Source organism: Muscardinus avellanarius (genome assembly GCF_963383645.1).
Source record: "Muscardinus avellanarius genome assembly, chromosome: 15".
NCBI classification, from domain to species: domain Eukaryota; kingdom Metazoa; phylum Chordata; class Mammalia; order Rodentia; family Gliridae; genus Muscardinus; species Muscardinus avellanarius.
This window is the reverse complement of record NC_137801.1, coordinates 80381288-80453376: the sequence shown is the minus strand read 5'-3', so window position 1 is coordinate 80453376 and position 72089 is coordinate 80381288. Positions and strand designations below refer to the sequence as shown.

The following is a 72089-nucleotide window of genomic DNA, read 5'->3' as shown; positions in this document are numbered from 1 at the left end:
GTTGACAGCCAGCACCACCCATCAGACGTGTGAATGAGACCATCTTTCTCTATCCAGCCAAGTGACTTTCCAGCTGAATGTAGCCCAGTAGTGTGCCCAAGAGATGGACTGCCCAACCAACCCTCAGAAGAGTGAGGAATAATCCACTGCTCCTGATTTTAGCCACAACAGTTTGCAATGCAGCAATACATAAGTGATACAAGAACGGTATCAAATAGAGTAGGAAAGCTCAGAGTGAAAAGCTTTGAAGAAGAGAAAACAAATGGCAATTGTACTGTTTACGACGTGTTTCTATTTTCTTGCTTTGTTTTGCGTAGGAGGTTTGTGCAGATTCTGGAAAAAAATCATTGAGACATATTTAACTCCTTCCTTGGTGTGAAAAACTGTATACCTCCTGAATGCAGGGGCAAAACTTATATTCAGAAATAAGGGAGAGGAGTAAAAAAAAATTATCCCCAAACATAATGACCTGTGTTTCCTCATGTTGTAAAAGAGAATTCTTGAAGAGTTTTGTTTAGTGAGTATTGAAAACAAATCATCACCATGAAAATCTGGCTCTATTTTACTTTTAAAAGTTAAGTAGATGGAACTTTCCAGAAGAAGCAACCTGAAATGTTTAGCATCCATCCATGCTCTCTTCTATTAATTATTTAGATATATTAGAATACTGAGGGGATCAAGATATAATAATAATAATACCACCAACAATTCATATTCACTAGGTGTCAGGCTGTGTTAAATAATTTACATGCACTGTCTAAATTAATAATGGCAATATTTCAATGAGTGGGTACCAGTATTATCTCTATTATACACATGAGGAACAACCTCAGAGAGAATCAGTAATGTGTATGAAGTCACATTTCTAGTTGACAGACAGAAACTGAAGCTTGGCTTTTGGTTCAATAATGCGATTCCAGATTCTGAGGAAGGGCTTACCTATTATTGCAGAGGGACGGCTGGTCCCTGGTGCTATACCAACCTATACAGTCATAGACATTTGGGACTCTGGCCCTGTCTGCGTTAGTCAGCTCTCTGTCATTATTACCTGAGATAAGTCAACTTGTAAGGAGGAAAGGTTTGTTTTCACTCATGTTTTCATTTATCCTAGTCCATGGTCCCTTGGTACTGCTGTTCTGGGCTTGTGATGGTGTAATACATGATAGTGGGAGAGCCTCTTTGAGAGGGCTGTTTACCTCATGGTAGATGAGAATCAAAAATAGAGACAGGAAGAGGCTGAGACCCAGTATCTCCTTTAAGGACATGCTCTCAACAATCGTACTTTCTCCACATAGGCTCCTCCTTCCAAAGGTCCCACAGTTTTCCCATAGTTCCCCAGGCTGGTGAACAAGCCTTTAATACAGGGACCTTTGGGGTGACAGTGAAAGATTCAAACTCAGGCATGTCTCTATAATATTTGGATTTTAAAAAATGAATAGACACCCTTCATCAAGGAAAGGGTGTGAGGCAGGGCAGAGTATTTAGGAACAGGAAGGTTTAAAAATAATCTGTATTACCTTTGATAAGGCAGAGAGGTGAAAGACCAGAAGGTGCTAGAAGATCATGGCCCCACCAGGCCACAAGATAACAACTCAAATTAAGGATTGAAACTTATCAAAGTCATCGGTCCCCTGAGACCCAATTCTGACCAATCATAAAAGAGCATATGGGGAACCTCAATAGGGTTTAAGAGCCTTCCTCTCAAGAGCTTCCTTCTGCTTCCCATGTGTAGGAGGCTATTTTTGTCTCCTGTCTTTACTTGACTTCAAATAAATTTTCATATTTCTATAAAATATGAATAAATAAAAAGCAGGTATGGGTTTCCTTCTCTTAGCACCAAAATCATTCATCAAAGTCTATAGTCCTTGCACTAGACCACAAGGGCTACCAAATAATTTCTGAATTCATTTTTTGTAATCATATTTATTGATCCTATCAGAATGTGTGATATGAAGAATTAAGACTAGATAAAACACCTGTTTTCCCACTATCCAAAGATAATCAGTATTGCTATAATTATCTTGCCATTTTAAGGATTTTAAGTCATATAAATATATTTATACATTTTTCTGATAATAGTGATATTGACCACTTTTTAAAATATTTGTTGACTCTTTGTGTATCTTCTTTTAAGAAATGTCTATTACCATTTTTAACAGTAATTCCAGTACTTGGGAAGCTGAGACTAGAGGATCTCTAGATGAAAGCCAATGTGTAATAACTTAACAAGACCCTGTTTTACACTGCAACACATAGGCACAGATAAAATCTTTCTCAACAAGACCCCAATGACACAACAAACCAAAAGGCAAATCAATGCATGGGATTGCATGAAATTGAAGAGCTTCTGTTCAGCAAAGGAAACTGTCAAGAACTTCAATCGAGAGCCATCAGAATGGGAGAAGATTTTTGCCACCTACCACTCTGATAGAGGACTAATATCTAGAATATATAGAGAACTCAAGAAACTCAACACTAAAAAAACAAATCATCCAATCAAAAAATGGGCAAGTGAACTAAATAGACACTTCAAGAAAGAAGAAATTCAAATGGCCAATAAATGCATGAAAAAATGCTCAACATCATTGGAAATCAGAGAGATGCAAATCAAAACTACCCTGAGATTCCACCTAACTCCAACTAGAATAACAATCATTCAAAACAGAAACAATAACAAATGATGGTGAGGATGTGAAGAAGTGGGAACACTAAAACATTTTTGGTGGGATTGTAAATTAGTGTAACCACTTTGGAAAACAGTATGGAGAATCCTCAGAAAAATGGGAACAAATCTACCATTTTGATCCAGCTATACCACTTCTAGGTATCTACCCAAAAGAAAGGAAACCAAACTACTAAACTAATGCATGTGTATCTATGTTCATAGCTGCACAATTCACCATAGCCAAACTGTGAGACCAGCCAAGATGTCCATCAGCAGATGAATGGATTACAAAACTGTGGGATATGTACACAATGGAATTTTTCTCAGCCATAAAAAAAATACAATTGTGGTATTTTCAGGGAAATAGATGGATCTTGAGGACATTATGCTAAGTGAGATTAGTCAGTCACAGAAAGTAAGGAATCAGATGCTTTCCCTAATATGTGAAAGCTAGGGTGAATAGGGTCATAGGAGGAACTCAGGTGAAAAAAAGAGATCCTATAGAGGAGTAAATAAGGCAACCTAACTGTGGGGATGGGAGGTGGTGGGGAGAGGGAAACGCTTTAAAGCGCATGATGTACTTATTCATATCAAAGTCAACCACTAAACCAAGCATGGGAGGGAAGGATGGGGAGGGAGTAAGGTGGAGACTGGGTGGGGGCTGGCTGGGTAATATGTGCATTTATGCCTACACAAGTTTTTTACCCCATTATGTTGTATAAATACAATGCACCAACAAAAATTTAAATCTAAAAAAATTTAAAAAAATAAAAATGGGCTGGGGTGTAGCTCAGTGGTAGAATGTCCCTGAGTCCAATTCCTAATACCATACACAAAAACATTATTATTATTGTATTGTTTTACATTGAATTATTTCAGTGATTTATATGTATTGAATATTTACTCCTTGATGTACATAAGGTTTGCAAATATTCTTTCCCACTCAACAAGTTGTTTCTTGACTCTACTGATTATTTCTTTAGCTGGAAAAAAGCTTTTAAGTTTGTTGCAACCTTATCTAGATTTTTTGTTGTTGTTGTTTCTGTAGCTTGGGGATCTTATCCAAAACATCCTTGTCCATTTTAATGTCTTGACATATTTCCCCTATGTTTTCTTCTAGTAGTTTCATACTTTCAGGTCTTACATTTAAGTCTTTAATCCACTTTTAGTTGATTTTTACGTATGATGAGGAAAGTACTCTAGTTTCTTTCTTTTTTTTTTTTTTTTTTTTTGATGGTACTGGGGTTCCTGGAAGTCCTTCTACCTCTGGGCTACACTCACAGACCTATTTTTTTTTTATTTGGAAACAGGGTCTCCTAAGCCAGAGCGCACAGCTGGCTTCAAACCTGCATGATCCTCCTGTCTCTGCCTCCCAAGGGCGGGGATTGCAAGCGTGCGCCACCATGCCCGGCTCTAGTTTCATTCTTTGATGTGGATAATCAATTTTCCCACTACTACTTATTGAAGAGATTGACTTTCCCCCAATGGAAATTCTTAGCATCTTTGTTGAAGACCAGCTGGCTTTCAGTGCAAGGGTTAACTTCCAGATTCTCTGTTCTGCTACACTGGTAAGATTTAATTTTTTTTTTTTTTTTTTTTTTTTTAGTAAGCATGTCAGGACATGCAAAGAGAAATGATGGAATTAATCTTAATAATATATTTTCATCTAAACAAGTATTTGTGAAAGATCAGTGCAAAATATAATTAATGTCACAAAATTATTGAGGTAGTTTATATTAACCTTTCCAATGTTTTAGAAATACCTTGGGCATATTACAGACATCACACCTCATTGCTTGGCTCAGCATATTTCAACTGTTCAGTATTCACAAGCGGCTCAAGGCTACCGACTGTGTTTCATTGTGCACACCTGGGACATAAGGCTCATGTTACTCTTTAATTATGGCACTTTTATCTATGGTGGGATACAAAAGAGTGGTGCATCTTATACCTAATGATATCGTACACTAGACAGAATTTGGCCAATATTGTAGATTGTTTGCTTATTTATTTACCAATGTGCTATGGACCAAACCCAGAGCCTTGTACACTCTAGGCAAGGATCTACCATTGAGTTATACCTCCAGCTTCAGTAGTTTTTTTTTTTAAGGATTTCTATATTTTGAAAATCAACTCTTAATAATTGTATATATTTGGGGAACAGTGTGATAATATGTGTATACAATGTGTAATGATCAAATTGAAGCCAAACAGTAAGAATATATTTCTGTCCCTTAGCATGCTCAACTCCATATTTAACTCCTGTCTGTCTCCTCTGGGCTGCTAGCTATCATCTCTGGACTATTCATTGTGGAACAGGTCAGGAATCGCACAGAGGAAAAGTATCAGTAACAAGAATAGCCAGAGGAAATAATATGTCTTTGTAGAATTAAAATCCATTTTATTATTTTGATGATTATGTTTTGCTTCATTTTTTATTGGTACCTTGTAGTCGTACATCTTGATGGGGCACAAGATGGTAGAGGCATATATGCACACATCACCCATGTAGCTCTCCTTATTTCTGAGCCCATTCCCTTTCTCTTCCCTTCATTTCCTGTTTGGCTCAGTGATTGACTTTGATGTTTGTGACTGTATATCATGTACATTAGAGAATTTTATCTTTGAAAAAAGCTATCATTTTTTTCTTGAGATTTGCAGAACTGAAAAATCTTGTGACTAGGAGATTGAGATCAAATATGTGTTATCTGCCCTAAACCCCCATGGGTGATAAGATGTCACCCATCTGTGGTCACCCTTCACTTGTTCTCATACAAACTTTTCCTGTGCCAGCTTCTGGTGAAGATGGTCCTTTAGGACAGTACTCCGAACAGCCAGCTCACTACTGAGAAATGGGCTTTTTCTACCACCCCCTTTTGTCTCAACTGATTCGCTTCCATTCACCAGCGGACAGGCCCAGCTTTGCACTGTAACAAAATCAGGGAGAATAGTGTTTCCAGCCCCTTAGACATTTATGATCGTTGGATATTGGGATCCTTCGAATTCCTCTCTTCCAGTTATTTTGTGATAATAACTTGATATGAAACACATTCACCTTACTGTGCTGTATTACACTCGATCTTATTCCTCTTATCAAACTGTTCTTTAGTAACCGTCCTCTACCTTTCTTAGCCTCTGGTGATCACTATTCTGCTTGCTACCTCTTGGAGATAAACTATTTTAGCTTCCACATAGGAGAAAGAACATGCAGCATTTGTCTTTCTGTGCCTGGCTCATTTCACTCAACATAATGTCTTCCAAGAATACGGATCGCTTCACAAATTTGCGCATCAGCCTTGTGCAAGGGTAAGGCTAATATTCTCCATGTCCTTCCCCATTTTAGTATATGTGCTTCTGAAACAAGCATGAAATGTGAGAGTTTTTATTTTGTGTTTGGGAAAGGGGTTTAAGAGAGGAATTTGATAGGGGAAAATAAAATTAACATCCCCCCCACATATTTTGCCAGTGCTTGAGAAATATTCCTGGAGAAGCTTATAAGTTGCTATGGCTACTGTCTGTGCACCTGCCAGACCCCGAGGTTGGATGCCAAGGCCTCTGGGCATCTTCCTCTAAGTTTTCCAAGGCCTCTCTGGACTCTCTCAAACAGGTTTTGCATATGGGAATCATCCTCTCTCCTTTCTTCATATCAGCATTTACAAAAATAAAAAAGAAAAGAGAAAAAAAAAACAATAAAAAACCCTAAAGAGTATTATATTGCTGTTCTAATCATTTTTTTCTCTACCCTGGTGATGATAAGAAACCCAGCCATGATAGGAGAAGATGTAGTGTTTTCCAAAGGCATCGATTTTCCCTTACCTTGACTCCTTTGATCAGTTTTTAGCTGGTACCTCATTCTTCAAGTTAAATCCTGCTTGTTTCTCCAGCCCGATACAATTTAGTTAAGGCAGTGCTGGGAACAGAGCTTAGCAATGCCCCCTTTTACAGCTGCTTTCTGCTGGCTCCATTAGAGCCCTTCCACAGGGCTCTGACAGAGAGGCGAGCTTCTTACAAAATAGAACTTGTTCTTGATGGTATGCGTAGTGCCAGATACATTTCACTCCTCTGGGAAGTTAGGGGAGCAGGAAAGCTTCTGGAAAAGACTGTTGTCTTCATGAATTTCAAAGCACAGCCAAACATTCTAGTTTATGCCTTTAACCCCAGTACTTGGATGGTTGAGTCAGGGAGATCTCAATTTCAAGGTCAGCCTCAGCAACTTAGTGAAGCCCTAAGACATTTAGCGAGACCTTGTTCAGAACAAAATGAAATAGGGCTGGGTGTGTAGCTCAGAGGTAGAATGCCCTTGGGTTCAATATAAAAACAACAACATATTTTTTTCAAAGCACAATTTTTCAGTGTTGAAAGTACAGTCCCATGTTGCTTACTGACAAAGTTATGCTCCAACAAATGCATTGTTAAATGATTTTTTGTGTGAAGATTTCAGAGTATACTCATACAAGTATAGGTGGTATAGCCTACGGTGCCCATCTATTATGAACGGTCCTAAATGCAGTCTGTCACTTGACCAGACTGTCATTGTGCAGTGATCACTTTATAATTACCACCTCAAAACTTGGTCTTTGGAGTTCATAGGGTGTGGAATTTTTGATATGGGATTTTAGCTGGGGAGTGGCTGCTTTCAGTGAGTAACAGCATGGCTCTAAGCGTGGGATTTGAGCCCAGACAAGGACCGCAAGACTGGCTTTGTTGTTTTCTGGCTGTGCAGAGGCAGGCAGATGACTGAAGCTCTCTGACCTTTTCTAATGGAACATCTACCTTAGAACGTGATTTGGGATAAGTACAGTCACACTCTCTGCCATGGGTGTGAATCACATAGTTCTTGGCAGAATGGATTCATGTTCAGGGTCAGCAAACTTGTGCTGTTAAGGGCCGGATGATAAATACTGTATGCTGGCCATTTGCTGTCCCAGCTGTCCCAGCTGTTCAACTCTGACTCTGCGGCAGGAAATCAGCCTTAGAAATGGAACTGAAGAGCCGGGCGTGGTGGCGCACGCTTGTAATCCCTGCGCTTGGGAGGCTGAGACAGGAGGATCGCACAGATTCGAAGCCAGCCTCAGCTACTTAGTGAGGCTCTCAGCTACTTAGTGAGACCCTGTTTCCAAATAAAATATAAAATAGGTCTGGGAGTATAGCCTGGAGGTAGAAAGCCTCTGGGTTCCACCCCCAGTACCACCAAAAAAATAAAAAAAATAAAAAATAAAAATAATAAAAAAAAGAAATGGAACTGAATAAACAAAGATCTGTTCCAATAAAACTTTATTTACAAAAGGAGAGACAGGAAGGAAGACCTTTCCCTGTCCGGCCCTGGGCACCAAGCTTCTTGTCCAGCCCTTCCCAGAGGTCAGGCAGTGGATCAACGAGGAGTGCCTTTAGTCACAGGTAGTTTTGTTTCTGAATTAGTGACTTTGATTTGCAAATGACAACAAAGACCACTGGCATTTATCTTTCACTCCCTCTTTCATTAGCTTTCCCTCTCTCTACCCTGTTCCTGACTCCAACCTCTTTCTCATCCTATGTAGAAAAAACACTGGGTTCACCTAGCCTCCGCATATCTCATTCTGTGTCCAAGGTAGAATGCTGTTGGTTGGTTTCCCTCTCTGATTTCAGGGCAGTCTGAAAGCTGCCCAGCCCTGAGGGGAAGCATTAGACCACCTAGAGCTGGCCAAGGAAAAGACCCAAACTCAAAATGTAAAATATGGTTCCTGTGGAATATGAATCTCTTTGTCCGCAAAGTTGAATTACTGCTAATATAAACCACTAAGTCAGGGATGTCTCTGCTTCCTCCTTCACCGCTGGGACTGCGACCTTTCTAATCTGATTCCTTTTCTTTCCTCAAAATCCTCCCAGTAGTGTGCAGATCTACAGGGAAACAGTCCGCTGTGTGTGCCCCGCGATGTCCCCAATCTCTCGTCCTCTGAGCACTGAGCAGCATCCTTCCAGTGTCTCGCCCCTGGTCCTTCCCAGCTTGGCTGGTAGAGCCAGGCCCACATTTTAACTACCTGGAAGAAAGCCATCATCTTGTGGGGAAAGAAAAATGACCTTAGTGTGAGGGTGGTCGAGCCTTCCAGATTCATCACATCTGTCCTACATGATTGATGTCTCCTGAATTCCCCATCTGCTCACCTCTGTACACACACACACACACACACACACACACACACACACACACCCGAAGCCTTCTCTGATCTGAAGATTCCTCCACACGCTTACCAGAAAAGCACAAATGACTGAAGAGATTGCTTTCCAGAAGCCTAATTAACTGATTCTCCCGTTCTGTGGCAAGTATGAAAATACCAAGGCTCATTTGACATCCTGGTGGACTGGAGGTGACTCAACTGACTTCAGGCTCTTCTCTAATAACTTGTTTATGTTTCTCATGACTCAGAAGCCCTGACAAGCTGGGGAAGAGTAATAAATTAATAAGGGCAATTAATTCATCAAAACACTAGGTTACTTAAGTCAACATCAGGATATGTTAGCCCCAAACACACCTTTCCCATCTAATTTTGGCACTGCCATGGTCTTGCCGGTGGCGATTAATAAATCCCCAGAGGAAACAACCCCCACTTTTAGGCCAGGCTGGGTCCATATTTATAGTCTGGAGACATGCTATTACTTCTTTACCACTTAGTCTTCTAATTAGATTTTGGCTTTGTGCCATTGTTCTTTTTTTTCTCTTTTCTAGGAATGGCTATTTTGCCATCACTGATTTGCATGCATAACCTGTGCTAATTAAAACAGAGACACTTCTAGACAAATGAAAACGCGTTTTACTTACAAGGAAAAAGTCTGTACACTGTGTATACATAAAAATATACAAAACCAAAATTAGAAAATATCAAAGTGTTAAAATGTGTACAAACACTTCTAAAATGCAACTCCTGGAAAACCGCAGGCCTTAATTCTTTGAAGAGTACACATTTCAGTTTAAAAGTTATCATACAAAAAAAATTCCCAAAGCTGTTACAAAAGTTCACTGGTTTTTACCGGAAGGATTTCATAAGCATTTTATCTAAAGCAAAATGGGGTGTGGGTTACAAATGTTAGATTTTCGTATTACCAATTTAGTTTATTTGTTTGAAACCCAGGTAGTGAGAAGACTGTTTTCCAAAGAACCGACACGTTTCTTCTCCTAATTTTATAAAAGCCATGAGCTATTATAGATAAAGTTCTTTTTAATGTTCAGATTTAAATAAGGTTTTAGACTAGGATACAATATTAAGGTAGTGGTCTACCTTCATTATTCTTTTAAAACATTTCTGTTAATTCTTTTTTAATATAGTCGAAATGTGTAGAATGTGAGTGTTTGTATAGAGGTGGACAGAGGACTGGTTTTTTTTAATAGAAGGACATACAAGATTCGCCTCCTCTTAAAAAATTAGTGTTTGTATAATTAAAATAAAATTTACTGTAAAGGTTTTGTCATAAAGATTAATGAAAAAGACAATATAAAACCCATCATGTGTGTAGATATGTATATATACAATTATATAACTATATCTACATGCACACTTTTATACTAAGAATAAGAACTATATCAATGTCTTTAATTATTCAAATTCATTTAACCTAAACTTGTAGAGAATATGCTGGATTATTTTTCCTCACGAAAAGCCTTCATTCATTTAATAAAACAAGAATCATAACTTACATATTAATTTTTGTACTGTTAGAGAAAGACCTTTCATTTACCAAGTGCTTAAATAATGCCCGACGAAAACATGCAGAATAATTTCACAATGGAAATATTCAAAGTATAAAAAACAGGTTTACACTCAGGCACATTTTAACTAAGCAATTCGGTTTTAAAATGGAGCTGCCTCAACCAGTTTTGTTGCCACGGGAAAGAGTTCTAAACCATCAGAAAGTCAGAAATCAAAAGAGACAATATGAAGGAACATATTAAGAGGTTATATGTCTTATATAGTCAATCACATACATGCTGATAATTCTTCCAGTCCGATTCCACTTCCTCTTTGTCTTTCCCATTACTAAGCAGAAATGAGACCAGGTAACCTTGACCACATGCAGTGTGTGTTGAGTTATAAGATCTTGGAGAACTTTAATGTCATTGGTGCATACAAAAGTCTTCCATCACCTGTCATGATTCATCTAAGACTGATCCTACTTAGTGTACCCCCAAAGTACCTAATTAATTAAGTTGGTGTACATGTTACTTACACTCAAAAGAGTTAATGAATAGCATAAAGGATAATCTGTTGCGGCAGAATGAACTGGCTCATAAACACATCCAGTTCCTTTGATTTGCCAATTGTGAAACCACCAGGGATCATTGTAGCACTGGCTTTTGTCCAGATGTTATGATATAATGACCATGGACTATTAGAGAGTCCGGGTCTGATGAAGTGTCTGGCTGAGGGCCCCAGGGGGTGAGGAAGGTTAGATACCTGGAAAGTGCTGTTTCTGAGGCAGGGCACTGTAAACTTTGCATTTAGGCAGACAAGGAAAGACAGTAATTCAAAGACATGTCAAAGCCCCCCTCTTGTCCATGAAAGCATTTCCTTCATGCTTACACGCAACTTTTAGTTGACCACCTTCTGGCCCTGAGCACACAGTTCTCCACAGAGGCAGCCCCATGAGGATGCAGTGGGGAAGGTCAGTGAGTTGGTACTCCATGGGTACAGTCCAGGACTGGGAATGAGACATCTGTTCACTGCGCCCTCCTGTCTCTTGTGACCAGTTGCAAAAAGGACCTATGGGGAATCTTGATGTGGTTGAATTGCTGTTTTGGCTTAATATTTGTTTCTCTGTGATAGCAACAAGAATAACAAAAGATAGTGTGAAATTACCTTGAAATGTAAAGGGATGTGAGACCTGCTAATTCTGGGAGAAGAAAAGGAAATACTTGATGGCTCCAGCTTTCACCATGAAGATCTAACCTGCTTCCCTTCATCAAAGAGGACAGAGAGTTCTGGAAGAAACAGTGACGTGGGGAAATGAGGTGGAATGCCATTTATTGTGAACTACTCCACGGAAAGGCTGTGTGCTTTTTGGAGTTCAATAAATGTGGGATGTAAGGATTTAATCAATATCTGGCAAAAATACGGCCACTTAGGTCCCATTTGGCTAATACTAGAAGCAGCCTTCATGTTAACTATCCCTGCATAATGTTTTCTGAGAGGCTAAACAGTGTAAACTTCAAAATAGAGGAATGCCCAGCCAATTCTATATTAATATGTGAATCACATTTTCTGAGTATGTAAGAGACTCTGATTCCCAAGAGTCTTTAGGGTCATAATGAATTCAAAAACTTTCATTAAATTTTCTTTATGTTTTTCATTCTTACTTATAATCTTCATGAAACTGAAGCTTATAAGTAATATAAGGTACCCTTTTAAAAGTACACATGCTATCACAGAACGCTATTTAAAACTCTTTGAAGTATTTACCGGGGCTTTTGGACTTGAATATTTACATTGACCCCAATAAGTTACTCTTTAATTATATTCATATGTCACCCAAGGGAAAATGTCATGGATAGGAAGGACTCCTAGTAGTTGCATACAATTGGAACACTATAAAGGGAACTTTAATAGGCATGGGCATTTAAAATGGCAGTGCCTGTAAGATCTAGAAAGATCTAAGGGTTCCAGGAAGAAATATTTATCCCAAACTAGAGCTTTCTCGTTGCATTCCAGAGTTATGGAGGCTATTACATATGCAAACATGTGGAAGAGACGAAGCTCTTTCAAGAAATTAGAAAGAAACATGGCTGCACTATTTCTACTCAGCTCTAAGTTAACACACATGACCAGACATCTACCCCTTCTCATTGACATAGTAGGGGAAATCTCAAAATGGACCCATATTTAAATATTGTCATGACTGGAACTTTTCAATGAATCCTATTTTGATAGTGTAATTAGCACAGGGGGTGTCTGGTATCCAATGTGACTTCTGCAGAGTAGAATAACCAAATAAAAGCTCTCAGGCTCTGCAAACGACTTTTGCTCCAGGCAGTCCTGAGAGCATTCTGGAACAAAACAATTGTGGGGAAAACAAAAATAAAAACCCTTTTCTATTAAACTCTCCTGATAGTCACACACTTTGCAAGGGAGATGGAATTTAATTAAGCTGCCATTGTCATTGCCAAGAAGTTTAAACCATGCCACTGAGATGTGTTTTGGTTTGATACTGAAATAATAGCATGTTTAATTAAGCTATCCCAAAATGTTTCTGTTGCACTATCTTCATGATAATGATAATAATAATAAGGATGATGATGATATATCAGTGACAGAAGTTGAGAGTAAACAGCCTGAAATATCTACCACCACATTGGGATGAAAGATGTCCCCCATCTGCCTTTCCATTTGAACATACGTGTATTTTGCTTGTTGTTAAAAAGCAATGCTTTCACACAATTTTATTTAATTATATGGCTTTTTCATGATGCTGACATTACACATACCTGTGAAAACAAAGACTGGATCCCTAAACGCTTGTCAGTAGAAAGAATTGGGGGAAATTTAGAGCACGTCACTGTCACGTTTCTAAGAGCTGATATAAACTTGAAAGGAAGCTCTAGACAAGAGATAGGTGTGCATTCCCTGAAGCCCAGGGCAGTGACTCCAAAGCAAGGCTGTCCCCTGGCTTCCCCTGCAGGGCTACACCAATTGTCATGGGTGTCACCTGTGATGCTAGAGCCATAGGGTGTCCAAGAGACACTAGATGGACAAGATGGAGCTGGGGGATGTCTCGGGTCGCCTTGCAGTCTCATGACTCTGTATGTACCTGCCAGTGATACCATCATGAAGTATTACAGGAAACAAGGAATCTCCACTGTGATGCTAACAGGCATTCACCTCTTTCTTGGACCACTCAGGAAAGATGATTTATGGTTTTAGAAATATGTCCTGATATACAGAGAGCAAAGCATTTTGTGGGAAGCAACATGGAGGAATGCAATGATTAAAAACTGGTGCACCTGATCAAACATGTAGGGGGTTCTTGCTGTCAAAAATATCAGAGTGATAATTCAGATATTCACCCTAAAATCTAGGATATTTAATGATGAATGCATGTAGAAGTGACACTCTAGATACTGGACCTCAATTTGGATGTTTTCAGATAGAAACCATTTCATATTACCAGGAGAATCACTGAAACCTGTAGCTGAACCCACTCTGATGAAGTATACCGCTGGCATAAGAAAAGGCTAATGCTTTTGGAAGTATCGTACCCGTGGTCAGTGGTCACACTTTTGTTTTCTCTCCATATAATATATCCTTTTTTTTGCATCTTTCTGGAATGTTTTTAAAAACTCCATTCCTATATTCAAAGCAGTAATAAATACTCAATGGCTTAGAAAGAGACGAATTCTCATGGCCACCACTAAGTTACAGTTTAAAGACTCCATCCTACGTTGTCTAAATTCTAGCTTCAAGTATTCTTTTGTGACTTTGAGGGCAACAGTAGTACCTTATTGCACATTGATTCCCGAGAGTTCCTTTTTTTAAGAGCGCGAACGGACGGGATTGGGTGCAGGGCAGTGCACCGCCCTAAAGCCGGGCAGGACCACCTTGCCTTTGCGATGCAGATCCGCTTGGGTGCCTGTGTTCAGGCGCTGCACCAGGAGCTTCTCGTAGAGCAGTGGGTGGTAGGCCCCCAGGGTGCAGGCCGCATCGTAGTACAGCTCATGATAGTGGCAAAGCTCTGTCTGCCGGACGGACGGGATGTATTCATACACGTGCACCTCTCTGCACATGGACATCATGATGAGGATTCCTGGTAGGGAAAGAAAATTAGAACCCAATGAACAACAAGCAAGAAAGATCATTGTCTTGAGTGGTGGCCACTAGTAGGGATGACTGTGACAAGAAACTCGTGCTCTACACAAACTGTCTTGTCATCACTGCATCTGCAATGACATGACTTTCATCAGCTGGAGTGCAGGGGGCGCACGGGGCAGGGGTGGGGGGCATATGGAGATGTACTATTTCAGCCAGGTACAGTGGCACAGCCTTGTAATCCCAGCTACTCAGAAGGCTGGGGCAGGAGGATCTCAAGTGTGAGGTCAGCCTCAGCAATTTAAGAGACTCTGTCTCAAAATAAAAAATAATAAAAGGGTTTGAGGGGGTAGCTTGGTGGTGGAGCATCCCTGGGTTCAATCCTCAGTACCGCACAGAAGTAAAGAAACTTTTTTTTTTTTGGGTGGTACTGGGGTTCCTGGAAGCCCTTCTACCTTCGGGTTACACTCCCAGACCTATTTTATACTTTTTATTTGGAAACAGAGTCTCTTAAGCCAGCAAGGCTGGCTCCGAACCAGAGCGATCCACCAGCACGATCCTCCTGTCTCCGCCTCCCAAGAGTGGGGATTACAAGCGTGCGCCACCATGCTCGGAGTAAACAAACATTTTAAAGTTACTGGTTGGTGCCTCTCTTTTTCTTCCAGGGACTTCCAGCTTCTTTTCTTCTTCCACAGTAGACTGATGGATCAGTTGTGACCCTTCCTTCTGGCCTGCCACAAGTGACTGTGTTCACTTTGTGCTCAGTTAGGGCCAACTGAGTGCAAGAAGCCGGCACCTGCTGGATGCCTGATGTGCGCACCACAGCCATGCAGAAGTCACCCTCCTGCTTAGAGGTGACAATTCTATGAACATTTTTTCCTCCCTTGCATAAATCATCTATAAAAAATTAACATGGTATATGAACAAGCCATCTGCACAGGGACAATTAAATTCTCTTTTTATTTCTAGTTAAGCGAGATATGCTCTGGTGTGTATGTTCACAGGGAGTGAAGTTTTCCTGAAGCCCATATTTACAGAGAGAAGTTGGCTTTGGTGTTTTCTAATTGGGGTTGTGGATACTGCACTCTGCCCAGTCATGGCTGCCCTTTCTCACCCTAGCGTGTGTATATTGTCCTGGCTGTGACCAAGGAAGCACCTCTAAGGTGGTACCCGTCAATGGATATCACTGATTAATATACTCACTGGGTACATATGAAAGGTAGGCAAAGGAGAAGAATATTCTTTAAAATTTTAAACTTTTTTTCAATCAGCACATTTAGTTTATTTGGCACTTTGCCTTTTAGCTTCTTTGAAGACTGTTGTTAATACATACATTTGCATTTAGATTCAAACTCTATCATATAATAAATGCCAAAAAGCCTTATTAAATGTGGTTAAACCTATACATTGGTTTTCCTAAGGGTTATTAATAGCACTTAAAAATCCACAAAAAAAAAACCCTAGGGAATAAATTTCTCATGCTTTGTTGAAGAAACTCGCTAGAGGTCAATGTCTGAGGATGTGTAACTTTCACCGCATGTGTATTAAGGCACAGGGCACATGTGGAAGAGATACTGCAGGGAAAGAGAGTGGGTTGAGGGAGGACAGAGCCTCGGAGTATTGTTGGAGACCTCTTCACTTTCACATTATCAGGTTGGGCACAATTGTGGGTAAATTATTGAAAATTTAGGGAAACTTTCTTTTAAAAAATTTAAAGAACTCACCATTAAATTTAAAGACAGGGGCAAACCAATAATCAATCTTCGGATGACCTGGAGACAATGTCTCAACCTCATGCTGAGAAAAATATATGATTGTACCTCCAGCATCTCTTGGGAAGTGTGTTGATGCCAAGCCTCTTCACCCACAAATGACATAAACACGGAGCTCACGCAGCTCTCAAGTTTTCTATAGGTGACCACTGTTATAAGTGCTTGTGTTAGGAGTTCTCAGCATACTCCTAGGCTTGATGATTTGCCAGGAAGATCCGCAGGAGGCAGCACCCAGCTGTACGTACGTCTACACTTTATTATGGCAAAGGATGCAAAATAAATCGGCAAAGGTTTCCCCTCTGTTATCTGGAGTCCCTCTGGTATTCCTAATATTCCCTAGTTCTGAGCTTGGCTAATCTCACTTAAGGGTAGGAGGTGAAGAAGGCTGAGGTTGGTCCATGGAGGAGCTACATCCGTATACGTGGTAAAAGTATGACTGTAGCATAGTTAACCTGGACACTCATTGTTGGGAGGGGGAAAAGTGGAAGTGGTGGGTGGGAGAGGGCACCAAGCACAGTCTGAATGTATGCCATTTTCAATATAATCCACATAAAAATAAAAAATAAAAGAAGCAAAGAAAAAGTGCATGGCAGGAGGCCCAGGGGAAACCAGGCACAAGCTTCCAGAGCCCTCTCCCAGAGAAGTCACACACAATGCATTTATTTCCTCCAATGAGCAGAAGCGACTACTATGCATAAACTCAAATCCCAACATTCAGTGTGACAGTAATAGGATATACAGCTTTTAGGATGTGGTTGGGCCATGGAGATGGATCTCTCACAGACAGAGTTAGTGCCCTTATATGAGAGACACTAGAGAGTATCTCTCCCTCTGATGCCAGGTGTAGACATGAAAGGAGGGCAGAAGAGAGCCCTCCCCAGGAGCCACATTGAGCTGCACCTTGATCTTGGATTTTCCAACCTCCAGAACTATAAGAAAAGTCACTGTTTAAACCACACAGTCCGTGTTATTTCTATTATAGCAGCTCCCAAAGGAAAAACAAACAATAGGGCATGTAAAATATCAACAACCAGAGAAACTTGATAGAAACTCAGCATTCAGAGTTTTTGTTGGGAGCTGGACAAGCAGGCAGATTCTGGCTGGCACACAGCAAAATTCCAGTTTCTTGGAAGGAGAACAAGTGTGTCTAGCCTAACCCATTTTGCTTGCAAAAACAGCACAGGACAGTGAACCACTCTTATCAGTATAAAGGGTGTGGGAACCTTTCTGAAACCCAAGTTCCTGGATGCCTGCTGAAGGTCAAATTCATAAGCAGGCTGTCCTACAGAAAATCAGTCAAGCCTGCCACGTTAAATCTCTTCTGCACCGATACCATATATACAGACATTCAAAGTCTCACATGACTTCATAATTCCCCCATGCCAGGCTGACAGGGGGTTCACATCTGGTTATGTTAAAAATGCTATTGGTTTCTTTTTTCATTTCCTCTCTTACATCTGCTCAGGATTACCTATAATACGAGAAGAATATAAATCATCAAATACAGTGCTATTCATTAAAAAATAGCTTTAAAAATCACTCAAGGAATTTATTTTAAGTAATTATGTTTACTGACTACAAAAAATTAATTGCTTTCAAAACTAATAAAAGTTTTACTGCTTTCCACATAGAGTCGGACTTTTTGAAAGGCAGATGAATATGTAAACACTTTTTAAATGTATTTTTCCAAGCCAATCGAATGGGCATGTGGCCAGCTATTTAAGATCTTCAAACAGAATTCAACTAATGATAAGTTTCTTATGTGGCCAAGTTTTACAAATGAGTCCATATGAGAGATTCATTTGAAGAAAAAAAAATAGTATTTTCCAGGCAGTTGTGACTCAAGAGGCACTCATTTGCCAAATTGTATGTTTTTAAATATTATATAATGTAACATAATTATGAAATCGATTAAAAAGCACTTCAACTGGTCTTAATCAAATGTCATGTTATATGATTCAGCATAATAAACAGATGGACATTTATTTATTTGCTCCAAAGCCTGGTCAAAAGTGCATTTGAACTTATGTTCAGGATATCACAAGTTATGAGTGAACCCGGCTCTTTATAAATCCCTATTTGCATGTAGAGATAAATTTATGTCTTATCAGAGTGTAGTATAGTTTAGTTATTTTACACTGAGCTTAGTGATTCCACCAAAAGTATGTGGCTTTTTACCTGGAAGAATATTTAAAAATCACGTTCAAAATCAAGAATAGTAAAGTTTTCCCCTTGATGGAAATAATTCTTTCATTAAATCTCAAAATGAGCTATGGTTATATAATAGGATATATTTTAATTTCCAGGTACAATTCTTATTTTTTTCTTTCTTTTGGCGGGTTTGGGTGTGGAACCCAGGGGCATTTGACCTCCAAGCTACACCCTCTGCCCTATTTCTTATTCTTTATTTTGAAACAGGGTCTCACTGAGTTGCAGAGGGCCTCACTAGTAGCTGAGGCTGTTCAGGAACCATGATCCTCCTGTCTCAGCCTTCCAAATGCTGGGTTTACAAGCGTGAGCTACCATGCCCAGCTTAAGTCAACTCTAATAAATGCTTGAATATAATGCATATGCAAATTTAAAAACAGGTAGGGCTGAGAATAAGCAACAGAACACGGCAAAACACTTTTTTTGAACAAGTGGTAAAGGTGAAAGGCTAAGTTTATTGAATGTGTTGGCCTAGTGGAAATCTATGTTGTTTCTCCACAAATTTGATCATAAAATGGAAAAACTACAAGAGCTACATGTAAGATTTCTTAAAAGAATAAAAAGTGACTTTTAAAATGACATTTAAAAAATAGAAATAATAAAGACAACTAGAAAATATAAACTTGATGCAATAAAAGAATAATGTGCAAAGCAGCTACCACATTAAATAAAATAATATAATGTAAAAATATATTTTTACATTATAAGCACTTGAAGGCCAACTTTTAGTTTATTTATATTGCATCATTTGACTCATTGTCTATGAAAAATTCAGAGAGCTTTTCTTAATCAAACAAGTTTGTGGCACATTTTGCATAATCATTACAAATAAGGATGTTACGTACCTTATTATTTTATGTTAATGTTCTGAGCTTGGTGGCCTATGGAAATATTAGATCCTCAAATGTAATAGAAAATAGAAAAGCAAGAAAGTTGTGACTTGTTTTTAAGCATATTATTCCTGTGAATGTATTTAATAGCCCCAAATTACAGTGTTTGCTCCTGTGATTTTCAAACATTACTTGTAATCAGTATAGACTGCCTTTGAAACAGAGCGAGTGTGTTGGTGGTTTCTATAATAAAAATTGGCAACTGTATATTATAAATAAGTTCCATGTCTGTGTGTATGTTGGCTGGGATGCCTGGTTGCTGGGTCTGTCTGTCTGACAGTGCTCAGGAAATGAGCCAGGAGTGGAGAGGCTGGTCCCTCCCAGTTGGTCTGGGTACCGCTTTCGTGTCAGTGTAAACAGACTTAGCCAGGCTTTATGACCCTAGGCGAGCTCACTCATCTTCTATGAAATTATCTAACAACATGAGGGCAAAAGGAAAGCTGCATGATTCCAGGTAATTCACTCCTTAGTCAGCCGGCAACAGAATCACCATGAATTCACTGCACTGAAGAGCATGACACAATATCCTGGACCCAAACTGTGATGAAAGAGAAATGTTCCTCAGGTGTAAAGAAGCAGCTCCTAACGTGCTGAGAATATGAAACCTACAAAGATGAAAAAGTTGCTAAAAAATCGTCGGTATAGATCATCTGCATCACTTTGCTACATCCTTTTAATTTTGAAAATACTTGTGCAGCTCAGTAGCTGGAAGAATCCCTTTATTGATTCCGTGGAGAGGGGGATGGTACATGTAATACATCTCCAATGTATCTCCTAGTAGACCTCTTTCTGAGATACTTGTAACTGAGAACTGATCAGGACTTTGTTTAGAAATTTAACTAGTTATCCAGGTGTGATGGGCATGCTTGTAATCCCAGTACTTGGGATGCTGAGCTAAAAGAATCTCAGGCTGCCCGGCGGACGTGGTGGCACACGCTTGTAATCCCAGCATTCGGGAGGCAGAGACTGGAAGATCACAGTTCACAGACAGCCTCAGCTACTTAGTGAAGCCCTCCACAACTCAGTTAAGACTCTGTTTCAAAATAAAAAATAAAAAATAGGACCTGGGTGTAGCTCAGAGGTAGAATGCCCCTGGGTTCCATTCCCAGTACTGGAAAAACACAAACAAACAAACAAACAAACAAACAAACAAACAAACAAACGGAATCTCAGGTTCTCAGCCAGCTTCAGCAACTCAGTGAGTCCCTTTGCATCTTAGTGAGACCGTGTTTCAACATTACAAAATAAAATAGGGTTGGAAGGGTAGCTCAGAGTTAGAATGCCCCTGGGTTCAATCCCCAGCACCATACACACACACACACACACACACACACACACACACACCAACTAGTTAATTGCTGAGTAAGTAATAAGTCAGAAATTATCAATAAAAACAAAATGTAATATCTTTTGCTCTAGTATCAGTTCCAGTGGGGAATTATCTTAAGAAAATAGCAAAGGAAAGAAAAGTTATATATTCATAAATAGAATAAGATTATAGTATATATTGATGCATGAATATAGTAATGATTCACCAACACAATTACTGGTTGATATCAAACACTTTGAAACAACCAAAACACTCAACAACTGAAGAAAAGCATAAATTATGATATACTTGTATGATGTAATTATGTGGCTTCTGTAATACCAAAGGAAACCAAGGTCAGTTTTCACTTTGATTAAATAAAACTTTACGCCAGGTCAAATGTTACATAAGACACATTACAACTCTAGTCAACAGTAAACACTATCTGTTGTGCTCAGCCACACCATGGCCTGAAGTTTGAAAATGAAACCAAAACTATTACTATCTTCATTTTATAGGCAAATGAACTGGGATTTGGAGATGGTACATATCTTGCTTAAGGTCAGTTAATTGGGCCAAGCTTTGATTCTGCAGAGTTCATGGTCTTAACCACAGTGCATACGCTGACTGACAGGTGAGAATGTGAGCATCCTACATGTAAGACTAGTTACATCAGAAGTGAGGACTCATAATAGATCTCCACTTCCTAACTCACTGGTTTATTCCTTTGCTCAGCCATCATTTATGGTGTGCCTCTTCTGAGGGGTCCCTTTCACCACACCTATGTTAAAACCCTAATATGGTCAAGGCTAGTATACACTGAAATAAAACCATCATGGTAGTGTCAGGAAGCAGGGAGAGATTATTCCATGTAAACCTCTTTTTCCTCTCTCTAGGAGGACTGCCAATTTTTTGGAGATAGTTCAAAAAAGTCACAAAGAAAAGCTCAAGAAGTAAAATAGTCATTCTCTTTTTTGAGGTTTGGTGAAAGTTTGGGATTCATATCTTTGTGTGGATAAATAGTATCTCTAAACCTCCCTAGATTTACATGTTAATACAATGGGATTTCTTGAAAACTTATGTTTTTACTGACCTTGTTACCAGCAGTCAAAATGTATTTCAAAAATTATTTTAGCCGGGCATGGTGGCATACACTTGTAATCCCAGCATTTGGAAGGGTGAGACAGGAGAATCATGGCTTGAGGACAGCTACTACTTATTGAGGCCCTTTGTAACTCAGTGATACCCTGTTTCAAAATAAAGAATAAAAAATAGGGCTGGAAGTGTCACTCGGAGGTAGAAAGCCCCTGGGTTCCATCCCCAGTACCGCAAAAAAGATTATTTTAAAATATCTTGAAAAATAAAGATCAGTAATCAATGGGCAACATTTTGATTTAGGTTCTTATGTTTCACTGCAATAAATATTCATCTCTATAATAATGGTTTTTCAAAATATTTTGTTAGAGGGACTTGATGTTTAAAAATAGAGAACACAATTTAAAAATATATTTTAACAAACTTGAGCTAACTATTTTCGGTATGCATTATAGATATTAAACTTTAATAAATATCTACTATTAAAGTGAATGCATGATAAAGGTACAGTTTAATGAATTAAATACAAACATGTATTTATATTGTATTAATATTTTAATAGTTCACATACAAAGTGTGGTCTACAAATAAATTCTGTTATTTTATTTTATTTTTTAAATTATTTTTGGTGGTACTAGGGGTGGAACCCAGAGGCTTTCTACCTCCGGGCTATACTCCCAGACCTATTTTATATTTTATTTGGAAACAGGGTGTCACTAAGTAGCCAAGGCTGGCTTCAAAACTGTGCGATCCTCCTGTCTCAGCCTCCTGAGGGCAGGGATTACAAGCGTGGGCCACCACGCCCGGCTAAATTCTGTTATTTTAAAAGCATAATAAATTATTAGCTTTGATAAATTCTCTGTGTCCATAAATTGCAAACTTCTGAAATGAGGCATTTTTTTAACAATAAGTTTTGGTGAGAAGGGATTTAGAGTTTGCTTCCTTCAAATGACCGTTAGATGTGTTTCTCAAATCCTACAACTTTTCTCTTGAAGTAGAAAAAAAGCTCTATTATTTGCAGATAAAACAGGAACTTATTTAGTTGCAAAGCAAGTATTTCTGTCTAGATCTAATTTCCTTCTCCGCTGGAAATGATAATACAGAGATCTTGCAGCTGAGAAGAAAAGGCATAACCCTGCCCAGAGGCCACAGGGAACTGGGGTCAATTCTGAGTCTGAAATATCCCCAGACCCATGAACTGAAAACCACTTAAAGGAGATTGCTTCTAGAGTCTTTTTTTTTCTCCTTCCTATACTTCTTGCTTACGTTTTTTCCCAGCAAGCACATGCAACACACACACACACACACACACACACACACACACACACACACGCCACAGATCCTAATTCAACAAAGCATAAACACATGGTCTGGGAGCCACCCATAAGAACGCTGGTGTTGGGCGAGGGCTTACTAATGAAGGTGCAAACAAGACGCTGTCCTTAGTGAACAGAAAACATGAGTTGAATATCTCAGCACCAGGCTCATCCATGAAACATGACCCTGACCATGTGGACGGGCACAGCAAGATGCTGCCAAGGTGCTGTCTACAAAGGAGCACTGCCCGCCCAACTTGTGATCGGGGCACATAGCTGAACTGTGCAAATTGACACAGGCTCATTCCTCCTAACAGCTCGTATGATGGGCTCTTGTGTTCAGGGGCTGAGGTCCGAGGTGAGAGTACTCAGGGATGATTAAGTGCTGACAAGTATTAACAAGTCAATACTTTTTAACGTGACCTTCAAGCATGAAGGGCAGTTGCAGAACACTTTCTGATTAACAGAAAAGAAGAAACCGCATTGATTTTTTTTTTCAAAAAAAAGTTCTTATGGCAGATAGATTGAGATGAGGGTGACATCATTCCACTGCTATTTATGAATGTCAGATAAATGATAAAACAGACGGCGGCTCTTGCCCTATTTCTGTTCAAGATCAAGGAGGATGTTTAAGAAGTACAACAATATCGAAGTATTCAGAGGGTGCTGTCAAAGTTTACCCATGCTGTCTCTACTGCAAGAGCAGGATGTGAACTCAAGGAGCCCAGACTATTTCTTCTATTCCATCTTCAATCCTCACCCACAAGGCACAGCTTGACCAGTCGGAACTTAATGACTCCTCACCAACTTGCTCCTTTTCCTTCTTTTCTGATGGGAAAAACTGAACAATGCTGTTCTATACAACTTTCTATGATGATGGCAATATTTTCTATGTGTTCCTAGCCACCGAGGTCACGTGGCTTCTGAGAACTTGACGTGGGGCCGGTGGGACTCGGCAACATTAGTTATTTTCTTATTTATTTTGAATCCATTGGAGCTTAAATAGTCACCTGTGGCTAACAGCTGCCTGCCGTATTGGGCAAGGCAGTGCTAGTAAGAAATGATGGTACGTTGATAAGAGACCTTATCTTTAGACAGGTTTTGTTATTATTGCCATTTTTCATCTGAAGATATCCAGAGAAGAAGGATTAAGCAACTTGCTCAAGGTCAGAAAGCTAGCAAGGTTCAGAGAATTCAGACCCAAAACTTAGGTGTCTGTGACCTATAGTCTTGCAGGGACATGGAACTGCAATTCTCTTTCATGCATAAGAAAACTGAAAGGTAATCGCCAGACTTTGCAAACTGCAAGCTCTGGGTAAATAGCAATGAAAAGAAGCTGGCCGTATGTGGCATGATTTCTTTAAAAAAAAAAAAAAGCAGATTGGAAAATACTTTTTTTGGCTATAACAATCTACCTTCAATTTTTATATCTGACAGTCTCTCTTCCATAGACTTTGTGTTAAAACATTTGCCATAATGAAATATTAGCCACATAAATTCAAGGAGACAATATGAATGAAGTCTTTCTTAAACTCATGTCATATCCTATTACACTAAGTATTAGTCTATTGCGTTTGCCCTTTGCTGACAAATCAGATTATGTTTTCTTTCATAAATCGACTGGATCCTATGAAACTACACAAAAATCTAGAATTCAGAATTACAAAAAAGTGATTTAAAGTAGGCATGGTGGCTCAATCCTGCAATCCTAGTACTTGGAAGGTTGAGACAGGATTGTAGGTTTTAGGTCAGTGCATGGTAACTTAAAGAACTCCGTTTCAAAATAAAAAATTAAAAGGGCTAGGGAATGTAGCTCAGAGGTAGAGAAAATACCCTGAGTTCTTTTCCCAGAAACACACACACACACACACACACACACACACACACAGTGATTTAGAAACAAAATATCAAACATGACTCCAAAAAAAGGGAAAAGTCAGGGTTCATGAAAAATAATATGCAGTCATATTGTATATTTTCTCTTGACTACACAATATTTTACATTCTTAAAATATTATAAACCCACTTCAAAATCCTCAAAAGCCTCACCTCTAGATATGTGTGTGTCCTGCATCCCAAACCAAACTCTTATTATCTTCCTAAATCTCTCCTTTATTCATGAGGACTCTCTGTGTAGCCCAAGGAAGGTGCAGGATTGTAAGTTCATTGAAACTGAGTTAGCAACAGAGCCAGTATTCTTTGATTCACATATGGCCTTTCATATTGCAAGGGAGGATATAAGATGCACCTTAATATTGCCTTACCAAGAGAAAAATCAAAGAGATAATGGGGTGATAAGCTGAAACATAGATAAAGAAATGGAGCAAAACCACAAACTTTGAGGATCAAAGCCTGGCTGGAAACAACACGGGTTAAGTATAACTATCTTGCTCTATAAGCCCACTTTGTGATTAGAGCTAGTGGACTCTGGCTGAGAAAGCTAAATGAGATACCGAAGCTAGTCTTATCAAAACCTTTCTGTATCAGTAACCTTGCAACATAATCTGCTGTCCTAGGTTCACAAATTCTGCCTGGCATCATGGGAGCTATGTGAGCAGGAGTGAGGGACAGGTTGACGAGAGCCGTCACACACACCTGCAATCTCAGTACTTTGGGAGGCTGAGACAGGAGGGTTGCAGGTTTGAAGCCAATCTCAGCAACTCAGTAAAACTCTGTCTCAAAATTAAAAAGGGTTGAAGATGTAGCTCAGAGGTAGAATACCCCTAGATTCAATCCCTATTACCCTCCAAAAAAGAGAGTGCTGCAGATTCCTCAACATGCCTCTCTTGTCTCCTGTCAAAGTACGGGGTTTAAGTTGCTTCTCCGTGAATCTGATGAGTCCTGAATTTGTTCTAACCAACAGAATTGCACATGTGACATCGGTGTGTCTCTAGGCCTCCACTTTAAGAAACTGACAGCTTCTATAGCCTGTCTTTTAAAACACTCTCCCCTGAGCTACCATTTTAAGAAGCCTAATTACAATTACATTGGGTCCACCATGAAAGAAAGATTAGATGCCGGTCAGCAGTCCCAGCGAGATGGGCCTTAGCTTAGCCATCTCTGCCAAGCAGCCTACCCTGTAAAGAAGTGCATCCATCAATGTCAGAGGGAAGAAAACAGTCGCCCCTCGAAGCCAGTCCTGACCCACAGAGTCATGGGAGGAAATACAAGTGTTCTTGCATTCCCCCTTGGCATTTTGGAGTAGATTGTTATGCAGTAGTAGATAAGTGGAACAGGTTATTTCTTTTTACTTTGGTTAATCTCCAAAGTCACTTGTTAATTGCCCTTACTTTATTATACATTATATGTCTATTAAATATGAGGCCTCATGTTACCAACCCAGTCATATGAATTTTTAACCTATACATACCAATGAAACCAGAAGATGGTGGGTTTGGCTGAATCTTCTCCTTGGTATTCTCCTGGATAATGTCCCAAAGCTGCCATATAAATTTAGGATGAAGTATATAAAATGGCTGAGTTGGGTTTCTCTGACGATGTTGAATATATGGAGTGAACAGGTTGTAATCTGGCTTCTTGTACCACTAGGGAGAAAAAAATAATAAAGAAACGCACAATCAAGCCCAGAGGACTATGCTGTAAAAATAAGATGTACAACATTCAGACAAGTGGTTTTAGATACTGGGGCCAGGCTGGGGCTGGAGGGAGAGCAAGGACCATGATTCCTCACTGCTAAAGAGATGAGGACAAATACCAGGGCTCTAACCCTAGAAGGGGTAATAGTATATTCATTGGTAAAATAATAGCAATGGTTAGATCCAGGGTTAGTAAACTTTTCTTAAAGGATCAGATAGTAAACGCCTGATGCTCTGTGCACCATGTGACCTCTGTGGTCTCTTCTCAGTGCTACCACAGTATAAAGATACTGAATGGGCATCCTGTGTTCTAATAAAACTTTATTGACAAAGACAGGTGGTGGCCAAACTTGGCTTATGATAATAGTTTGCCGATCTCTGGTCTTAAATATTGTATTTCAAAAATAAGTTTTCTAGATTGTTTCTATGGTGACAAACATACCATTACTGCCTAGGTCTGGGAGTAGGGTGTGAGGATCCATTGGGATGGACTGACATGTAAACTCATAGGGTGATAGAACTGTTTTCTTGATTATGACGGTAGTAACATGAGGGAATAATACACATCAGTATGTAATTTACATTTATTGTAGTATACTATATAAACAAGCCAATAAAGTTGACTTAAAAGTCGTTAGAAATGTGTTGGGTGCCACCGTAATGTGATATTTGGAGGGTGCATGGGAAGGGCCTAGCTTCAAGGACCTTGAGAGCGCTGAGGTCCCTTCAAATAGAAACCACAGGTATTCCATGGGTGTATATCAAGATCCCAAGTACTATTTCACTGGTGAAATGTTCTATGGCTTTAAGATTTTTGAGAGTGGCTGAGCCATATTCTCTTTATTAAACTAAGCCCCCAAACCAGGTTGCATTAGCAAAGAAACAATAGAAATGTGGGGCCAGAGAAGAAATCCTTTCTTTCCAGATCCTCCCATGGCAACACTGGCCCAAGTAAGAGATTATGTCACTTGTATTTGAGCACTGTTCCTTCCCACACTTGTCAAGTGGGGCATCTCTGTGCCTTGAGCTTGGATGCTTCCAGCACAGGAAGAAACAAGGTCAATAGCCAGAAATGTTCTGTCTATTCACAAATAGCAAGAACGTTGCCAAGGCTTAAAGCTGGAGACCCTCAAGCTGGGAAGAAAGTTGGCAAGTTCCAATGTCCATTCCATGCTTGATTCTCGGTGGAATGTCCATAGGAGAGTCAACCAGAGAGCTTTGCCAAATAGTACACAGCAAGGCTGTGTCCTCTGTTTTTCTGGAAATGGGAATCTGACAAACAGCCTTAAAAAAATCACTTTAAAAGTGATTGTGATTTTCACCTCTGGTTAAGAAAGAACTTGTTAGCAAGCATGCTAGATCAAAGTCCAGTTTTGATTTCAAGATGGAAACCATTCTATCTTGGTGATCGCTTTTGGAATGTTACTGCTTTGGGGAGCCAAGATCTGTCCTCTGTGGACCTGGCAAACCATGAGAGTCTGATGGGCTCATTTACATAGTTCACGACATCCTTTGCTAGGCAACAAGTTCACTGGATTTTCTTTCACGCTTCCACCAAAAGTAGCTAGCTATTTGCTTAAGGTGATGATGGTTTGCCAGAAGGTTCCAAGTACAACCTGCTTCTCTTTTGATGACTACTAATAAAATTGTTTCAGCTCTATTGTGTAAAATTTAACAGACTCTGAGGCAGAAGCCAAAAAGAAGTACACTCAAGGGAAGGTTGGAACAGGCTGCATTTTAACAGCAATGAGCAGTGGATGCACAAAGTTTAGATTTGCCTGCTTACGACTTCCAATTTATTTTCAAAGATCTTGAAAATCGCTTCAAGAGGGAAGTCACTCCGCCACAATGGAACAATTGTGAGTTTAATCAGCCCGACTTTTGATGTATGTATGAATTTCTGAGCATTTAGATGTGCTGCAGTTTTTTGCCCATTCCTTCAGAACAAAATCCCTTTAGCATTAGATGGATAATGTCCACAAGTTTGCTACTGTGGCTGGGTATAAAAATAGTGTGCGCATCCATGTACTCAGTACCACTGGGCAGTTTGTTCTGTCAAGGTGCAATTCGTGATTTGCTCCCACGATTAATCAGCCAGAGGCACTGGGGTCAGGGAAAAAGGAAATACTTACCAGATTAAGATTGGCAGAATAAGGAGCTGGATCCCAGGCCACCAAAATGACATCTTTGTATAGATAGCTATCCATGAAGTGATGGCTGGGGTTAGTCAGAATCTGCAAGTACACAGAAAACAAGAAAAGCATTTCAAAATCAGTGTTTACTTCTTTAAAAGTGTATGTTAAGAGGTGAAAATTGCAAAGAAGAAACCCAACATGGCTTAGGTTTTCTATTTTCCTTTGGGAGAGAGGGGGAAGCTGACATTGGAGGCTGAAGCACTTACTTAAAAACTATTTAAGCCAGGAGTGGTGGCCCACTCTTGTAATCCCAGTACTTGGGAGGCTGAGACAGGAGGATCACAGGTTTAAGGCTAGCCTCAGTAACTAAGTGAGACCACCTGCAACTTAGTGCAACCCTGTTTCAAAATAAAGAAAAAAAATAGGACTAGGGGTGTAGCTCGGAGGCAGAATGCCCCTGGGTTCAATCCCTAGTACTGCAAAAAAAGAATATTTATAAAAGTGAGATTTTTAAAAATAGTAACACTAGATTTTTTTCCTTTTTTTTTTCAACCAACATTGTATTATACCTAGTGGCCTAGACTCCAGTTCCTGGGAGTCATAACTCCCTAGATAACTTAGTAATTTAGGTCCTCATCTCTTCTACAGTAACCTTGACATGTAATCTGGAGATGGTGTGAAGAATTGAGTAACAAAGGAGCCTACAGAATGCCAGCCACAAACCTCCTTCCATGGCTTTATCTGGTTCTGAATAAATTACTCAATGTCACCAGCCAATCATTACTTTTTAAAAAACTATCATTTGGGGGAAAATATCTTTTTTTTGCTATATTTTAAGATGCAAATTTTCAAGCTAGGTGTAGTGGTGTGCACATGTAATCCCAGTATTTGGGAGGCTGAGGCAGGAGGATCAAAGGTTCAAGGAAAGCCTCAGCAACCTGGGCAGGCCATTAGCAACTTACTGAGACAACCATTTCAAAATAATAATAATAAAAAAAAGGATGGGAAATGTATCTCAGAGGTAGAATGTCCCTGGGTGGTTCAATCCCCAGCAACACACACACACACACACACACACACACACACACACACACACACACAGAGCAATTTTTCACCAAAAGATTTTCACACATTTTTAATGTGTCTATAGGGTGTGTCTTATAAGCAACATCTATTTCAATCTGGTGGGGTTTATCATTCTTTCTGGGAAGTTGTTATTAAAAGAACTGAAGATCTTACAGCCAATGACATCTATGAATTAAAGCAATATGGTAATTGCTTCTTACCTCACTGCAGGCTGCCTGGTGCACTGGACTGGGCAGAGAGCTAATCATTTGTTCTGCAAGCAATTCACCATAAATCACTTATCACCTCATTTTTTTCTACATATTTTTGAAACTCTAGAAATTGTTGTGGTTTGTTCTAACAGTAGTTCTGCCATAAATTTGGAAGCCATTCTTATTAAAAACAGAGAAGAAAAGAGGTATTTTCATTTCCAACTAAAATAACTCATTTTTAGTTTCTAGTACTCCAAACCACAAACTAACATTTCAAAGATATCCTAGGAAGTCTCAGATTTTTACATCTATATTCCTTATTTCCTTGATTTCCTCTGAACTTAATTGCCTTTTCTCATGTTATAAAATGTAACATCCTAAGTTGATGATTATAAAATTATCTGTGTTATATCTAATCTGATGTTCTTTTGACTTTACTTCTCATTTATATTTATATAACATCTAAATTCTCATTTATCTGCATTTTTTATTATTTTTTTATAACTACTAGACTCATGGTATTAAACAAGTATTATCATCCTGGATAATCAGGTGATTATGTTCATTTATCCTCTTACACTATTTGCCTATAGAATGTACATCCATAAACACAGTCCATCTGTCTTACCTGTGAGTTGATGATGCGCACAGTAGTTTTATTTCCAACATCTTTCTCATAACCACGTGTAGGAGCAGAATTAAATCTCAAAACTGCATCATGAGAATCTAAGGGCACATAATTGACAAACTTACTTTTTCTTTCTGCAGAATCATATAATCTAGGAAAAAAAATGTTTAAGCAAATCTTTCAATACCTGAAGCTAATTAGATATCACCGGCAAAATTAGTATCATCTATTTTTCAGATAACTGACTGCTGATTTAGGATGAGATCTTGGCTAGTGAGATAACATAGAAATGCACATGCAGCCGCACACCTCATTATAGGAGTGAGTCAGTAATGGCTGCCATGTACAACAGTGGTCTCATGTAGATTATGTTGCCCAGAGACAACTGTAGCATCTTAGTACATTCTGTGATGTTCTCAGTCATGAAAGTGCATAAGGATGTGTTTCTTGTTTCTCTGAATGTAGCCTCATTTAAGAAGAAAACCAGCCCTGATTTCCATGCAGCCTTCCATACTGTTGCAGAAGTCAAGAAGACATATGTGAGAGCAACCCTGGACCCTTCTGTATTCTTAGGGCCATGATCTGACTGTGCAGCCCCGGAGGCTGGGAGAGACTGCCAATGTCACCAGCTGCCTGAACTCTTTATGCTGTGTAATGACACACCATGGTCCATTGAGCTTGACCTACAACATCCATCTTCATCACACTTCATTCAGTGTGGCGGCAAGACTTTTCCAAGTTCTCTCTGCCGGGCAGAGAGGTGCCCTTTGAAAACAAGACTCCACATCATGGAGGCTGAGAAAGAGACAGAGCGAGATATGGAAGAAAGTGGGATTAAAGGTGGGAGTGGGGAATAAGTTTCCTTTGCTTAAGGCAGACTATAAACACACGTTTCTTGAAATTCTGAGAAGCAGAGTGAATGAGCAACAGGGGGACTTCTGTGGGCTGTCTTTGACCAGCCTATCATCCCATGCACTTTCCAAGCTTGACTTGCAGGGAGTGTCTGTGCGAGAGGGTGAGGGGTGACATCATGCATTTCTGATCTGCTCAAGATCCAACTGATTCAAGTGCTCCATGCAACCTGACTACACCCACTTAAGCCCCTAGAGCAGCCTGCCTTTCCCCACTTGGCTCCTGCTTCTCCTAATCTGCATGTCCTCTTCTTATGTTCTGAAGAGTAGAAAATTCCAGGGCTGCTCCCATGAAAACTGTGTTACCAGAGGTGGTTTTTATTTGCAAGTCTTGAACTCCAAAGAATTGGGATTCCGGTTTTAAGCACTAAAATTATCCCAGTTTTGAATCCATAAAGCTTATCTAGCTATGCCATCAAACAGTCCTACAGTATTCTTTGGGGGAATTTTACAATCGTCACCAAGCTATGACTTTGGTCTACCACCTGTTGTGGCAGATAAAACTGACGTGCCACATAAGCACATTTATTTGTGCACATTTAGTCTATGATGACGAAATTGAGCTGTTGAAACAGAGACCGAGGCCTTATAACTCAAAAGCCTGACATATTTTCTACCTGGTTCTTTTATAAAAAAAAGTTCAAGTTCACCAATCACTAGAGTTGAGGGAATCTATTCTCTATTTAAATGATGACAAAATATTTAAACACTTTCAGTTAAAACCCAGTCCCTTACTTTGCACTTATTGGCACAAAAACTTTTTTAGTGAATTGCTTTATTATTTATTTTTATTAAATAGCATGTTATCATAAAAATTCAAATGATATTTGAGCTAGGAAAAGTTAAATTATCCACTGCAGTAGAGCTCACATTTTAGTCTCAGGACTCTATAATAATAATAATAATAATAATAATAATAATAATAATAATACATGTTTACTGTGCTAGCAAGCAGAACCAAAATGTAAAATGTTTATTATTAATGTATATTAAAAATAACATTTAAAATAAAAACTATATAAAAGCAAAATAATAGTGAGTGTGTGAGTGAGTGAGTGAGTGGGAAGGCTGACAGTGTTTTGAACATTTGCAAATCTCTTAAAGTTCTGTCTTTTTAGAAGCCAGTTGGTTTTTCTCCTCTTCTACATTCAATCTATTGCAATATGTTATTTTAGCAGGAGTATATGAAGACTCAGATATACCACTAAAAAGGGGAAGGCTATTTTAGCAGCCTTCCCAGAGAACTGTGAATATTGTTCTTTGACGCTTCATCAAAACTGGACAAATGCCAGTGTGTTAAAGGTTGTTTGAAATGTGGATTGTGAAGCATATTATCAATGGATATTTCTTCCTAATCAATTAATGACTTCAGGTATTACTTTTGAAGTACCCATCAAGATTCTGCTGGCACCAACAGCAGAATGTCTGCATCTACCAACAGACAAGCCTTCTTCATGGGGATTTCCTCAGAACCTATTTTGTCTCTAAGTTAGGGGGGTTTCCAAATTGTGGATTTTTAGAAAATTCAAATGAATAGTACAAATCCAAGAATCTAACTAGTTCTGCTACATTATAATTCATCAGTCTATTTTGCCACTTAAATGGGTCTTTCACCACTATATGACATTTTATTTCATGCAGCAATCACTTGAAAATTCTGTTAGTTCAATAAGTTAGGCAGATTTCAAATATTGATGCATTTCATTAAGTATTCAAAAACCACACTGGTTATCACCACCACGGATCTCACCAGCTTTCAAATATGTGAAGCTTCCAAGCTAGTAATTGCAAGCTTAAATTTTATTACTAGAAACAAATATTGTCAGTTATTTTCCTACAAGTGACAGGCTCGGTTAATTTCCTTTTGAGAAAATATCTGCCAAATATCCAAGTCTGAATAATTAAAGTGTGTCTGCCAGTCATTTTTTTCCCCTCTAAGTAAAAAGTGTATTTCATGACAAGAGAGGCTAATCGAGCTTCCAAAGCAATCCTTACAAGAGTCTTTCTGGTATCCATTGGTAGGCAGAAGGGCTCTCTCCTATTTCCCACTTTGCCACCAAGGATCTGAAAAACACATGTGCTCCAAGATTGAGATTTCAGAGAGCGCTTCCTCAAGTCCATCCACAGTGAAGCATGCACCCTGTCCCTCCTCTGTGATGCTTGGTGGTGAAAGATACCATGATGATCAGGGGCATCCTTCGATGTCACCACCCTGATTCATATAAGCAGGCAGTGGTTCTAGTCATCCTTACTTTTGCCTGGCCAGTGCCAATGTCAAAGTTAAAAAAAAAAAAGGACTTTTGGGCTATTATTACAGGAAACGTTTTTACCTTATTGACCACTGAAAGGGTCCTGGGGACCCTGGATGGGTCACACTGCTTGAAGTCATGACCTAGGGCCACCCCCTGAAAAAGTAGAAAATAAAAGACGGCCACCAGACAGTGAGGGGCTCTGGGTATTCAGGTAAATCAGTGACAAGGCCAAAGAAGACGTGTGATGCTAATTCTCCCCAACAACACAGCCACTGTCTCAAGGTTAGATGAGCAAGCTCAGGGTCTCAGGCAGTGGGTACATTTCAAATGAATTGAGTGATCATTTCAATGTAATCACATCACCCTTAAAAACCTACATGGAACCGTGTTCTAGGCCTTCCAATGACTTTTCAGGGCAGACACAGCACCGAGGAAGCAGAAAGGCAGAGCCTGTGGAACTTGTGCTTAATCTGATGGAGGCTATCTGTGAGCAAGACTGGGTGGGCGTGTTGCAGGAGGAGGCCAGAGGGACTCCCAGACAGGTGTGTTTTGGTCATGCACGCCTGGCTGTGCATTGGCTCCGTAATGCACCTTAAAAATATAAGCTGCCCATTCACATTTAGAAGAGAAGAAAGTGGTCCAGCAGCAAACATGAAGGGAACAGAGGGAAACTTGATATTTGAAGAAGGCATTTCAAGCCAGAGCAGCGCTATGTTGATCTTAAGAATGAAGCCTGGATAAGTGTATTCAGTGAGGAAGATCAAACCCTCCAGAAGCTGCCAGGCTGGGAGGTGGCCAGGACCAGGCCCCTGCCTCACCTTGGCCTGCAACCTGCATCTTCCCCTCTTCCTCCTGATCTCTACTAATCAAAAAATTAAAACATGCAGCATCAAGGGAAGGCAAATGTTCAGTCACTAGGGTATGGCTGTCCTAAGCCTTGAGCAGTCTCTCTCCCCTGGCCTGATACCTTCGCCTTTTGGCTCTCTTCAAATCCAGGACCTGGAGTGTTTCCTGTTGCTATGGTTTGGACAAATGTCCCCCAAAGGCCCAAGTGTTTGATTCCCCAGCCTGGGGCACCATTGGAAAGTGATAGAAACTGGGGAAGGTGATAGCAGGAAGTTAGGTCAAGGGAGTTATTGGGATGCTGGTTTCTCTTTTCTTTCTCTCTGCTTCTCAGCTGCCACGAGGTGAGTAGCATTCTCCGCTACACCCTTCCCACACAATATGCTGCCTCACAAAAGACCGCGAGCAACGAAGCCAAGTGACCATGAACTGAAACCTCTGAAACTCTCAGCCAAAATAACCCTTTCCTCCTTTTAAGTTGTTTATCTCAGGCACTTGACAGTGACCCAAGCTAACATACTCTAAAATGAAAACACACCCTGCTGCTTCTCGGACTCTAATCCAGGGCACAGGACGAGGACTGAGCTCTGCCCACCAGACTCCAGGTGCCTCTCTTTCCTTACCTATAACTTGGGAATCTCTATCTCTACTTTATCACCTATGAAGGCTGAGGCTGACAACAGCCAACAAAGAAAAAGCCTTAGATAGGTCCTTGTCTGTAGGAAACACTCTTAAGTGAGACCTATTATTACAACTGCTAAGTGAGACCAGCTTCTGTAGAAAGATGTACAAGAATGTCTACCTGCTGCCCTCCTACCTTCCTAGCTGGATTTATTTCTCCTCTCCCCTGGTCTCTGTGCTCCTTGCCACCCTCATAACCCCAAAACCTTGCTGTGTTGGTTCTTAGCTTCCCAAGACACTAGGCCTTCTGCCTGGATTGCTTGTTGGGAGCGATCTTTCTTCCTCTTCTCTCTACCCACTTAGCTGCCAGACTTCAGGGCGAGATTGGATTCCATTGTTATCTCTACCCTTTCTATCTATCTCTCCCTCAGTTCTCTTCAATCCACAGAAGACTGAAATTGTCTGGTTAAGGTCTGGATCCTCTCACCCCCACCTCAGGGTCAGACAGAATTGAATGGTTGGGAGCCCAGAGTGCTGGCGCACCCTTGTAATTTCAGTATTTGGGAGACGGAGAGACAGGAGGATCGCAGGTTCGTGACAAGCCTCAGAAACTTCATCAGAACTTGTTTCAAATTAAAGAATAAAAAAACAGGGCTGGGGGTGCACCTCGGAGTTAGAACACCCCTGGGTTCAATCCCTAGTAACTAGCCCCCCAAAATTAATGGCTGGGTCTTTGCCTTATACATCTTTGTATGTAGCACAGGACATGGCAGAATTGGGGACCAATAAATAGCTAATGCTTGCTGAATAACTTTGTGAACTATCTTTTCGCCCTTTTAAAGATAAGGTAACAAGACATGCCATATTCAAAGCTCTCTTCAGAATACTCTGGGTTCTACCACCTCCTCCTCCCCATCTACCTTCTACCTCCCACCCACTTGCCAGCACTCAGGTGTCGGATACACAGACCTTGGTCTTCCACATCAGGACTAATACTGTTCATCCAGAGAAGACCTCCCTCCTCTGTAGTGCTTCCTCAGGACTGTGACCAGTGATCTCATTAGCACATTATTATTGCTTACATGCATGGTGACAACCGACTATCTTGCTACTCTGGGAAGTCATGTTCCATGTTTCCATTACAGTTCAGGTGGTTTTTCAACAACATATTCAAAGTGGAGGTGTTCACAACTGCTGTACTTTTCCAACCCCAAACAATTACTCAGTGTGACTGACTCAGTCTAATAGAAGGGGCTAGGGGGGCCGGACTGCATTGGCCACGGAATAAACGGCAGGGGGAGCCCGAGGGCAGACAATAGACACATCTGAGGTGTAACTGGGTTTCCCTTTGCAGAGTACTGGGGACCTCCGCCTAAAGGTGGGGCAAGTTTGCACAGACGACCTTAGGCCCTTTTCAGCTCTGCCTTCAATCTCTCGTAAGATGATGACCTATGGTTAGTCTTTCGAGCATCACTTAAATTAATTCCCAAGCAAATTACTTAGGTGCCAACCTGTGTTCAGCTACAGCATGCCCCAATGTTCCAAGATGACGGAAGGAGCCTACCATGTGAATCTCTTTTCATCCTGAGGACCATTAATGACCATATAGGTTTAGGCATATTTTCACTGGATTAGGAAGGAGGTGTGGATGCTGACGTGCATCTTCCAAAGATGAAACATTTTCTGTGTTTACAAATTCAATAAGGATGGGATTATGTGACCTAAAAATGGTAGCACAAAATCTGAGCCAAAGAAACCTAGATAGAACAAGAAAGAAAATTTTTAAAAATGCCAGCATGTTCTTCATTTGTGATTTTACAAGTCTAATCACGTAGTATAAGAGCACACCGCCTAAATTATTAGTTTTTCACATGGCATAAATTAAACTTGGATACTAGAAACTAACATATATGTAATGTTTGCGGTATTTCATGGTTTTTTTTTTTTTTTCAGGAGCACGGGTTTGTGGTGTCTTTCATAGTCTCTTTCAAATTCTGAATAGAGTTTAAAAGGCTCTGGTCAAGGATATTTATGCAGGAATAAAGAACAGGGGCATTCTCTCTGACATGCAAAAACATTCCAAATACTATGTATTTACAATGCAGAGGTGTTTAAAACAAAACAAAACCAGAAGCCAGTTGCTGTCTGCTTCAAAGCATACTACTTAAATTCCTCCTCTACATTATTAATATTGGTCCTTGGAAATGGGAAAGAACTGTGGTGTTATTTCACCCCCGGGACCTCTAAACACTGCTCTTTCTTAATAAATTGTAGGCTGCTCTGCTCTGGCTTTGGTACAAGCTTATGTGACACATGGATGGTGTTATTATAAGCCTGCTGTAATGTCAGCACAGAACACAGGGACCCCAGACCACAAGCCCAGATTTGTTTTTGTTTTTTTTTTTTAAATTAACTTTTGAAGAATTTCCCATCCAGCTTCATTGCCAAGGACATAGGACTGAGGCCAGGGCTTTCAGGCTGACCTGTGGCCGTATCACTCCATCCCCAAACAACCTTGGAACACAGGCTACTCTTCAAGGACACAGAAAAACTAGCAACGCACCCTGAATGTCACTTCTAGCCTAGTTACGTTACTTCTAGACACTCATGAATGTTACTTCTGGACACTTCTCCGTATGTCTGCAGCAAGAATGCATTAGATGAGGTGGTTTTGCGTCTAGACTTGAGGCTGAAGCTATACATAGTTTCAGGCATACAGTAGGTGCAAAAAACATGTTTGTTAAGTAAATACATGATCCTAAAGGCCAAGCTGCCTGCTAACTGGGGCCGTCCAATCATAGAGAGAAGTCAGAGGAACAAAGGTCCCCAAATTGCTGAAGGAGAGAAGAGCCCCAGAAGCAGAGGGGAATGGGTATTTCTGGCAAGAAGAGGTTAAGAGGCTGGGGAAGGGAGGGAAATAAATGCAATCCAGGGCGGAGGGAGATTTCTATAGAGTGTCAACACCATCCTCTCCAATGCAGAGCCTGGAGTCTGGGAAGGGGGAGGAACTTGAGCCCTACCTCAACCGAGAGGTATCGGAAGATGGAAAAGGAGCTGGGATGATTAATGTATGTCAGCTTGGCTAGGCCATGGTGTTTAGTGGTTTTGTTAAACAGCAATCTAGAAGTCCCTATGAAAGTGTTTTGTTTGTTTCTGGATGTGATTTGTATTTAAATCAGCAGACTTTGAGGACAGCAGAGTACTCTCTTGGATTGTAGATGGGCTTTAGCCAATCAGTATAGGGCTCTAAGAACCCGGCCAGACACTTCCTGGGTGTGTGTGTGTGGGGGGGGACTTCAACATGGAAGAATGCAACATGGAAACCCTGCCTCAGTTTCCTACCTGTCAGCCTGGCAGATCTCAGATTTGAAAAGGCCCCAGCAATTACTGAGTTATGTCCTTAAAATAAATCCCTCTCATCCCTCCACTGGCCTGTGTCTCTATGTTTCTCTCCAGCACCCTGCCTAATACAGTAATTGCGAAGCACATCTGCTCTGGGGCTCCGGGCACCAACCTGAAGACAGTCTTGTTGGTGAGATGGGAAACCAGGACAGTACTGTACTGTCCTGGAGAAGGTCCCTACTGTGCACACTGGCCATGTCCCCAAGGCCAGGCCTGGGTCAAGGACTGGGGGCCAGAGCTCACTTTCCCCCTAGAACATGTTCTCTATAGCAGTACGATGTATTCCAGAGCCCAAGGACTTGAATTTGGTCCCTAAAGGAACCAAAACTATCATCATGTAACCTCTCCGGTGTCAATGCCTCTGACTGGGCAATCTTTCTTTCTTTTCCTTCCTCCTCTTATATGTGTGTGTGTGTGTGTGTGTGTGTGTGTGTGTGTGTGTGTGTGGTACTGGGGATATAATCCAGGGGCACTCTACCTCTGAGTTACACCCCAGCCCTATTCATTTTTATTTTGAAACAGGGTCTCACTAGGTTGATGACACTCTCACTATTGCTGAGGCTGTCCGCAAACCTGTGATCCTCCTGTCTAAGCCTCTCAAATACTGAGATTACTGGCATGCACCACCATGCTTGGCTCTCCTCTTGCTCCTTCTCCCCCCATATTTCCACCACCCCACGGGCTGCCCTGCTCTGTATGTGGGCAATGCTGGAAACCTATTGCAGGAGACCACTGTTCTTATGACTGATGACATCTAATGCATTAAAGGGGGCAACGGGGAGGAGAGAAGGGGCATTCTTCCTTCTCTCCAAGAATCCCTAAGACCCTGCTCCCAAAGAATAACTCTGCTGGGACCTCCATACAGACTTTGCAGGTCTACAGCTAACCCTGGACACCAGGTGCACAGACCCCAGCGGACCTACCCAGGAGAATCAGAGGCACATACAGAAAAAAAAAAAAAAAAAAAAAAAAAAAAACCGAAACCCAGGACGAGGACACCTACCTATCTCCTCTCCCAAAGAGGAGTTGAGGATGGAGCCCGCGGACATGACGACGGCGCAGCTGCGCAGGCCGCGGGGGTACAGCTGGCCCAGCGGCACCGAGGGCACCAGGCGGCGCCAGCCCAGCGTGGAGAAGGGCGCCTCGGTGCCGTCCAGTGTCCGCACACGGCCGCGGCTGGCCAGTTTGCACAGCAGCTGCGCCCTGCTCAGCCGCGCCTCCTGCTTCCCTCGGAAGCGCACTCCGTGCTTGTTGGCGTTCAGGTAGTCCCGCATTGCCTTCTGCAAGCGCGGGCTCAGCAACCTGGAGGAGACATTCCCTTTCCAGAGCCGGTACAGGAAAGCCCTCGACATGGAAGCGTACAGCCGGTCTCCATCTTCGCCCTCCTCCAACACCTGGCTCCTGCCCCGCCTTCGGTGCGTCTTCTTCACCTGCCTCCTCTGGACTGGTCCTGCTGGCAAGGCCCTCTCCCTCTGGGACGGCTCCTCAGGGGAAGGGAACCCCAAGGTCTCCTGCGTATGGCTGTACCACGCTGGCTGACCCGCAGCAAAAAGGTAGTCGTTGTCCTCCTCGGGGTAGAAAGCACTTTGAGATTTTCTCCCCACCTGGGATGAAAAAAACTCTTCATTTTCAAACCTATCTGGGGCCTGGGCCCAGTTCTGCGGGTCCCCGGGACCTGTGTGAAAGGGGCCGGAAAGGTGTCCACCCTGTGCCCTGTTGGCCTCGGCGCTCCGGGGAGAGGAGGCCTCCTGCAGGGCGCCCATGATGGCCCGCTGGTTGCCCTGCACAGGCAGAAGCTGCCTGGTGTCCAGGAACGGGAAGGAGCTGGGCACTGGCTCCGCGGGGTTGCTGTCGGTGAAGTAAAAGAAAATCACCAGGAAGAGGAGGACCCAAGCAAATATTCCGAAAAGCATTCCTTGTCTCCATTGCTTCAGGTGTGGTTTCATGGCAGATCTCTGGGCTGGGCGCCTGGGTGTCTGGGAGCACTGAGAGGCTGGGGGAGACCTGAAACACAGCCAGGAGATGCAGTTAGTCAGTGCATATCCACTGCTGGGATCCCCTGGCCAGGGCAGTGTTGGGATGGGGGCTGAAGGTTACATGAGAAACTGCCCCCGTCTTGTCTCTTAACCAGTCAAGGGGACTCACCATCTCAGCTGAGAGTGTGGGAGAGGAAAAGCCTTCCCTGTGTTACTTAGGGACATGTCTACCTCCCCGCCTTGAGATCCGCTGTGGGGGAGGGGGGCATTACAACCAAATCCACCTATAGCTGAGTTTATAGAATTCCAATTTGGTGAAACAAGCCAGGAGTGAAACATAAATTGCCTACTCTTATCTGCTTATCAGTTTGCCAGCGGCTTGAAACCCATCTACGTAATGTCTTGGTGTGCCTTTCCAAGGGGCAACAACCATATCAGATTCCTCATGGTCTCCTCCAGGCCTGGAAAGATGCCCAAAACATACCAGGGGTCCACCATCAGCAATGCTTTGGTCACTCTGGCTGCAGATGAATGGGACCTCAGAGTGCCTGTGGACTTCAACAACCCTCGGAACAAGGCCCTCCTAATTTTGTAACCAAGGCAGAATTGCCAAGGCTAAGCAATAAACATGGGACGTCCATAGCCTAGATGAGGAAATCGAGGTCCAGAGAGATTAAGTAACTCATTCAAAACCACAGAGCTGGCAGGCAGCAGATAGTTATTGGGGTTTCTTTAAGTGGGCATAATTGATGAAATCATTGATCATGGGATTGAACTCAATTTTTAGACCCCTCTTTTTCTCTAGAGGTGGGATTGACCCATAGTTTCAACTTTGTCATTTCACCTGATTGGTTTTTCTAGTGATCAGACCCCCAACCTGAAGCTATTTAGGGGGCAGTGTGAGTCAGCTCATTAGCACAGCAAATCTGTCCTTCCTCAAGAACTGGGGAGTCTTAGAACTCTCCAGGTCAGGAATCAAGGACAAAGACCAGATGCTTTTTTTCCACACTGGGTCTGCAGTATCTAATTGATTAATTAAGATACTGGGGATTTATGGTGGCATGCATTTGTAATCCCAGTACTTGGGAGACTGAGACAGGAGGATTGCAGGTTTGTGGCCAGCCTCAGTTACTTGTGAGGCCCTCTGCAAATTAGTGAGACCCTGTTTCAAATAAAAGAATAAAAAATGGGGCTCGGTGCAGCTCGGAGGTAGAATGCTCCTGGGTTCAATCCCTAGTACCACACACAAAAAACAATATATTGGGGATTGACCTCAGCGGCATTCTACCTCCCATTTACACCCCTAGCCCTTTTATTTTGAAACAGGGTCTCCCTAAATTGCCAAAGCAGGCCTCGCATCTGCATTCCTCCTGTCTCAGCCTCCCAAGTACTGGGATTCGAGGCGTGCACCACCATGCCTGGCGTGGGGTCCCCAATTTAAAAGGCTGTCTTTCTTCTTTTGGCTGAGAATTATCACTGTTTGGTCTCCCTTTATTGAGAAGCAGCTTAGGTGGACAGCAGACCATGGGAAACAGACCAGTTTCTTGTTTGAGCATTAGCCGGAGATAGTATTTTCAAAACCCAGAGACAGAGGCAGAGCAGAGGGAGATGAAATGACAAAACAAAGCTTTGCGCTGTAGAGAAGGAGCCAGAAACATCTGGCCTCAGGGCCGGTGCCCACCAAGCCGGATTAATTAATGCTGCGGCAGGTCAGGGGTGTCAGGAAGCCGCAGGTGAATCTGCTGCGAAGGTAAACCTGCTAAATTCCACAGAAAGTTCCAGACGATCCGATACTGATTTCATTAAACGAAACACCGAGTCCCATGCTGAAGCACTAGGAAGACTTGTTCTCCAAGGGAGAAGATAGCAGACAGGATAGGGAGGGAGACTGCCAGAATGTCTGGATGCACAGGAAGTAAAAGACAGAGGGGCCTGCAGTGGGTCCAGGACCCGTGACAATTTGTTCTTTCAGTCTGAAGCACCAGGAAGTAGCCAGAGGCGGGATCCCTGCGACCCCCTGAGTGCCACACAAGACGCATAGATACCAATGCCAGAACGACGCTGCTCTATCAGGTAAGACACGTGTGGCTCACGCAGTAATTATAGAAAGGAGTGGGTTCGCTGCCTCGGCTTGTGATTAGACTTCAACTTTTAATAATCCAAAAGCCTTCACTGCAACTTCAGTAGCTGCAAACCTTCTGTTGCTAATTAAGGGAACATTCTCCAAAAAACGATTGCATCTCAAGGCGGCGGCAAATCCTCTGCTACCGAAATCCCTTTTTAAGTATCGTGGCTCTCAGTCATCAGCCTATTTATAATAAATCCGGGGCAGAGAGGTAGGGGACTTTATCAACATTAAAGCTGTGTATCATGGTCTTTCTGGAAAGGAAGGGTTGGCTAAGCAATAGAAAGCATATTTCTCCCCTAATCTAGTACCTCTGAAATAGTATCATGACATAGCTTAAACACAGTGGCCTTTTTTTTACTCAGTGTTTGCCGCCATCATTAGCCAACGTGATAGAAATGGCCCTGGGGAGGCATAAGAGGTTCATCAGGTGAATCATGTGTCCCCAGGCGCCAATCGCAAAGTGCTCCCTAGTTAGACCTTTAGGTATGTTTTGCGGACAAAGCTTCAAGTGACTGGCACTGTGGGGGTTCTTCCCACTTCTCCCCGTGGGAAGAGCTCTGGCAAGATTACAGGCAAACCAGGTGCAATGTGTCTCTCTCTTGCTCTCCAAGGCGATTCCAGTGTTATCACCTGGCAGGGGGAAGGTTTCGGCCCCCAGTGGATATTCTCCGCCTACTGCCACCACTTTTCTCTCTCCCTCCCCTCCCTCCCGCTTCTGTTCTGTTTCTCCAAGGCTCTAGGAAACATCTATTTTTGCAGACAAAATCACAAGTGCCCCACCGCTGGCAATTATTTTGATTGTTCGACTTTGCCTAGGAAGGTTGTGGGTGCCCCTGTCTTCGATACTAATTCTCAAACAAAGAAACAAGTTGCATTCCCTCATGGATATTCAGACCAGCATGAAAGAGCGTTTAAATTTTCCCTCAGATTGTTCTGAAAGAAATCACATTTTCCAAAAGGCGCAATTTATCACAAGTTGTCAGATGAAATTATGAAATGTAAACAACTGCTGCAGACGAGCATCACAGCACAGCTTTGGGTTAATGCAGCTAACTTCTTATTTAGTTCCAGGGCAAAGAGAGGTTAATTCTAGGCCTTACCACTTGAATGATGTCCCTCTCCTGCCCTGCGGGTGACAAGCTTTATCGCCAGTTTTTTTTGAATGGAGTCTTTTTATATTTTTTAACACACTCGGACCGAGGCGTCTGCTACAATCACCAGCTGGCCAGGTTTTCTGGTGATTGTGTGTGTGTGTGTGTGTGTGTGTGTGTGTGTGTGTGTGTGTCTGGCAGAGTTGTGTGAACTAATCTTAAATCTAAGTATTTACTCTAACGTTGAACTTATACAGTTTTAGTGTGCGTATAAGCTATAGCGAGACACTCTGGTATCTTAATAGCCTTCGGGAGTCATTTTCTTTCGAGAATCATTTTTCTAAAATTAGCTCTCGTCACATATCTGAGAAAACACTCAGTCTGTGGGAGAGGAAGATCCTTCCCCCTGCCGGCAATCTCCCACTTCATCCCTCCCTCATGGGCCTCTTTTACAATGGGCTTTCTTTGCTTTTTCCATTTTTTATAAATCTAAGAAAGGCTCCCGACTGCTAAAGGCAGTGTGCTAAGATTCACTCTTTCACTATTCTCTCTTTAGTCCCAGCCCATTCTTAAGCTAATGTCCAGAAAAAGAGAAAGGAAAAGGTCAGCCAGGGCAGCACAGCACTGTGATGGCCGGACAGCAGACCCTTTCCTAAGGAGTGGATTTGTCAAGTCTTTGTCCCTGGGGAGGGCAGCAGGGCCTCCTTGTTACAACCCAGGTCTGTTTGACTCTCAATGTAGGTAGTGATCCATGATCCTTGTGCTGGGAAGGGCTTTACCAGTGTAAAAAAAGGCTCAAATGACCTTGCTTGGGAAAGGTCTAAGTTTAAAACACTGATACCAGGGCTTCCGGGATTATTTGAACCTCAGTCACTTGAATAAGTTATGTTGAGGACCACAAGCTTCCTGAAGGTGGAGAGAACATCTTATTCAGTCCTGCATCCCCAGCAACCAGAGTGGATTGGCCTATGGAAGGCTCCCAATTAGTACTCCTGAAATAAGCAAAATAAATGATTAAAACTAATAAAATAAATAGGGCAAGTATAATACACTAGGATTCCCCACATAGGAACTCCTGGTTGTTTTAGGACAGAGGCTGTGTCTTGCTTGTTGTGCTGTTTAGCCTAGCAGAAGTGTCTGAGTGCTACAAGCAAATGTAGGGTTAGGCTGTTGGGTGGCTAGGTATTATGGGATGGTTAGGTTCTTAGATGGCTAGGTTGTTGAATGGTTAGGTTGTGGTATGGCTTTATTGTGAGATGATTAGGTTGTTGGTTGGTTAGGTTATAGAATGTTAGGTTTTGTTTATTTTTGTTGTTGTTGTTTTTTGCGGGTCTGGGGATGGAACCCAGGGGCATTTGACCTCTGAGCTACACCCCTTGCCATATTTTTTATTCTTTATTTTGAAACCGGGTCTACTAAGTTGAAGAGGGCCTCACTAAGTAGCTGAGGCTGTTCGCAAAACACGATCCTCCAGTCTCAGCCTCCTGAATGCTGGGATTACAAGCGTGCACCAGCACACCCAGCTAGGGTTTTTAATGGTTAGATTGGATGGTTACATTGTTGTATGTTAGACTGTTGAATGGTTAGGTTGGATGGTTAGATTGTTGGATGCCTAGTTGGATGGTAAGGTTGGTGGACATTTGGTTGTTGAATGGTTAGATTGGATAATTATATTGTTGGATGACTAGTTGGAGGGTTAGGTTATTGGTGTTGAAAAGTTAGGTTGGATGGTTAGATTGTTAGATGACTAGTTGGATGGTTAGGTTGTTGGTTGTTAGGTTGTTGAATGTTTAGGTTGTATGGTTACATTGTTGGATGACGAGTTGAGTGGTTAGTTGTTGGATGTTTAAGTTTTTGATTAGTTAGGTTGAATGGTTAGATTGTTGGATGGCTAGGTGGATATTATTGACAGCAATCATAGTATTAGGGTGCTGGTTGAATGAACTAGCAGCCATTATTACAAGCTGCCACGTGCCAAATACCTCTCTGTGACAGGAGCTATACCAAGCATCTCATAAGCATCATTTCATTTTTATTCCTTGTGTTAGTTAAGCCTCTATCAGACTCGTTAGTAACCATTATCATCCCCATTTACCAGATAAAAAACCCAGAAGCTCCAAAAAGTTCTTTTCTAGTGTATTTTCCCAACATTTCTCTTTTTCACTCTGTCAAGAAGCCAGGAAAAAAAAAAAAAAAACTGCTAAGCTCTACACAAACACCAATTTTACAATTTTTTTTTTTTTTTTTTTTTGGTGGTGGTACTGGGAATTGCACCCAGAGGTATTCTACCCTTCAAGTTACACCTCCATCCCAATTTAATTTCTTTCTTTTTTTTTTGAGGTTCTTTTTTTTTTTTTAATTGGTGCACTGTATTCATACATCATAGTAGGATACATACTTTTGTAGACATACATGCACACTTTTTCCAGTCAGAAAATATATATCTTCTAGCTTTGTTCTTTTTCAAGATCGTTTTGGGTACCTAGACTCCATATTCCATATTAGGATAGATTTTTTTTTCTGAAAAATAAATATATAAATATATGATAGTTTCACCTAAAAAATAGAAAAAAATATTCTCTGGTAAGAAAGAAAGCAAAAAGAAATATTGAAATGTTATCTTAGTGTCATCAAAAGCTTGGTATCAGACAAATGAAACTGTTATGTGAGATTATCATTTTTAATTTTAGATAAATTGCCATAATACTAGATGTCAATTACAATTTTAATGGATCTTTTTCCCTCTTTACCACAAAATTCCATGCGTAATTCAGGCAAGCTCCCTAAATTAACCAGACCAAATGACACCCTAACATCCATTTTCCTCAACATCCCTGATTTTATTTTCTAGAGTGACTGGTTTTCCCAGAGAGTCCTCCTAGGCCACACCTCCACGGTCCCGCCATTCACTGGAAATGGCTTAGTCTTGGGACATTACTAAGTTGCCAGGTCACAGTGGGCAACCAATCCACCCACTTTCCCAGAGAGTATAGGAGTCAAGGCTGACGATCACAAAGCATTTGTGTGAGTTAGGAAGGAAAACAATATGACTCTGTCTGCTTTGCTGTTCATTCCCAGGACTGCTGAACACGTGTTGGAGAAATAGGGATTAAAGCAATTCTGGAGTACTCCAGTGATGAAGAGGTCAGAGTTGGACATGGACACATCAGTATGAAGAGGGTTGCTCATCTCAAGACAGGGGGCACACAGGCCAAGTGTGCCTTGGAAGAGAGGCTCAGGGGTCAAGTTAATCTAGGTGGGCCACTCTTATAAGAAATGGCATTATCGTTTTAGGTTCAGATAATTTCCACAGTGGGGGGGGTGTTCACTCAAGAGGCAGGGCAGATGGGAAATAGTTTAAAAGGCAAAGACTCACATATGTGAGCCACTCTGGGCAGCTTTCTGTTGGGGCAGAGGGAGGTGGAAACGATTCCAGACGTTGATCATTGGTTGTTCAGAGACAACACAAGCTGCCTACCAGCCAGGGTCTGCTGGCTTCCTGAAGCAGTGTTCATCTGCTTTGGACACGGTGGCCTCTTTGTTTGACAGTAATTAGCACTCAAATATTTACACTTTATACCAGCCATGTGCCAAGGCTACTGGCTGGAGCTGTAAATTTGCTTTAGTGCTTATGTCTAATTGTCAAGAAGATGGAAGGTTGCAAACCAACCCTTGAAACTTGAAGGGTTTATTTGCATTTGTGAAAGGTAAGTGGGCTTTGGGGTAAAAGTATAGGTGGCTTGCTGAGATTTCTATACCACCTAAGGCCATTATTTTAAGAGGCAATGTGGGCTGGTCCTCATCCTAGTTCAGATGGGGTCCTGCACATCACCCTGGGCTAACAGTGGATACCCATGCAATGGCACCACCCAGGTGAGGTGTCAGGGCCACCATTCCTGGCCTGGACATTGGGAGTTGCAGAGTGTCACGGGTGATAGCAGCTATCATGAGGAGCAGAGGCAATGTGTGGTTGACCAGAAAGCCCTGTGGCCGGTCAGCCTGTTGCTATGTAATTTTGGTTAAATTCCTGGAATCTCATCTTCTTCATTGAATACTGAGTCATAACAATTCTTAAATCATCATTGCCTTATGAAATGAATAAATGTGACCCACTTAACACCATGCCTGACCCAACGGGACAACTCAGTTAATATTATGTTTCAGTTCAGTTTTTGGAGTTCTGTAAAAGTAGAAAAAGTGGTATAAGAAACATGGGTTTCACTGGATGAGCCTTGGTTCATGTGTACACATTGGACAGTTTACCAAGAGGCATGGCTCTCTTTCAATGACCCTAAATGGACATTTCCCAATTTATATAAATACCAGTACATGACTCAAGCTAAAAAGCACTAAATAAATCCTGCTTAAGTAAGGACCTTTCTCTTGAGCTTCAGTTCTAACAAGTAAACCTGTCTAGACTGAATGAATAATAAGTATCTTCTAGTGGATTCATTGTGTTGAGCAGCTTATTATAATCTATGCTTCTATAATTTAGCAAATATTAAATCTATGATAAGGCTGGTTATATATCACATGATGTCTTGCCCTTGGGGAACTGATTCCTTTGGGTGAAGTTGAGATTTAAATCCTTGAGTAACAAAAACATGAATATAAAGGATACCATACATCCAAATTTCATAATCTCTCTACTCCAATAAAGCCATCCATAAGAACCCAAAGAAAAAAGGGACTTTGGGGGACATTTGCTAGACTTCAGAGAGCACACGTATCATTTGTTTCTTCCATTGGAAAAAGGGTCTTGTGTGGAAAGAGTTACATGGCAAAAAAGGTCAAATGTCTTAGCTCTACCTTCCATCTCCATAAGTAAATCTCAGATGTAATCCTCAAGAGGAAATAGAAGCTGAAAAAGCAAATGCACCAAACTGGGACATTTATGTCAAACTTTAAAATGCAAAGTATAAACATTACCTAGAAGCTACTGCTCTGTTGAGGGAGTGCAGAGATCTGGATGGGCGGGAGGGAAGCAGGGTGCATGCATCATTGCAAAAATATTTTCTTTCTTATAAAAAAGGACAGGAAGTAAATATGGGAAAATATTATCCATTAACTTTAGGTACATTACTTCCTTTATTATTTTAGTCTCTCTATTTCCTGCATGCTTGAAGTATTTAATAATGTTAAATAACAACAAAGGTTGTAAAAGTTAAATGGAAAGAAAAGTTGAAAACAGTTGCAAAAATAAGGAGACATCATTGTGTCTAGGTTCAGCTCTCTCTCCAAAGTCTCCAGGTAACAACTCCTGCTAACAGTACAACATGAAATGCAAAGGGAGTATTTTATATTGGACTCCAGATTTAGTTAAAGCTTTTATGGGACAACATTATCAGTGAAGAGAAAAATAAGTATAGAATAATGGCTTATGAAAGCATTGGGAAGCTCTGATTCCATAATCTCTCTGCTCCAAAAAAGCCATCCATAAGAACCCAAAGAAGAAAGGGACTTAGGGGGACCTTTGCAAGACTTCAGAGAGCACACGTATCATTTGTTTCTCCTCTTACAGAGAAGCCAGGCTTCAATCCTGGGCTCTCACTGCCCATGAGAACTTGGGCAAGTGTCTGTACTCTGAGCCTCAGCTTTGCCTTCTGTTAAATGAAGGTCATCCCAACCTCATAGAGTTGTTACAGAATAGCCTAGGTTGTCATATTTTTAGTTTTGTTTTCCTTTTTAATTAACATAATTGAATTTAATGTAGGATATAATGTGACATTTCAATACAATAGGTGCTGATCAAATCAGGGCAATTTAGCATTTCTATCTCTTTACCATTTCCTTTTGTTTGAAGCTTTTGGGCCCTTCTTTTTTATTTCTTCATAAAATATATACTAAGCCTGGCATGGCGGTGCATGGCTGTCATCCCAGTATTTAGGAGGCTGAGACGAGAGGATCACAGGTTCACCACCAGCTTCAGCAACTTAGTGAGGCCCTTTGCAACTTAGTGGGACCCTGTTTCAAAATAAGAAAATAAATTAAAATAGGGCTGGAGGAGTAACTCAGAGTAAATTCTCCTGGCTTCAACCCCCAGTATCGCCACACAAATAAAATAAAATAAAAAACAAAATAAAAGATATAATAGGCTATTGTGACCCTATTGTCATTCCACTATCCTGTAGAGCACTAGAACTTATTCCTCCTGTGATAGGTCAATCACAAATTTTACTTAAGAAAATGCAAAGAAAGTATTATTGTTATTCCAACATACGCTAAGTATTTAAAAATACCCAGCCATGATGTGGGGCAGAAGGTGGTGCTAAACACACATGTGCCATCTTGGCTCCCAACTGCTGGGGCAATAAACACACACACACACACACACACACACACACACACACACACACACAATTATGAGTATTTAGTGAGAGATAAAAATATAAATGTAAATTTATGTTTGTACATATATATATACAATCCATATATTTGTTTACACACACATGAGTATTTAGTGAGAGATAAAAATATAAATGTAAATTTGTGTTTGTATATATATATATATATATATATATATATATATATATACACAACTCATATATTTGTTTATACACATACACACACACACACACACACACACACACACACACACACACAAACACATTGAGCATCCATAATCAAAATTTTCTTATTTGGAAATAAGGTAGGTCTCACTAGCTTGCAGAGAGCCTCGTCAAGTTGCCAAGGCTGGCTTTGAACCTGAGATCCTCCTATCTCAGCCTCCCAAGTACTGGGATTAAAAGTATGTGGCACCATCACACCTGGCCATAATCCAAAACTTCAGATCCCCAAATGTGACAAAAGTCAACACTTTCTGAGTGTCATCCCGATGCCAGAAATGGAAAAGTCCATAGCTGGCCTCATGTGACAGGTCTTAGTGAAAATGTAGCACATTAAAAAATATAGTATGAAATGACCTTCGGTTTCTGTGGAATATTTCTAAGAAATATTGCAAATATAAGTGAATTTCAAGTTTAGTTGTGGGTCCCATCCCCAATATGTCTCAATTTGCAAGTGAAGATATTCTCAAATTCAAAAAACAATCTCTGAAATATAAAACACTTCTGGTCCCATGCATTAGATATAAAGGATCCTCATCCTGCGTGTATATGCACACATACCTGCACACGTACACAAACACACAAACACAACATTTATATGTTCAGGCACTGTGGTATATGGTAGAGATTAAATAGACAAAACAACTGAATCTCATCTTCCTTGATCCTGTAATACAGTGGGAATGAGTGGTAACACTGTCATCATGGTGGGTACCAATTTCATAACTAAACAAAATAGCTATTTATGTCAGTATGCAAATGATATTACAATGAGGGTGTCTGCATGTAATTTTATGAGTAAATGACAGTTCTGCAACAGAAAAGACATCACTTAGCCAACATTTATTCACTCAACAAACATCTCTTGTAAACCACATGCTCAGACATAAAATTATTAGTCATCATTCCCCATGAGACACACAGCTTAAATTAAATGCTAATACCACTGCACTATAGTCATAAAACAGTCCTGATCTTTATGTTGCCTCTCATTCCAGTGTGCATTTGCTCATTTTCTTTCTGCTCTTGGCAAGATTTAAATAAAGCCTTTTCCCCCCTTTGCTCCACAAAGGTTTGCAGCAGTTATATTACACTGACTTAACACAGCATTAACTACATCACAAATATACACTCCCCAGACTGCTTTTTGAGAAAGGAAAATGTTTATGATGTCTATCACAGAAACACTGAATTGATCAGTCTAAAATTTAGTTAAATGTCAGATGAGTTGGATAAAAATCTATATCTGGAATTGGGTTCTGAACAGTGCAGGCTTATTACTTTGATTTTGAAGGAAAAATGTGTCCCCCTCCAAAAGAGAAAACGTCCTGCTGTCTCAGAATGTAAAGTTCAAGTTAAGCCATGGATGGCTAGTGAGTTTATACTCTATTATGTGCTACGAAGAAAAATAAACATAAAAAGTATTATTGGCTTGGATGCCTTTCTTGTTGGAGTGAAATTTTTAGTTCCAACTCTGCAATAAAATAAAGTATCAGCCCTAAATGAAAACAATGGAGCAGTATGGGCTAAGATGAAGGCAATCTTATGATGCCTTACTTTATAACCCAGACACAAAACTGAGACAGGACATGGAGGACACACCTCTAGACAAAGACAAAGCAATCCAGCCAAGAAAAGTGACTTAGGCTGGAGAAACCAAGTCACTGAGTAATTTTAAAGCCAAAGAATTGGACAGATTGAATAGGTTTCTATTTTCCCAATTCCAAAATAAATGAATGCAGTAATAGAATCATGAGCTCAATGCCTACCATATAAACATTTGACTTTGACAAGCCAAAGAACAGGCTATCCATGGGGATCTTTTCTTCCTTTATCCTGGAGACTCGAATGCTTGCCATCATGAGTTTCAGCAGAGACAGAGCTTACAAGAACTTTGACCTTCTCCTACAAATGAGGAACTTGGCGTCCAGAGGAATAAAGCAATTTATCTATAGATACCATGTTGGAGCCAGACACCAAATGAAAATATAGGTTTCTGCCTCATTCATGCCTTCTCCTCTTTCACTCAGGGATGGAAAGGGATTGAAATATGTAAAAACTAGAGAACTCAGTTCTACTTGCGTTATGCCCCTTGTCAGCCAAGGTTATTGACAAGCTGGAAGCATGGATTTTACTTCCAGAATTACAGTCAGGTATCACTTAATGACAAGATGTGTTCTGAGAAATGCATCATTAGCCAATGTCATCATGGTGTGTACTTACACAAAACTAAGATGGCTGTGATGTCACTGGGTGATAGAAAATTATGGGCCCATCATCATGTGCATAAAGTCTGTAGCTGACTGGAATATCATTAAGCGGTGTATGGCTACAGTGTAAAATTTGGTAGCTAAATGGAATGCTGCAGCAACGGGTAATGAAGAGCTTCCAGAATAAAACAACAAAGGTCTGCAGCATCATTCCAATGGAATTCAAAATACCATGTGGCGCACAGGTAATCTTCCCCACATCCCACCATCAGAAGCACAGAGTTCTGGAGCAGGCCACCGTGGATTGGAATCTTCACAACCTATGGGCTTTGCACACCCCAGTAAATTACACTGACATAATGACTGAGAAGTCTGCCATGTTCTATCAGTGGGCCCTGGCACTGCTGAATTAGCCAGATCGTCTCCAGTTCTCTCCACTGTAAACGATAAGTATTAACTGCTCTGAGATTGTGGAACTAAATAGAGACTCACATAAAAGTGATATAGAGCTATGGAGAACTACTGCTATTATTAAGGGTGCGTCCTTTCCAGAAGCCACAGAGTCATAATATTTGCCAATGCACAGTGCCTGCTGCTGCCTGGAAATCTCTAAACATGTGTGTTTAAAATTGAGCTTCCTGGTCTGAGGCATAACCTCGAGAAGTTCTGAGCTGCCTCTAGAAGTTTTCCCACTGGAGTGCGTATCCCTAGAAGCCCTGGACGTGACTGAATGAAAGCAGAAGGGGCTAGCAAGCTAGGCAACTGCATTCCAGGTGTGCCTCCGCGGGTGGTTCGGTAATCTGGGCACGCTTCCCACAGAAACAATGTTAAACACACTGATTGGAATTCTTGAACTACCCACAGAAGCCTGTTGGACCACAGACTCCCTAACACCTCTACCCAAGCCAAACTCCTACTGCAAGGCTCGGCCCCTGGAGACCACACAACATGCAGGGCGCACTCCTGCATGCACTTGTCATAACGGCCTACATACGTGACCTTCCCCATGCCTTTTCTGTGTTCTCACAGCACTGCAGATTTAACTCATCCTCCCTGAGCAGAACTTTCAAATAATATGTGGTTGCCACATTCCACTTTCAATGTCCTATGCACAAAAATAGGTGAACGAAAGAACAACATAGGTAGTATTAATTATACTCACAAAAACTCTACCATGGGAGTTAACACTAGTCTCTCTGCACAATGGTTTCAAATTTCAGGGATGGAGGTATAGCTCAGTGGTAGAGCACTTGCATAGTGCGTGCAAGACCCTGGGTTTGATCTGGGGAAAAATGTATTCAGATTTCCATTAGATAAGAAAAATAGCAGGCATGAATCACAAATACTTGGATTCAAATATATTTTCAACATTGTTTTCTTTCATTTATTAGGTGTATCAATGTGGGCACCTTATTAAGCCATGGATCAGTTTCTTCAGTTGCACGACTGGGGTGATATCACAGCTTATCTTGTCTTTAAAATGATTTTAATTGGGCTTTATGCAAAAGGCAATTACTGCATCACCGGGCACTGATGCTCCAAGCATGTTTATTCCCTTTCTCTTCTTTTCCTCTTCACACACTTTGATGGCTTCTGTAATGGTCTACAATGGCCACAGCTGGTAATGAATTTTCCAAGAGGAACTTTTACACTGACTGTGATTCCTCCTCTAGAGAATGCTGGTAAATGCTTTACAATTGTCTCTCAGAGAAGGAGTGTGTGGAAAGAGGCTTGAGGGTGAGCACTTGCCCCATTCTATGTATGTGTTTCCAAAGCAGCCCATTCCAAACCATGGCCGTGGTGTCACCGAGCAGAGCTGGGCAAAAACCCGCAAAAGCTCATCAGTGGAAACAACACACCATGCAGACACACGAAGCGCAGGTGACTTCATGAACACAGGGCGCTGTAAAGGGAAACCAAGTCATTAGCAATTGATGAGTCATTAGCAACTGCCTTTAAGCTAGTTCCTAATTGGCTCACGACATTCCTAAAAATTCACTTACCAGCTACAACAAAATATCTAACCCCATCAAGAAAATTCGGGCCACATTAGCAATATTAATTCCAGGCACTTCCACCTCCTTCCAGAGCTTAATTTATGCGGGACCCTTAAAACACATGCCGACAGCTTGCGCTCAGAGCTGCAATGAGGAGAAATGTGGCTCCAATGCATTGTGTATCTGGTAGTGCTGACATGGTGTATGTACATGTAAGTTCTGCCAGGTGAAAGTCCTGTCTGGGCAAAGAGAAAGCTGCACAGTGCTTAGCAGAGGGTGAGTACTTAGCCTGTAAAGATCGCAAGAATAAAACCAGTGTATTGTACCTCTTCTTTCCAGCACAGTCTTGTTACTACATTTATTTACACTTATGGAAATGGCTTCATTTTCACTCTAGGTCCATTCTTGATGGATGGCAGTATGCTATCCTGTGACTGTTTTGAACCTCGTCAGACCTCTGACAGTCTCAGTCTCCCTTGAGAAGAAACTGAGGCACAAAGAGGAGAGCAAATCGCCAACAGTGACAGAGGTGTGGGGCTGAAAACCAAGCCTTATATTTTCATAAAACGGTTTTGCTCTCCAAAGCCTCTAAGGCACTGTGTTTTATTTGTTTATTCAATTGTTCAGACACTGACTCATTTCAAAAGCGATAATAAAATATATTTGTGACTTATAAAATGTTCTTTTGCAGCCTGTTCAATTCCAGAAGTGACATTTAATGACTCCAACTTGCATTTGCATTAGGAGGCGTTTTCGACAATCGAACCATCACATTTGAAGATTTAGTAGTAGAAATGATAGAAATTAACTTTTATTAAAGGCTTCTTCCTTTATGTATTACCTACCCCTATGTGGTACCACGTGTGGTACCAAGTGTGGCACCACATCAGGGAGAAACTCAGCTGCATTTGAACCAAAGATCTGTTTATGAGTTAGATCACATTATCACCTTATTATAAAGTTTATGACAAGGCTTTGAGGCTCCTGGAGGCCAAGAATCCATGAGCTGTCAATAAGGCATGGGTGCTGAGCAGGTCATCTGAGAGGTCACCTAGGACCCCACAGTCACAGTGGCTTACTGTTCTCCTGTCAGTGTCTTGACATGCCTGTCTCGGTGCCCCGCCAGCCATTCCCCTAACAGCATTCTTCATGTCTTCAGTACACAGGATTCTGATGGAGCCACAATGCATGGAGTTCAGCCAGACTATGAGCACAAGGTAATCGAGGTGCCTCTGTGACAAGTGGGAGTGCCATTCTCCCCGAAGGGTCGTGCTTTCTGTTAGAACCAGGCCTGGCTTCCAAAGGCCCGGGGGAAAAACAGTGCTCCACCCAACAGCTGACCAAGGTCTCCATAACGTCCTTTCTTAGTCAATTGCTTGTGTTGAAAATGCTGTTCTGGACAAGAGAGTCCTGCCTTACTCATCAGTAAACTGAAGGGGTAAAGTGCGGGTTAAATGTACACGGATCAAATACTAAGTGTTCTTGGACAATTTTGGTGCTCATGTGTTTTGGGGACAAAGTGGTAGGAATCTGTATTACACCAGAATGTTTGTTTTCAGCTCACAGATCAAATGTGCCTTAATAAATTTTTTTTTCATTTAGATTTCAAGTAGTTGATAGATTTGCCATTTTAATACACATCATTGGAGATCTGCTTATTTGTAAATAGCCTGTTGCTCATTTGGAAAAATAAACCAGTGGACAGTAAAAAAAAAAAAAATGTACATGGATCAAAAAATCTATTTTTTTTTTAAACCAGCTACACTTCTGCTGTCCTGGTGAGAATGGCACACACACACACACACACACACACACACACACACACATACACCACAAACACACCAGCTATGAAATAGAAATATAGCATCATTTTGGTAATTCCAAAATCTGCTTAAATGTTGTTATATTTGTATTTCAAACTGGACATTGCACATGAGAGAAATGATCTAACAATGATACTGGTAGCCCGGCATGGAGGTGCATGCTTGTAATCCCAGCATTTGGGAGGCTGAGACAGGAGGATTGTGGTTTTCAGACAGCCTCAGTTACTTAGTGAGGCCCTTTGCAACTCAGCGAGACCCTGTATCAGAAACAAAGAATGAAGAAGGAGATTCTATAGATGAGCAAATAAGGCAACATAACTGAGGGGATGGGAGGGAGGAAAAGGGAAACTTTCGAAAGCACATGATGTACTTGAACATATCAAAGTCAATCACTAAGCCAAGCATGGGAAGGAGGGAGGGGGAGGAAATAGGGTGGGGATTGGATAAGGGCTAATTGAGTGATGTGTTCATTTATGTCTCCACCATCTTTTATCCTATTAAGATGTATGACTACAATCCACCAATAAAATTTAATAAAAAAGAGGGCTGGAGGTGGAGCTCAGAGGTAGAATACCCCCTGGGTTTCATCCCCAGTACTGAAAAAAGAAATGATGCTGGTAATTAAAACTTTAATTTTTCTTTACTTGAGACATTAAAAACACCATGACAAATTGAAAGAAAGAAGAAAGGGAGAAAAGAGGAGAGAGAAACACTTTTAATACCTTTCGGGGCATCTTTGCCTTTATAATTTTGAATAGCAAAATTATACTTGTAAGTGGCAACAGTAGTATCCGGACTTAGGTTGACTCTAAAACACCTTCCTTTGCTGGGCGTGGTGGCGCACGCTTGTAATCCCCGTGCTTGGGAGGCGGAGACAGGAGGATCGCGCAGGTTCGAAGCCAGCTGTGCTGGCGTAAGAGACCGTTTCAAAAAAATATAAAATAGGACTGGGAGTGTAGCCCGGAGGAAGAAGGGCTTCCAGGAACCCCAGTACCACCAAAATAAATAAATAAATAAAAATAAAACACCTTCCTTCTAACCCCAGTTTGTTCAGCCTCCCATTGTAATAAATAAGGCTCTTTAGTTTCAGAAAATGTTGTCATTTTACTGCTGACAATCTGGACATCTGACCACTAATTGTCTGCTTTCCTTTTCCTCTACCCTCCCTTTTCTTTTCTCTGACTCCTTTCTCCATTTATTGAACTTGTATTTGCTCCATGTCAACCACATTTACCTCTGTGACCCAATGGCACATCAATAAAACCTACCAATATTAAGATGACAAAGTCATTTCTAAGAAATCTAACAAAAACAAAAGATAGCAAGTTTTATGTAAAGTCTTTCTATGTTCTATCTTATATTTAATTGCGACTGTCATTTAACGTTTTAGAGCATGTGCTTGGGTAGGAAACAGGAACCAGGAATGAGTTCTTGGATGCTAAGCAGGCATCAGATTTCAAAGAAGGCTAATTCCAGAGCACCCAAGGTGCAATAGCAGCAGGAGATTAAAGTTAGGTGAATCCCACAAAGGACTCAGTCAAGGAACTCTCATCACCAAACCTTCTGGTCTCTTTCTTCCTCAAGATGCTGAAAACCAAGATCTCATTGTTAAGTTACACCAACCGCAAGTTACTGCAAAGAACAAGCCATTGTATAAGAAAGTAATGCAAAAGAAAAACAACCAAAAAAAAAAAAATAGAAAAAAAGAAAAACACCCCTGTGTCTTTTCCCTAGGGTTGCTTAAGCCAGAGCCAAAAAATTTTGCTAGAAATGCAGCCAATTCTCTTCTTCAGCTATCCTATTATGTCCAAATAATAATTGCAAACGATGCTACTCTGAGCCCTGTGTGGGAGTACCGGTGGGCACTTAAAAATAGTGTTTGTCAAACAAGGACCAAACGATTCACTTTCATTTTAGAGAAAGTACCTAAAGCCTGTAATATAATATGCTAAAGTGTGTGTGTGTGTGTGTGTGTGTGTGTGTGTGTGTACTTAATTTATTTGTTTTTCTTATTTAAATTGTTTTTAAAATTTTGGCGCATTATAGTCCCACACCATAATGTGGTTCATAGTGATGCATGCACTCAGCACTTGGTGGGGTTTCTCCCCTTGAACTGGAGACCAAATCTGAGGATTCAGTCCTCAGAGCCCGCCCTCTGCAGTTCTCAAAATGCTTTCACAGGCTTATGCAATGCAGTGACATATGGATTTCAGATTAAATGTCCAATTCTGACCCCACTTACATCAAAAATAAACTTTTCGTAGGTCATAAATTTTTAGAACCAGTCATAATAAGCTAAATATCTGTGTACAAGTCCCAGAGCAAAGATAACTGTCCTAAAAGCCTCTGCCAGTGCTTCTGTGGTGCTGCTGTTAACGCTGAAGTTCTGACACGCTGAATCAGAGAAAGAGACAAGAGATGATCAAGGAAAGGTCTGGGAGACCAACAATTAAAGAAAGGCGAGAAGAGAATCTAATAAAAAACAAAAACAAACCTCATCAACCTAGAGTCCCTGTAGAGTTTGGAGCCTTAAGAGACTATTACAGCTGAGCGTAGTAGTGGACGCCTATAATCTCAGTACTTGGGAGGCTGACACAAGAGGATCACAGGCTCGACACCAGCCTCAGCATTTTAGTGAGGCTTTCTGCAACCTAGGGAAACCCTGTTTCAAAATAAACAACAACACACACAAAAAATAAAGTGGAGCCGGGGATGTAGACTGCTCCTGGGTTCAGTCTCTAGTAACACACACACACACACACACACACACGCACGCACGCACGCACGCACACATACAATTACAATAAACCAGCCTGGTACAGTGTCCCATACATGTGATCCCAGTACTTGGAAAGCTGAGATAGGATTACAGGTTCAAGGCCAGCTTCAGCAACTTAATGAGACCCCATTTCAAAATTAAAATAGAAAGCCAAGCATGGTGGCACATGCCTGTAATCCAAGTACTTGGAAGGCTGAGACAGAAGGATTGCAGGTGTGTGTGTGTGTGTGTGTGTGTGTGTGTGTGTGCGCGCGTGTGTGTGTAGAATGCCCCTGGGTTCAATCCCCAGTAACACATGTGTGTGCATGCGCGCGTGCACACACACACACACACACACACACACACACACATACACACACACTAAAAATAGAAAAGAGCTGGGAGTTTTATTTACAGCTAAAATGCCCTTAGGTTCAATCCCAGGACCCAAATCATCATTATCATCAACATCATCATCATCATCATCATCACCATCCAACTTGTTTCTGTTTTTAGGAAGGAAATCTCTAATTTCAGAACATGGCCTGTTCTATAACTTTCTATTCTCAAATGTGTTAATTGTGGCTGGAGAACATGAATTTTGAAGTACAATTTAAGAAAACACACACACAACCCCAAACACTTATTAAATACATTATTCTCTGAAGGAGTGTTATTATATTCTGCAATAAGTTAGCAGTAAGATAAAAAGTGTATGTGTAGGAAGGCATTGCTAGAGTGCAGGAATAACAAAAGAACAACCACTATAAAACAAAAAGTTTCTTTATTCAACAATTATGTATGGAAGGAATTTGCTAGCCACTGAGGATGCAAAGTATGTTACATAAGTTACATCTTAAGAACTTTGAAGTGGAGTGGGGCATGGTGGTGCGCCATGCTTGTAATCCAAATATTTGTGAGGCTGAAATAAGAAAATGTGGTTGACTGTCAGCCTCAGCAGCTTAGTGAAGCCTTGTTTCAAAATAAAGAATAAAAAAACAAATAGGGCTGGAGGTGTAGCTCAGAGGTAGAATGCCCCTGGGTTCAATTCCCATTGCCCCTCCTCCAAAAAAATATTTGAAAGGGGGTAGCTTGGAGGGTATTTGGGGCTGGTGACCAGCATGTCCATGAACAAAAGGCAAGTACCCTAGAAGAAGACAAGCACCCAGGAAGGCTGGAAGGAGCTATAGATGCAAGGATTCTCCATCTGGAGGAAGAGGCGCCTTCCAAACAGGGGGGACCAACCAGGAGGCTGAAGGCACCCTAGACCTCTGGCGCCTTTTGTGGCTTACGGAACTTGACCTTTTCATTGGACTTTCTGAGAAAAACCTACCTCCTGCTACAATGCTAATTTCCTACTGCAATCGCAAACACATTTTGTGTCACCCTTACATCTTTTTCTCCAAGAATCCCCAAAGCAACTGCCCTTGGAACTCAAAGGTAACTGTTGTTGTCCAAGGAAACCAGGAAGCTTCTAGAGATTGAAACCAGACAGGAGGGCAGGAACTGCGTTACTCCAAACCCACCACCACCTCCCTGCCTCGTTACATGGCGAAGAAGGGCAGGCACAACAATCATCTTCCGTGTGTGTGTGTGTGTGTGTGTGTGTGTGTGTGTGTATGTGTGTGTGTGTGTGTGTATGTGTGTGTTAGTTATTAGGGATTAAACCCAGGGGCACTCTACTTGAGCTATACTCTCAGCCCTTTTTTATTTGGAAACAGTCTTGCTAGGTTGCTGCCTGTTTCAAAGCAGGTCCTTCTGTCTCAGCCTTCCAAGTATTGGGATTCCTACACAGCATAGGAGGTCTTCAAAGCTATTGGAACCCTGGTTAAAAAGAAAAGGCCTGTTTGGCTCTAAGCCTTTCTCCTTAACTTGGCTGATAGTGAGCCCCCCCCCCCCCCCAGGTTTGGCAGGCTGAGCAGGGCTCCAGGCCAGGTTTAGGCTCAGCCAAAGCCCAGGGGAACTGGCTCACACCTTAATAGATAGCCAAGGTGGGCTATCCTCTCCGGTCTCATCTCTTCTAGATAGGAAGAGAGAGGATCTGACCTTTGAGCCTGGGAGGAAGGTAATCTTTTATTTATTTTGTGAAGGCTGTACTGAGGTGAGCTCTGTGCTGAGTGACTCCTACCTTATCAGCTGTGGCCAACAGGGTTGGGACAGAATTCCTGCATCCTCAGAGAGGGACCATCCCACTTTTCATTTGCCAGAAAGTTAGAGATGGCACCATGAGGTGTGAGTCAACTCACCCAGCAGGATTCTTGTCTTTCAAAGAAAAGGCATTTCCCCCTCCACCAAAGAATAAAGACTTTTTTTTTTTGGTGTGTAAACTAAGTGGTTAAGAGTATTCACTGAGAAGAACCAGAAGGTTGTAATTTCCAATTACCTCAGCTATTCATGAAATGTAAACAAGCAAACCTAGGACTTCTTGTGAGAGTCCTATTATTTATTACCAGTTTTCTAGGAAGCCACAATATTTTTTTTTCATGGCCTGTGAGCAAATCATGGAATCTAAAGCTGAAAGTTGAAAAAAAAAAAAAAAGAAAATGCAATAAATAAACAATCAAAATGCCAAACCCCGGTATTGACGGTCTGTTCAGGCCAAGTTCAGTCCCTTTCCCCAAAGCTTCAGATCCTTTGGAAACCATTTCCAATATCCTAGACTGTGGGTTTCCTTCAGAGTATGATGTCCTTCAGGTTTATTTTAGCTCAGGCCTTCTGGCTGTCAGACTTTTCTAACCACATCCCGTTATCAGAAACCTTGTTAAGGAAAACAACATAATTAAAAGTGCACAGAAACTAAATGGCACTGTAAACCATATTAAGTGGGCATATAGCATGATTCTCTCTCTCTCTCTCTCTCTCTCTCTCTCTCTCATACACACACACAAAAAAAAAAATTCAAAGGGCTTGAGGTTGTGCAGAAATCTAAGGTCATTTAAAAAGGCAAAATAATTTTCACAGATTTTAATATATGACTAAATTACCACAACACTGGATGCTCTGCAACCCAACCCACCTGCTGACAGCAAAGGAGTTTTCTTAGTTACAGAGCATCCTTTGCCTGGCGTGTGGATACAGGACCCGCTGAGTCTGGGCTCTGTGGAGTTCAGGTGGTGGGGTCACTAGACCACATTGCCGTAGGACAGCCGCAGCATGTGCGACAGTCGCTAACAGGCAACACACATGAAGTCATTAAAACCCACTTAGCGTGATTATGGTGCAATTTAAAATGATTCCCACAAGAGAAGAAATGCATTTGGGTTCTTTTCTCTCCTCTTCACTTCTGGTCATCTGAGCTTCTAATGCATACATAACCAGAGTAGTGAAGGGGTTTATTCAAACTCCTATGTATTTTGTTTTGTTTTAAACTACTTCCTGGGCTTTCATTAAATTCCTGCCCTATGTGATTTGCCACTGATAACCAGATAATGTCCCTAAATTTAAGCACTAATAACACTTTTTTGAATTTCAACTCTAGTATGAAATCAGAGTAAGGATTTCTTTCGCTATCTGATATGACCACCAGTATTAACTAGATTTTTTTGGGAAACTGCAGAATTTGAAGAGAGAAGCACACAATGATTAGGACTCAAAGAATGGGAGTCTAGGAAGAGTCTTTGAACATATACAAAGTTTCACATAACCTCTAATGACCCCAAATGTGCACTGACCCTTATCTATGACCTTGAAAGTCATCCCTCAGGCCTGTGACCGGCTCCTGCAGGAACCAATGGCAGAATAAGGTCACAGTTGAGCATATGACACACAGGCGGGGAATAGCTCAGCACTTTCTCAGGCTTTAGGCTAAAGATGTGTCCATTTCCCCATCTGCAGTGGGGCTGAACTAAATAAAGATCAAGGTCCTGCACCTATACTTCTTCATGGACAGCTGATACTAAGAACCCTGGTCTAGAAGTGCCCTTTTCAAATTCTAATAGCTATTTATAGATGATACCTGGGCAGGTAGTTAAAACAAAACAAAAAACAACCCTGCAGCCCAATTGCTGAGCCTATCCTCTGGGAAGTTACCTTATTATCTTACCAGGTACTGATACTATATGTAGTTCTAACTCATAGGATTTGAAATAGTATTTATGATTCTCCACGGACAGATCCTATCCAATTTATATACACATGTCTCTCCATTCTGAATGCCTGGCATAAAGATTCCTTCAAGTAAAGAGGTTCGACCCTATTTGTAATAATTATTAAAAGAAATGTGAATTTCAGGTTTTCTCTGTGGGATTCACAAGTGTCGCTGAAAAGTAAGAAGGTTGAATAGTTCAATGCTATTTTCCTGATATTGCTAGTAAATTTATGTCTCTGAGGTGTTTAACTGCAACACTCAAGCGTAAGGTAAGGTGAGTATAGAACAGTCTGCTTAGGCTGTGACACTCTGTCCTTCCAATATTCCAGTCATAACTGGATTGTCAAAAATTGGGAAACTACAAGAAGAAGGGAAAAGCATTTTGTACACTTTATCTTTAGAAATAACATTTTTAAAAGTGTGTGGCTGTCACTTCAACCTAATAGGACTCTTAGCTCCCTTCATTCAACCAACATTTACGAAGCATCCACTGAGTTCAGCACCATGCTAAGAGCTAAGTAGCTGAGACTTACTGTCCTGGGGGCTACCTATAGGGAGCCTATCTTCAAGTAGGAGTGAGAAAGAAGTAAAACCAATTGTACCACAGTAGTAAGAGCAGTAACAGAGGAATGAGGTAGAGGGAAATGGGGACCCCTGGATCAGCAGAGGTGCTCTTGTAAGAAAAGGCTTGCTGGAAAGCTTAACAGGAATTGGCGAGGATTCAGGTTGAAGGCAAGAGACCACGAAACAATCATGTTCTTAGCAATCTGGTTGGAGGAGAGAGTCTGAAAGAGGATATGACTAAAAGAAGTGAGAGTAGGAAAGTAGAGATCATGAACTAAAACCCAACCAGGAGCACATGATGTTCTAAAAATTACATACTGGGTTCTGCTCGCAGGGAGGCATCCCACGTCTTCAGAGACGGAGAGAGTAGGACATGAGGAGCTCAGGATTTGGAAAGGTGACTCTTGCCCAAAGCAGAATACGGGTGGGTATGCAGGAGAGGGGGCAAATGCTTCCAACAAAAGCTATGATAACTGTTTAACAAGACAGTAATGCGGATCACTCCGAATTGATCAGGACACATCGTATACAGGAATCAGGTTGTCACGCTGTACCTTATAAATGTGTATGACTACAAATAAAAAGGTAAAAAAAAGTTTTAAAAAGATTGGACAGAGACAAGTGTAAAGTGAATTCCCGATAGAAAATGTGCCTTTTGATCTGAACCGAGCAGGACATCCAGTGTTTTCCTTAAAGGATTGATAAACACTGGAAGCTGAAGCCCAGGAAATACTTCCTTTTCCAGGAGTTGTACATGTCACTGTCTCCATTAGGGATGAGACTCTAGACAAATGTGTGAAGCATAATCATGGATTTCCCAACACTTAAATAGCACTGGCCCAAGGGTAGGCTATAGAAGTTTGGCTGGCAGTTTCAGATTGCAGACATGCAACTTCCTCTTTGGGACACAGCTGCAGACCTATAGAGCCCATTGCAGGCAAGCTCTGGCTGCCAAATACACTGTTCGCCACCAAATGGTGCCATTTGCATCTGGCTTGGCATGCAAGCCAACTTCTTTGGCTTTAGGAAAATCCTGAATTTATCCGATGTAACCGGAGTACAGTTGATCTTCATTAAGCCATCTGCTTTTGATATTTTTACTTAAGTTACATTTCCATTTCTCATTCTCTTCCTTTCTACCTTTCCTTCCTAAGTTTGGGGACAACTTTCCAGCGTTTCTTTACAACCCTCTGAACTTTAATTTTCACTAGAGTGAAAAGATTTCTCAGTGTTGGTTGGTACACTCTTAAACACAAGGTAGGTAATCGATGGTGTATGGGACAGGTCTGAATTTTGTTTTTAGCTTTTTATTTATGATTTCTACATTGTAATGGAGACTTTCTCTAAGAGTGCAAAACCTTCCAATGAGCCTGTTTGACTTGAATCTTCCATGTCATGCTGAATTTTTCTTTCAGCTAGCTCCTTTACAACATCTTCTAAGAGAATCTAACTCTCTCATATAACTTCCAGAACTATTCATGTATCAGTGTTCACTTGGAATAGTAAATTATTCCAAATTCACAATTCAGAGACTACATGTTGCCAAACAAAATTAATTTAGTTATCAAACCAATTGCACTTTTCTCAGTGATCTTTCCACATTATTTAAATAGATCTCCAAGATTTAAAGAATAATGTACTAGCTTTTAGAGCATTTTAAAATTTATTTTTCATCCTGAAGTTATGGTCAAGGAAAGTAAGATCTACAGTATTCAACAAATGACAATACTAAGCTCTTTTGTTATTCACAAATATAGGGCTTTTAGCACATAAAGGGAAAGTTCAACCTTGAACAAACACAAACTTTCCAACTTTAGTAGTACAATCGATACTTTCATTCCTGAATTGATTCTAAAAAAAAAACATACTATATTGTTTAAGATATTTTAAATGTTAATATAATCAAGGAAAAGAAAGTAACCTATTCTGTTAGAAATAGAGAGTGGTTACCTTTCTAAACAGTGACTAAAAGAGATGTAAGAAAAAGAATGTCTTCTCTCAGTGAGAAGGGCTGGGATCTAGTCCTGATTTGCTTATTAAGCAACTATGAATCCATATAATTAATGCTCAAGTAGCTTAAATCAAGTTCTCACTTCTAATTGCTGATATAAAAACACATTAATAGAAATACTGTGTGTATGTGTGTGTGTGTGTGTGTGTGTGTGTGTTTAAGGATTATTCTCTTTTATAAAAAATTTCTAATAGTATGCATTTTTTCCAATTTGAAAATATCATTTCTGTAGTTAGATCCCTTTTCTAATAGTAAAACAAATTCATTCCTTTACTCATACACCTAGAGATTCATTTTGTATTGGAATTAACTGAAATGAACAAATCTTTTATTAATTGTATTTTTTCTACTTACTTGTGGTCAGTGGTACAAATACAGGATGGCTTATTTTCCCCCCATAATGATATACTTACATTTCAGGAAAGTCATCACTATGCTTTCAAAGAAGCTATTTTTCAAATTTATTTCTAAATAATGAAAGCTATTGGATTATGTAAAAGATTTACCCTTTCCCAAATTTAATTTATAACCAAGTCATTTTAGAAACCACAACAATTACCCATATACAAGGATCTCTACTTGAAAAATTTGTATAATTCCAACACCAAACACCAAATGTTTGAAATTTAGTAAAGCACTTTCCTCTCAGGCTCAAGTACTAGAATCAGAATAGAAATTAATGTGTGAATTACAAACTTCTGAAATCAGAGACTTATAAACAAGATTGTCAGATTTTTATTTACATTATATTCTTCAATGCTTTAGCACACATATTCTAAATGTCTCAAGAAATTACTTTCTGGGCTTGACCTCTCCACCAACCCAATAACTCAAATTAGATGAATAATTTTCTCAAATCTCAGCCACAACTTTTCCTTGGAAATTTCACTCAAGATGACACCCTTCAGATCAGTGAGAATTTCATTCTCAAACTAAGTGCCTGGATGTTCCAGATTTCATGACCCATATTTAAGTTTCACTTCAAGCTTTTTTCTCTGTGCATTTGAATGCATATGCAGGCTCTCCTGCCCTCCCCTTCCTTCCTATACAATCTTCTCCATCCAGTAAGCTCTGCCATGGTTTAAAGACAGGAAATAAAAGCTCTCAGTCAGGGCCAGTCTGGTCCCACACAAGGGTGGGAAGAACTAACCCTCTTCCTCTGCTGATTGGATCTCAGTCAACAGGTCTAACTACTCCACACCACACCTAGGTTCAAATCCCAGCTCTGCCAAGGCACTTCACATGTTTGAGTCTCAGTCTTCTCACCAGTAAAATGGAGAAAATAATACCTCCCAGGTTTCTGGTTAAAGGGCACCCTGATCATCTTTGCAAAGAAAATGGCAGGGTGTGGTGTATAATGTGTGCAAATGAGTTGCTATTATTCTTCTTTGAATTGCTACCCTCTCCTGTGTGGCTGCAGGAAAATTAGCTTCTAAGTACACTAGAACATGCAATTATCAATCTGAAGGAATCCCAGCACCCAAAGGCACCTTGCAGTCTAAATCTCTGCCTTTTCTTTTTGTCCGGCTCCGGAGCCTAGCACTGGTGAGGCCCAGACTTCCTCCAGTGCTGGTCACTGCAGGGGCAACAGATGTTCTTGACACTTCATTCTCCAAGAAAGTCTGGGGCAAAACTGCAAACCCAGCCCTCACATCCTTCTAGTCCTTTAGAGGCAAGGGTATGCTTTGAATTCAGAATTCTTTTCTGAAGAGGACTACAGGGGGCAGCAGAAGCTAGGAGGGGCACAGAACAATCCTGTGGAGATGGAATCCCCCAGAGTGGGCAGCTGGCCTTAGATGTCATTTCCATTCCAAAGCAATTTCTCCCCAAACAGGAGACACTTGGCACTGAGGGACAGCACGGAACCTGTGGGTGGCCCAGTGAAGACAGTAATAAGGGCAGGACCACTGCTAGGACCCAACTTCTGCCAAGGGGAAGGGCCTGGCTGATTGGTGCTGGTGCAGGAACAGCTTAGCAGCCCCTGCAAAGCCTCTGCCCTGCCCAGTCCATACCTCATGTTGGGAACTTGAGATCTGAATAAAATTTAATTTGGTAAAAGGCATACACATACTCATTTTCTTTCTTTGCACTGTGTACTTAATAACATTTACTAACAAATCTCTCAGAAGTGGCAAAGGAGGACTTTTAGGAAACTGGCAGTTATAACTAAATGGAAAATGTGATAATCTGCTGCTGGTCACCTTCCACGGCCTATTCAGTCTTTCGCATTGACATCAACAGTGTGTGTTAGGAATGTTGACAATATCTGCATAACCATGCACCTGCACTGGCCTGATTCCAACACTAGTATCTGATTATATGTAATTATTTCTTTTATATTCATTTCTGAATTTCATGCCATAGATCTCTCTACAAGGATAAGCTTTCAGCTTACCAGGCTTAAAAAAAAAATCAAAATTTAACATACACCTACCATGAGGGCACTATCTGTTTCCACTAGCCATTTAAGCAAGTTGAATAAAACATTTAATTTAAGCAATTAAATTTCAAGATCACATTACAGACTATTCAGGAGGAAAACACAATCGATTGGGAACAACACAGCACAGTATACTTAAAGAGAAAATGCATTTTTAAACAAGTCTTTTCCTATTATCATGCATAAGATATTTTCATTCAGAGGATCATGAATTAGGCAGCCAATTTGCAAATTAATTAAGAGTTTCCCAGAGGACAAATATCTCCAAGTTTTGGGAGATTTATTTACTTAAGCAGAAGCTGCAGAAACCTAGAAATGAGTTTGTCGTTTTAGAGAAGATTTAAGTACTTGAGATAAATTCTATACCTAGGGAAGAAATTTTCAGTCAGTGTAAACAATAGATCAGAGACACACATGTCAGTCATCTCAGGAAGAGGAGACTATCAGGGGGAAGAAAAATCACTCCAGAAATAAACAGGTACAGGAATTTCTCAGCAGCCCCTTTACTACTTAACCAATATAACTGTGGATAAGCCACAACTCCCAGACTCAACTTATGTTTATAAGAATAAATCATTTTCCTCTTAGTTATCAGAAACTAAGCAAGTTATGATCATCCTTCTGCATAACAAATCACTCGCATATTTTGAAATGCTAAATCATCTCAGCCTAAGTCCTCCAACCTAATGTTCTGGTCCTTACCTTCTGAGATGGTGTGCACCATGCAATACACTCAACATATTGTGGTCTTTGCTCTGAACTGGACTCTCTCTGCCAGTCTCGGCATACATCTAATTGTGAAGCTCAGAGCTCCACCAAGAGCCCAAGCTCATGTCAAAATATCTACAAGAGATTCCGCTCCAAACTCCAGGAGGTCCAACTGCAAGCAGCAAAAAGGGAAGGTGCTACAGTTTCTATCAACTGCAACTCAGAACTGGATCAGAAACCCCTGCTTGTCTGAGTGTCTTTTTTAACCTCCATGTAACATTTAAGGCTATTCATCTATTAAGTTTTAATTTTCCATTTTGGTCACAGTATATGATCACCCTTGCCAATAATTTTTCTGATGCATGAGTACAAAATGCAAAACTTCAAGTGCTTTAAAAATGTTGGTTGTTAGTTACAGAAAAATACTGGTGGAGAGGAGATGATGCAAAGTATTTCATTTTATTGGAATTCCTCCTTAGTCATCAATTTGGTTACATTTCAACATGATAAAAATGTTCATCAGAATTAAAAAATAACCGTCAATTAATCCCCAGAAGCTTTTCAATGTGCAGGAAGTACTTTAGACAAAATGTATTGCAGGCTCAATTATGATACCCTCACCCAAGCGTGGAGGACCAGCACGTCCCTTCTCTGGTGCAGTGGTAAAGAAGACAAAGAATTTGACCAACTATGAGTTTACCTCTCGCCAATATTTAGAATAACCAATAAAAACAAGCTAAAAAAAAAAACGCAGCTAAGCATTACTCTCTTAACTCTTCAAAGCTCTTCTCCCGATTATAAAACAGCTTTTGAAAGTCCTGTCCCGCAAGGCTAATAATACAGTACCCAGAAGAGAGACCTGGAAGGAAATCACAAAAAAGTCTCATTTAAATTCCTGGAAAGCACAGCGTCTCCAAACACAGCTATTCAGCTCTCTTTGGAAGGCATCCCTTGCTCACAGCCACGAGTTTAACTTCACTCCGTCCATCCCAACACTAGCCCCGTCAAATCCAAAGGGGATGGATGTCACATTCGGTGCCCCCGAAGAATGGATTAAATATCCCTCAGTGAAACAGCCCCAAAGCGGAGTTTCCCGCTGGCCAAGTGCATAAAGAATTCACACTCGATTTCCTCTGGATTCTGAAGATCCCCTTCTGCCCCTGAACATCATAGGTAAAGAGAACAAGAAATCAATAGCACACGCTTTAAGCTTTCAGAGTGCAGTTTTGTACGGGGCTGGGCTGGAAAAAGACAATCATAATGATAATAAAAAAAAATCTTCACTCTGGAGACGGAGACAACATAAGATATATATACACACACACACACACACACACACACACACACACACACACACACACACAACATCCTTACTGAAGTCCCAGGGGCAAACGACGCGCGACCGTCCCCAGCGCTGAGGACCTCGAGTTGACTCGCCCTCTCGGGAAGAGATTCTCCCCCAAAAAACCGCTGCCGGGGTTCCGCACTCCAGGTCCGCTCCGGGTCGCCGAGTCTAACTCGGAGCTGCGCGGCGCACACCCGCGGCCACCGCACGGAGGAGGAGGACGTCGCCCACCTCCGCCCCGGTGCGCGCGCGCTCCCCCCTCCTCCCCGCCGGGGGCCGGGACGCCCCGGAGCCCTCCCGCGGTCGGCTCCCGGTGCCACCCCGGCGCTCGCGGCCCCGGCGGCCTGCGGGATCACCTCCCCGGGGCCAGCTCCGCGGCGGGCGCCTCGGCCTCCGAGCCAGTGCGGAGCTGCGACCGGCCCCGCGCCCGCGATTCATTGTTCCCAGCTGCAAGGTGGGGGCGCTGGTGGCTCCGGCGGCTGGGAGGGCGGCGATCCGGAGCCCCCAAGGCGAGGCATCGCTCCCGGCCCGGGAGCCCGGCTGCACCGCGCCCGGCCGCCGAGCTCCGCGCTCCCTCGGGATGCTCTCGGGCTTCCCTCCCCTCGCCCACCCCTCCCCCGGTCCTTCCTCACCTAGCGGGCGGGTACCGGGCGCTGGGAAGTTGCACTGCCTCCTCCGGGCGCCCCCGGCCCCGCAGCTCTGCCCGCCCGCGGGCGAGCGCAAGCGGGGCGCTCTGGCTACGCACCCAGCCCTGCCCCTGGCAGAGAGTGATTGCAGACTTGGGCTGCGTGGGGCGGCGCGGCTGCCTAAAAAAAGGCACGTTTCTCCCCAGCCACCGCCTCCATCCAGCCCTTGTTCCTCCGAGGGTTACCTGCACGGTCCCTGCCTGGCACCGGGCCTGGTACCCAAGGGACACTCGGGTCCCTGTTGGCGGCCAGGGTGCTGGAATGCAAACGGGCTGTGAGTGGCGGGGAAGGGAGTCCGGGAGCCTGACCCCCGCGGGAGTGAGTCTTTGTGTACCTTGCTGGAGCACACACCCTTCTGCAGAGCCGGAGGCCGGGCTACCTGCGCTCCGGGCAGTGCCCGAGAGCCCGCTGGGTGGGGCGCAGGGAGCGCAGCATCTTCTCCGGCCCGCTCTCTCTCTTTGTTCCTCCTGCTCCGCTCAGCCGCTGGACTCCCACTTCCCAGAGCTTCTGCGAGGCGTCCGAGACTCGGGGATGGGCTTGGGAGAGAGCCACCTTCCACTTGGGAAAGGCAGCCTGCCAAGTCCAGGGATGGAGCTCCCTGGAGGCCCCCACCTGCTTACTCTTCCTGCGCCCGGCGCCCCGACCCCGAGGGACACGGGAAAGTTCTCCGGACTTGGATGCTCCGGGCTGCCCGCGGGGCACCGAGGGGGGGGTGGGCAGCTGGGCCTGCGGGCGGGGCTGTGGGGAGCCGCAGGTCGGGCGAGTCTGTCTGTTCGCGTGCGGAATGCCCATTTGTCATCGCGGCTCTCCCATTTTTGAAAGGCAGCTGCCTTTGGTCCCGGACTCAAGACCTCTGGGCTCTTTATTTGCTGGCAGAGGCGCTCTGAACTTCAAAGCGGCTCTCTGAGCGCGCCCCTGAGGATGGGGATGGCCAAGCCCAGCTGGCCTTCTCACTCACCAGGAGAGCTGTCCAGGGTGGGGTGGGGGACAGGTGAGCAGGATTCCGCTGGG

At 41.6% G+C, this 72089-nt stretch overlaps 1 protein-coding gene across 1 annotated transcript; it reads right to left on the bottom strand.

Annotated features, from left to right (window-relative positions):
- Positions 1–14159: 14159 nt before the first annotated feature.
- ST6GAL2 (ST6 beta-galactoside alpha-2,6-sialyltransferase 2) lies at positions 14160–40634 on the bottom strand (the record flags this gene model as incomplete). Its single annotated transcript, XM_080711810.1, has 5 exons — positions 14160–14431; positions 26394–26568; positions 28752–28853; positions 30660–30757; positions 39692–40634. 5 exons carry the CDS (start codon positions 40632–40634, stop codon positions 14160–14162), a joined length of 1590 nt encoding a protein of 529 aa, XP_080567936.1.
- Between the last annotated feature and the right edge of the window lie 31455 nt (positions 40635–72089).